General features: G+C 36.2%; 1 protein-coding gene across 1 annotated transcript; it reads left to right on the top strand.

The window, feature by feature from the left end:
- The first annotated feature begins 32,295 nt into the window (after positions 1-32,295).
- On the top strand, positions 32,296-53,426 carry LOC129281014 (sodium-coupled monocarboxylate transporter 1-like). Its single transcript, XM_064112145.1, has 16 exons — positions 32,296-32,676; positions 34,457-34,508; positions 35,359-35,426; positions 36,312-36,466; positions 36,781-36,921; positions 37,370-37,499; positions 38,178-38,266; positions 38,889-39,001; positions 39,801-39,868; positions 41,061-41,147; positions 41,836-42,026; positions 44,087-44,187; positions 46,683-46,831; positions 48,174-48,275; positions 48,937-52,440; positions 52,857-53,426. The coding sequence occupies exons 1-15, from the start codon at positions 32,296-32,298 to the stop codon at positions 48,964-48,966; spliced, it is 1,857 nt and encodes a 618-aa protein (XP_063968215.1). The 3' UTR covers positions 48,967-52,440; positions 52,857-53,426.
- The last annotated feature ends 18,663 nt before the right edge of the window (positions 53,427-72,089 follow it).

The following is a 72,089-nucleotide window of genomic DNA, read 5'->3' as shown; positions in this document are numbered from 1 at the left end:
ATCTTCATACGTGCATCAATTTGATTTCCGCCATCTCTTACATGTCTTACAGCAGATTATGGGATACGACAACATGGTTTCTCAAAAGATTGCAATTGTGATTACAGCGTTTAGTTTTATACTTCAACACTATTACACCTTGGGAAGTAAGTATATGTAACAGAATTTCAGTATGCAGGAAATATTAGTAAATAAATATGTTTCAGAATGAATGCAAAAGTAACACTATGATAGCGATGGTGGCTGTGATGTTATCAATGCAACAAAATACCCAAAACGAAATAATACTCATTTCCGCCAACTTTATACTTTATTCCAAATCACATTACGGCTTTTAGATATTGATTTTTGAACTGGAGCTAGATGAATAGATGAATTTAATTGTACGAAATGTCAATTATCACTAATCATGAGGCAGTTTTATTGATATTTTTTTTCAAAAGCAACAGTAAAATAAGTGCATTTGTCTCTGTACGCGTTTCGGTGCAGCGTCCAGTGCTTATCAGTAGCGAATCCAGCTAGGGGCATATCCGGCCCTTGCAACCCCCTATTTTGGATTTTGAGAGGCACCAAATTTTTTTAAGGGGAATATTTCATGCGTACGGACCCTTTGTTATGCTTGTCAAATTTTCCCTTTATTAATGATTTTATATTTTTTTTGGTGAAAACCTTCTTTTTCTGCTCGTCATTTTTCCTATACACGCCCCCTTGGAAATCAGCCCCTTGTGCTCATGAATATATTCATTAGCTTGCCCTTCTTCCGTATCGGAGCGTTCGCCCGGTCGGATGAATGTTCTTATCTGCTTTTTATATGTTTAAAAAATATGATGATTTTGCTGTTCATAGGGACGAAAGTAGTAGGAATAATAATAATACTGATAATGGTAGGGCATATATTCAACGTTTATGACGATGGTAATCATGGTAATAGCGATATTGCGTATTGCGATGATGATGGTCACAATAATATCAAAATGGTTATCTAGGATCTAAGAAATAGACCATATTGTAAGGACGGTTATCATCGATATGAATTAAAGAATCTCAAAGAAATATAACACTTGAAAGGTTATATGTCTCGTGAAGAAAAATAATCAGAAATGTTTGTGTTTTGTATTGACTCTAACAGCCGGCTTTTCATGTGATTTTGGGACTCTCGATGCCAATACACACCAAGGCCTTAGCGATTGTGACGTCATACACCCTTATGGTAAAAGATGGCACGTTATTAGTGGAGCTGAATACTCTAGCCTTTATTGGCTCGACACTACATGGAAAAGGAATGGTGAGAATGAAAGATAAAAAAATAAAATAATAAAGAAAATGAAAATATATAATATGTGAGTCAATCGCGCATAGTTTGGAAAACAATTTTCGCTTGAATCCAATATAATTCGTCTCAGAAAAATGAAACCGAGAATTAATGATGATTTATCATAACTAAATCATAAAACACAATAGAAAAATGAAGCATCAATGTAAAACTGAGAGTACACCATTTCATATGGTATGACTTGGTTCCAGATTTGTCTGTTTTATTTGTGATTAAGTTATGATAAATGAACGATAATTCTTAATTTCGTTTTCTTGTGTGACGCACTGTATATATAAACCTTATAATGACACCCTTTGTTATTTCATGTAGTGTGCTATGAGCAATGACATAATCAAGTGGAGTGACTTGGCTAAATAACATGAACAAAATGACTTTAGAGTAAGTTTAATAAAAATAAGAAATTATCAACATGCTTGATTATACCCACCCTGCACGATTGTGAACAAGACACCACCCCTCCCACCCTTTTCACTTACTCAGCTAACAATTAATTTAATTAAATCGTTCCTCCATATATATATACAACTGATTTATAACCCCCTTGTTAACCATAGGTGGGTTTTACCTCACTTGGACCAGAGACCCAAATGGCAAGTCAATATTCAGATTGCCTAATTATCAGATGACCAAACCATTTGCAACGCTTTCATTCTACTATAAATTCTTCGGCGTGGGACAAAGTAGAATGATAGTTCGACTCTGCGATGACGTCATATTCGACGTAACTAACGAGGAAGAACGATGGTTAAAATCACCGGATCTTGAGATATGTTGCTACGAGGAGGGCTGGAATCGACCAGATGTAGGTGGAAAACTTACACAAGTTTTATGTTTTGTTTACCCTATTCTTAATCTAACCCTAAACCTAACATGAAATCCTATTGCAACCCTTACCTCAATTCTGAGACGAAATAAATCCCGGAGCATCTGTCGCCAGAGCAAATGTCGTGCCATCCCCCGCGTGACCCAGGTGACGTCATATCAGCGAAAGTTCAGACAAGTTTAAAAATAAATTAATAAATAAATAATCACTATGCTTTTCACTATTCTGAGCCAATCTGGATTCATTTGTAATCGTTCAAATTTAGAGTGTATACTGAAACTGAAACTAGGCCTACTTCACATAATTTTGACGATTCAATTCCGTCTTTACAGCGTACGAGGATAGTGTAAACTCTCATTTATGATCTAAATGACTAATTATGGGAAGCGGGACACTACAAACCTGTGCTTGCATGCTCAATACGTTTCCTGATTTCCTTTAACACTTCTGTGGTGACGAAAAATATATATCTTATTCCTCCTTATTAGGCTCATTGTTTGGAAGTTAATAAATAGAATCATTTTGCCTCCGACGAAGATTCTGCTAGGATCGAAAGCTTAGGCCCCTTTTTGACTTTCTAAATAGAATGTTAATAGGAGGAAACAGAGTTTTACGGTCCTATGTTCAATGATTGCTGAAATGTTTAATTATTATATCAAGAACGAACAAGAACTAGTTCATATCAAAGGGATACTCCGGGCTTTAAAAAAAATATGTAAATAAATAGAGCAAGACGCAGAAAATTCCATCAAAATCTGATTACAAATAACGAAGTTATTGAATTTGAAAGTTTAGAAATATATTGTGAAAACAGTAATATGCATGTCGGTATGAATAATTATTAGGTGGGCTGTTGATGTCGCATCCCTACTTTCCTTTTTTTAATGTTATTACTTGAAATCATAATTGTTTGCTTTTTAATACATAATATTATGTCTCCCTTCTTATGAAATAAGTTGCAGCAATATATATCTAATGCACTGAATCAGTTGTCAATCCAATCACCAGCGGATCCGAAGGGGGGGGGGGGGGGGAGGGGTAAAGCCGGTCCCCCTTTCGAGAGGCACAATTGAACTTTGTAATGTAAAAATGCCGTTAAAACAGAAGTGTGCCCCCTTTTGAAAGTGAAGGCCCTTTTTTTCTTTTTGCTTGTCAAATTGTTCGTTGGGAAAATGTCCCCCTCCCTTTTTTAAAATCCTGGATCTGCCCCTGAGTCCAATATTCTTGATTTCTGGGGAAAAAAGGAATAAACCTATATTTTTATAATAAAATACAATTATCGAAATCATCGATTTGCTCATTAAATATTCATGAAGGCATGCCTAGAACTGTTTCACCGGAATAATGCAAATCTTTAAAATACCATTACTTTGTTAATCCTTGTTCGACTTTGATCAAATTTCTAGCGCTTGTTTGTTTGATTTTTCTTTATCTGTTGAAATCATGTTGTTTTCAACCTGGAGTATCTCTTTTAAAACCTCTTTTCTTTATCCCTTAGATATCATTCGAAGTAGAATGGACACCACAATCTGGAAGAGTAGCTATCGATTCCATCAATGTAACCAGTATGACACGAACAGAAAGAAACTACAGTAATGGTGTGTAATAATAATTATCTTTTATTCAATTATTGTTTATCTTTAAGTCAATCATGTATTCAACAGGGGTTGAGTATTTTTATTCAGGGTATGAATGATAGTTTCAAATCTATTGACTAATACTAATGCAATGTTGAATGGTTTCTCAACCATGTCAACTCCCGTTGTGTTGTGTGTTTATTTCAATTCACTAGTTAACAAAGATTCATTTATCATTTCCAATATAAGAATATGGGTTTCAAAAATTGAATGAGTGTTCAAAATTTATAAATGTTTGTCTCTGGTGAGATCCAAATTTTTTAATCGTATTTGTAACACAATTATTTGTATTTTCGTTTTGTTAAAAAAATATATATTTAGATTTTGTGAGCTTTCTTCCTCGTTTCCTTTATAACATTAAGATGGAGCTAGTTGCAAGGTCCACACAACGAGGTCACCAAAAACCACTCCCCTTCTGGCCACTGCAAATACTACAACATATCCCAAAGATGCAAGCGGTAGGGCATCGACTACAATAAAATCCTCAGCACTGTCGTCCCATTCTTCTCTGTATACATTTGAGAAAACTACCACAGCTTATATCAGGGTCTCGGATCATTCAATAGTATCTACCGAGTCCCGTATTTTCGAGGGAAAAGACGATATCAGCTTTTTTGATTTCCTAGAGAACTTTCCAATCAATCTTGCTTTCTATGTTCCAATTGGCTTTTTGGTGCTGGTAATTACCCTGTGCGCCATATATATCTGCGGTTGCAGACGCCGAAGGAAGCCCGATCAACAGAAAGGTAATTTAGAGACACTAGCAAACGTTCAAGAGCAGGGTCAGGAATCATCAGCTCACTACCAGCCATTCCACGCCATAAAGAAACCGTCAGAAACACCTAAGAAGAAGTCAAATGTAGGCCCACATTCCAGCAGCGATGACAGTCAATGTTATAGTGAACGGAGGCTCAAGAGACGTTTAGGGTTATCGGAAGAATATAGAAACAATAAGCCCAGGGTTTTAGCAGGAGGAACAGGGGAAAACGCGGCTCTCTACAATACAAAGCCAAATTTGCCACTTACGATATCCTCCACTGGACCAACGGAAAGGACTAGAGCTCCAATTCAAACACCAACAGTCGTGTTCGCTTGCCTCAAGCCCAAAGTATACCGTAACTACTTCGCAAAGGAGAGTTTCCATCAGCCTCCAGAGGTCCCCAGCATCCCACAGCAGGGCCTCCTATCAGAATCGGCCAAACGAAAGTCTCGCCCAGGAGAGTGCAGCACTCAGCAATACGATCAAAGGCAAATCCAGGACTACTATGATATGTCGGAGGAGGGTGTACAACCCATCGTGCCTACCATGATCCTCCGAGAGATGACGGGCTTCGTAGGTTTGTCCTCCGGTGGAGGAGATTTATCGTCACCAGATAATGATGAATACCAGAATATTACCATGATGACGAAAAGCAAAGACAAGTTGATTACAGACATGGAATCTGGAGACAGTCGAATTTATGAAAATGCCGGCAAAGTGCATGAGGAATGTGGAATCTATATCGAGTTTTGAACATTAGTGGGCGAATTCAACAGTAGGTGAATTAAAAGGTTTAACCGGTTGGCGGTCGGAGCAATTTCCTTTTCTATTGTTACCAGAGGCTTAAACTCAGACTCTACATACTCCAAGTAACAAATATGGATGTATTGAGGTACTTTTTGTTAGTTTGGGTGAATATGATATTATGCCATTGAATGGACTCGAATCCACGATGCTTCTTGCAACGACAGACATACACCTTACCGTCTGAGACAACGCGCTTCCTTTCACAGAGAACAACAAACAAAATCTCACACGACTTTAAGATCATGTCGCTGCGAACCAAATATTCAATTGCATTTAAAAGGTTTGTTTCCTTCTGATGATATATGAAAGTGATTAATTAGGGAGTGGGATATGGGGAAGTGAGAGCGAAGGCATGGTAATATGGACAATAGAAAGGGGAGGGGGGGGGGGGTAGATAGACAGAGAGAGAGAGAGAGAAAGAGAGAGTATGCAAATGAGTGACGCCACCTACCCACTATTTATTATTCATGCTGTACTTTGACGCTTAGTTACAGGGTGTGACACTTGCTAATACATATAGTCTAAGATTTTTTTTTCTCTATAGACAATGAAAATACTTGATAATCTGTAATAGAGTATTGTCATGTTGGTTACATGAGAAATTAACCAGGTGAAACGTGAATGAATCTAAAACAAACGAACAAACAAAAAGAAACCACACGCACACACTTAAAACATGCAGCTTGAAGCTAGTAGAGTCCGGATTGAGATTATGTACAGCATCAATGCGCAGTTCATAGAAGTATAACATTACTATAGTAATTCAGAAACTCTTGTTCTTAATGTCTTACTTAATTGATCATAAAGATTTGAAATGATCTGTTCGAAAAATGGTTATTACCTTTCAGTTTCATTTGATTCACCCTTAATTAAATTCCTTGTAGGCTCAAAAGAGTTATTTCGCCATACAAAGCTGAACTGACAAGACAGAATAGTCTCAAACTTTATAATTTGAGTGCAGCGTTGACATCCAAATAAAGGCATTAACCCTGGGTATCAAAAACAAGAGTAGTTCAATAAGAATGGCCTCTGGATGGATACGCAATATTTTAAACCACGATGCAGATTTGGACGGCATATTATTCCTCTGTTTGGGAGTCAGTACCGGGGTTGGTATAACGTTTGTGTCACTTCTTCCGTTGGGACCGGACACACCACCCTATCAACGAGATGTGCTTTATATGACCGGCAAGTTAAGCCTTTCTGTGATTACATTTATCATTATTGTTCAGTTGGTCCGATTCACCATGAACAAGACCAAGAATCATCAAAACCAGACAGTCTTCTGGCCCATGCGATGTAACCATTGTGCAGCCATACTGTCCACAAGGAAATCTTCTGAGACGATTTCTCCTGACGTCCGAAGGCTAAGCTTGCCAGGGTGTATCCTTTACGAAAACCCTGCTGGCCGAAGTACTCGGCGATCCACTGGAAGACAGATCCAAGTACCCTCTACAACTCTACAAACTTCCGGTCAATCTGATAGTTTACAGGTCTTGGAAAGTCCATCGAATCCAGTAGACTCTTCTGCAGAGAATATTCAGATAACTTCAAGACATCATTTACCTGAAACAAGTGCCAGTTCCTTTGAAGACGACCACACACCTGTCAACACGGCTCTGACAGATTACACACGCAGTAAAAGGAATACATCTTTCTTAAAAATATATGGTGTGTTGCTGATTTTCACGTCACTGTGTGTTGCTTTAGACTTGGTTTCCAGTATGGCATGTTTCTTTAAAGGAAGTGACATCAGTAGGAGTTCAATGATTGCATCGAGTATTCAAAGCATGATATTTATCACTTTGATTCCAGCCACAATGCAGTTCGCTTTGAACTACTATGATGCTGTGTTTTCCACAACTACCGAAAACATTTTCACCATGGTGTTATTTTTGTCGGGAGCATCGTGGATTTCTATTTTCAAGATAGCGACCCCAGTAAGTGAACTTCTAGAGGCTCCATACAGTCTACCGGATGGACCGTGCGGATTGAATGGAACTCTAGCGAAAATACAGCAGAAGGCAGTCCTCATGTTGACGCCATTTAACACCGAATGTGCCATCATTGCTTTCTGTATTTTGTGGCATATGTGGGCAGCGTTCGTGCCTAGACATCTACTTTGTCTCAGCATAGCACAGACACCTGAACGGGATATCTTTCAAGGTGATAGCTGCATTGAGCTTATCAAGAAGGTTTTCGTTAGCTGCAAAGCTTGCATGATTCATCGTGGGATCAATCAAAACCCATCCGTGTATTCATCAATCCAAGATCTAAGTAAGTGCCTGCGAAAGGCCTGGATGCTCTCAACTGTGTTTTCCATTGTATATTTCTTACTCATTTCTTACATTGATCTGTTCGATACTTTCAAAGGGCACCGACAATACAAAGTAGAAACAATGTGGACCATAGATATCATATTCATTCTTCCTTTCTTTATACTCCATATGCATCAGACATACGTTTCGCGAAATTCACAGGAGACGTTGACATCCATTTCCCACAGAAAAGTCGAGCTGCACGACATCTTGCTCCTACTGTGCTCTTGCGGAATTTTCTGTCACTTAATAATGCGGCTTGCAGCTGGTTGTGGGGTCCTCCTCAGTGATTCTCCAGATTACAAAGCGATATCTGTCTTTGAAATCATCTATACTCTGGCGATTACCTTCCTGATCTGGAAGACGACAGCCTTCCTACTGCAAGTGCAAGAAATTCGCATGACAAACGTTTGCGAGATAAAGTGGGTTCTGGTGTGTCTCATATACGTATCAGTATTCAACGGAACTCGTTGGCTCTTCGAGAGCATCACCGATAACAAATGGCAGATACTGTGTGCATTCTACGGCGAGACTGCAGGAAATGTTATTGGTGCTCTACTTGAACCTTTTGTCACATTGTATGGACTTCATGCGGCAATGGTAGCTTACGAAGCGTACACGTCGATTCTGCAGGATGCCAGTCGTCAATACGCACCCGCAGAACAGTCATTTTAATACCCGATAAAAATAATTTTTATATTCTTTTAAACATATTGCCATGGATCCTTGTTATCCGATAAATCATCTCTAAATCATGACCGGTCAATAAAACAAGTCATGGTTACCAGTCAATAGCAAATTTGCCTGTAAGCTAAAATAAATAACTGGTCACATGATACATTTCAGCCAATCATTTGATTAGTATCCATTTTACCGTGTTATAAATTGCAATTACCATCATCCGTAATCTCCGGTATCCTGAATATACCTTGCTCGGAACGCATTGAGCATGTTGAGTGTCTTGTATTTAATAGGCCTATGCGCCTTGATACAAAGACCCTTGCATATAATGTTTATCATATTTATTTGGGATTGAAAAGATGATGGTGATTTGATCTCTATGTTGTTGGTAGGAGTAGTGTACATATTAGAAGGAAATCATACATTACTGTAGTATATACATATATATATATATATATACATGTATTGTGAGATATTCAAATGTCTGCATCCTGGATTAGGATGCGCAGAACTGTATGCTTTGGTCTTGTGAGGGCGCTTGTCAGTTTAGCTGTAGCGTAGTTGTCTTCATGAGCATGAGTACGAATCGTATCGAATGCACACATTTTAATCTGATTGTGTTTTAAATGAGAACATTATGTTCTTCCACCGATATGCATATTGGAACCAAATAGAAAACACGTTTTTTTTCGGTATAAAAATTAATCAAGAATGTCACATTTTTCCTTGCTTAAAAAAAAATAAATTTGATACAGAAAAATATATATTGGCGTATATTTCAGATAAAGAATATAGATTTATGGCGTTTAGTAGTTCTGCTTTCATTTGGATCACGGATTGAAGAGTAGATTTACTTCTTATTATCCACAGATGTGTTAGTAATGAAAAAAGCAGTTTCTCGTAAACATCATATCGACAGTATAAGAAAAATGTCGTACAATGAAGCACCGTAAACGATCGAGTAGAGATTAAGGCATGATTTTTTTAAGTTATGATGTTTGTTTAAAAGGTAGTAAAAGTCACGTTAATCAAATCACATTAAACTTTGAAATTTTTTTTTTAAAGGTATAAGTATCTAAGTTAACACGGACGTGTATATTTTCTTGTAGTATGTCAAAATGTAAATAATGCATCCAATGATATTAATAGTAAAGATAACATGTTGAGGATGAACGGACATGACGGAAGTGGTGTGAGGGTGTAGTATTCCTCTACAACTGTTCCAGTGTCAGACGTAGAGGGCTACATCAGGGTGTTCATTTCATGCATTTCGCAATAATTTAATATCTTGTTTAGCGATATCAAAAGGGATAATACAAATAAATAAAATGAATGAAGACATCTGACTGGCATGACTCGATAAATGTGCTCATCTGCCCATCCATGTTTTTGTTTTAATCATACCAGTGTCACCATGACCTTAGTTATATATATATATATATATGTATATATATATATAAACATATATATATATACAGTATATATAAATGCTGCACTCTTAAAATTGATATTTAAGAGTTGAATTACATTTCGAAAATACATCTAATTATCGATTTGATATTTCTCAAGTACTTTACTTTTGATTGTGTGATAGATAGTAGTGTGCGGTGAGTTTCATATCATATAAAATGATAATATAACTTGTTAATATTACAGTTGTTATGATAAAAAGGGGTGGGGATAGGGTTTATAATCATCCCGACCGGTGAAAATGTGTGCGAGTACGCACACGCGAAAGCGTTTACGCGTGTAAGCGTTAGCTCGCGTGAAGCCTCTCCGATGTGGGTCCTGATGGGGCGACGTTATGTCTGTCATGTCTGTGGCTTCATGGGGCTAAAGGGGGGCTTAATACACTTTTTTAGGTGTATGAGTATTTTATGTAATGTCATTATAATTGTTACATTTTTTAAAAATAATTTTCAACAATTTATACGAATAGGAAATCAACCCTGAGATGCAAGCACCAGCGCCCTGGTAATACTTTAATACTTGAGCTTGTCGCCGGGCTTGCGCACGGGAGGGGCTTATAGACCATCCGCCTCGTGGGAATCCCCGGGTAAGAGAGAATCGTTTGCCTCATCACTCGGGATATCAATCCCCCCCCCTTCCCACCCATCATGTTGCTTTTACAGTCTGCTGTGCAAACCCTTCACTCGAGTTTACATAGGGTCTGAATGTGCAGCCTACTCATACCTTGTGTACTGAAGGCCCTTTCGCTCAGAATTTAATTGAAACAGCAAGTTTTGTATGTGCTAGTCTTTGGGTGGAGACACATGTTGCTCAAAGTTTCAATCAGGGTCTGTGCCTGCAGACTACATGTTGCTTGCAGTGAAGAGAAATTTCTAGGGCGATTGCGTGCTAGAAAAATCAGCCATTTTTCAAAACATTTGTCAGTCTGCTGTCCAAACAAACGATGAACTTCAACTTGTTGTGTGGTAATAATAAAGTACTAATGGGTAGTCATGTAATAATAATAATAATAATAGCCAATTTTTATATAGCGCTTTTCCCAGAATGGCTCAAAGCGCGTTACAGCTTATTATTACCTCGGTCATTGGATTCATTTCAATCCCGCACAAAAAGTGCACAATTTCCACTCCCTGGGGAGCATTCCTTGCATTCATCGCAGCCTCATTTGGCGCTGGCAAATTCAAACATACAATATATTTCGCATCCTACCGGGTAACCATTTAGCACCTGGGTCGAGAGTGGCAAAGTGTGGATTAACGCTTTGCCAAAGGACGCTAGACCGCGGTGGGATTCGAACACACGACCCTCTGTTTACAAGGCGAGAGTCAGAACCACTACACCACGGCTCTTCCACTCTTCTACTGACAATGACAACCAACAGAACAATGTCGTCCATGGGCGAATGAGAGGGGGAAGTATTGCGTGTCGTACGGGACGTTTCTGAGTCCCGTATAAAGACACACAGCAGTCCGAACCTTTCGCTGCACGACGCGGTCGGACCTTTACGACGGTAGTTGATTTTGGAAGAGACTTTTGGGCCCGTCGTAAAAGACTGTCCTGCAAGTTGTGTGACATGAGAAATTGTTTACCTTTCGCATCCACAACCATGACAACGGAAACATTAAATATGTTGCTCGTGTGCAAAATTCTGGTTGCTACTATGGTAACAGCGACATATCCGATTTACGACGAGTTTCCAGAACCACATTTGGTTCCTCTTACGGCTCGAGATAGCCGCTGGGGGGCGAAATTATTTTTCCCACCGCAGTTTTGGAACAAAATATGAATATTCATGACTTGCATCTTCGAAATAAGAGTACGCATGCGTGTGGACTTCATCTTTATAAAATTAATTGTCAGTGCCTCGAACAGTGGCCGTTAGCGTTCACGTTGCCGCATGCCACGAATGAATCAGCACCCTCAAATACCGGTACCCTTACATAGTTACATATAGGCCTTATTGGCTTAGATCTATATCTAGATCCAATTATTAAACACTTATCAAACTGCCTTTAATGACAAGACAAAATACTAGGCTATGGATATGCCTATGTAACTAATGTAAGGGTACCGGCAATTTGAGGGTGGTGATTCATTCGTGGCAACGCTAACGTACGACCACCACCACTGAGTACTCGTATTCCGAAGACGCAAGTCATGAATATTCATATTTTGTTCCAGAACTGCGGTGGGAAAAATAATTTCGCCGCCGGGGGAGGGGGTGTTCACTTCCATTGACGAGTGGATACCAGGCGCGACCACGCGTAAAAAGGTTTTTTTTTCAAAAGTGGGCACGTTACGCATATGTAACGTTATAAGGGTGTCAAAACGCTATTTGAAATACTGTAAAAGGGTATATATTTCGTTAGGGAAGCAACGTGTTTACAGTCGAATTTTCAATACTTGTTATGGGTAGGGTTTCACTCGCCAAATACTTGTTAAGGGATGCATTTTCATAATATGGAAAAGACTTGATTATGGTGCTTTTCGAAACCCCATGGTCGCGCCTGGTATCCACTCGTCAGTGGAAGTGTGTGTGAGATGGCTTGCCGTTTGTGTAGGAGGAGCCATCAAAAGAAAAAGAAAAAAAATCCGGATCGTTTTTGCTGGCTGATAACGCATGCAAAATGGTTTAGCTGGAGAGGTGAATATGATTTAATTGCCAGCGATCCACCGATAATCCACGTTAGATGCAATATCGATTCGACGGACTGTATTATACCTAAGACTTGATTCAGTAAAATTTTCCTCACTTATTATGTACTTGATTTTTTTTGAAAAAATTACTTTCATTATGTCATAATACGCCATGTACGCCTAGCGTTTCTCATATCTCCAGCCCAGCAGCTAGAGTACAGTCCCGGATCAGGCAGGCATGCTGTGATGACCAGTCGTATGTACATGACAGCACGGTATTTTCTAATCTCACAATCATGGTGTCGCATTAAAAATTTTGCACACAAAACGCAGATCTAGGGCCCGTAACCATGGTAACACAAAGCTTAGCAATGATTGAAGAACAGTTTTCTACGATTGATTCCATTGACTATAATGTACCATCAGTTGTGAAAATCGACGATTAATCGCTAACCTTTGTGTTACGGGACCCTATATGTTACCGTCCCTGAGGTTTGCGGAAGGTGGCCATTTTCACCTTTAATTCTCCCAGAAATAAACATTTTTTGTCGGTCATCAGTTTTTTTTACATAGCTTCCACTATAACTTTATCATTGACAAAAAAATATTGCTCAAGCATTCAGCTAAGAGACTAGAAATTGTTGAAATGTCCCGTACGACAAGTGTGGAATTGATCTCGGTACAAATATTGATCGGACCTGGTAATGTTCTTTTTATGATTCAAACTTTCCCTATTTGCACTGAAAATAAAGGTTACTCATAATAAGTCAAGGCTTTGGGAGGTCTTGAAAAAACAGATAGACAGTTATTTACTAGGGAAGAAACATTTTATAGAAATAAATCACTCGATCCTAACCAATGGCCATCGATACGATTTAAGTGTCTCTTGAGAGAGCGAAGATATTTCGCAAGTTTATTTTTGTTTATCAACCAGTTTGGTTTCGAGAAAACAGATATAGCATTTTAGACTCCAAGCAGCAGTGCGCCCTTTACGCTAAATAAATGGCACCTTACTTACAAATTAAACGATGAATTACTATGAAAATATATGGTGATATATTGAAAAACACAAAAATTCTCCTTTCGTTCGTGGTAAACAAAAGCGAATGTGTCATGTGTGTAGAGGGGACAAAATACGTTCTATCCAAATTTACGATAAAATTCGAAAGTAAGCAGTAGATTGAAAGTATCCAATGAAATAAAAGTATATATTTCTTGTTTTAGGTGTGAATGTGTGCGTGTGGGAGGGTGTGTGTGTGTGTGAGAGAGTGATAGAATGTATGAGTGTGATAGAGAATGAGAAATATAAAGTGAAAGAGAGATATGGCGAGGGAGAGGGGGATAAGGAGATATTATAGAAAAGGATATAGGAGAAAATAATACAAGATTACATAAATAATTTTAACTTTTAACGTTTTATGAAAGTGAGGTCAACTTGAAACGAGACGATCGTTGCGATGCGTCAGGCTACACAAGTCATGATAGCAAAACGTTGATATAAAAAAGAACACCCCAGCCCTCCGAAAACACCAATACTGGTGTTGTTCTGTTTTATAACACAGATCAGATGACTGCTTTAATCCTTCTGTGTATTTTATTAAGTCAGATTAAAAGTGACAGTTTAGGGCAAAGATTGCAGCGAAATATGTGCTGATTTTTTTTAAAGCAAAATGTGTCTAATTCACCAAAGAGTTTGCCAATTAGAGTGAAGTGTGCAATTGGTGCTGTAAATGTATTTGTGTACATCTATGGATGAATAACATTCTGCAGATCAAAGGAAGTTAAACTTGACCGCAGAAAAGCGTCATCAAGAAATCGGGAAATAAGCTGACCTTTTTTGTTTCCGGATAAACATTTAAAATGATTGAATTCCAAAGTCAGAATGGGGTATGTGAAAGTGTGTTTGAGTAATTTAACTGAATTGCCTAGGACCTGTTACTACCGTGTGTCCTTAAGGCCTACAATCTGTCGCTACAGCATCCGATAAACTTAGGGTGACTTCATTCATCATGGTATAACCATGAAGCTATGAAGCTGTGTTTACTAGCTCCATAGTATATATAACCACTTTGTCTAGATCCGCTTTCTAAACTTTTCAGTCTCGTCTATGCCGGACCCGTTTTATTTTCATAAACCACTCCGGGTATAACGGTCTCTCTATTAATTTTAGCTGTTATATCTTATTTTAATTAGTTTGTGAATTGTCTGATTTTAAAGTTCTCCAAAGTACAGAAAAGCTCGTAAAAAATGGCTCAAGACGAGTTCTACAACGTTGGACTGTTTCAGGCATGGGACTATGTAATCTTAGCGGGGATGCTCAGCGTGTCAGCAGGTATAGGGGTCTTTTACGCATTTACAGGAGGCCGTCAAAAGACCACCCGTGAATTTCTGCTTGCGAATCGCGACATGAACCCCGTTCCAGTTGCGATGTCGCTGGTGGCTAGTTTTATCTCTGCAATCACCGTACTTGGAACGCCAGCCGAAATGTATTTGAATGGACCGATGTACTGGCTATATGGAATAGCTTTTATATTTACTGGATTTTTGACGTCCCTTTTCTTACCTACGTTTTATCGGTTAGGAGTGACTAGTGCCAATGAGGTAAGAATTAAAAACTATTACCGTCTTTAGGTCTTGGAACGAATGATCTCAAAGTTTACATATTAGATGACACAGGGGCCGCGGAACGGTTTTCAAAGTGGGGGGGGGGGGGGCTGAGCCAAAAGTGGGGGGGCTGACCATGCTAAAAATCACAATCATATGGTCATTTTTACGTTTTTGTACACGGTTTTGGAAAAAAGTGGGGGGGGGGGGGGCTGAAGCCCCCAGCCCCCCCCCCGGTTCCGCGGCCCCTGATGAATATTTAGAAAGCTGTTCGAAAGCAACGACGACTGCATTGCTGACGACCTTTTGTCGTCGGGACATTTATCAACATGACGGATAGTTTATGTATTTCACCTTCCACAAAAAAATGATCATCAGTCGTGCGTAGAGTCATGTGAAACTTAAAAAAAATTATGCCTTATTTGAAAAAAAAAAGACCAAGTCGACGCATAGTTAGCAAAAATGCGTATAACATTTCTGTTGATTTGAACTATGGCATTCATGATAAACTAGTACTGTTGATTAAATGCCTAGTTCACGGGCATAAGTGTCGTGACCGGGGATCGAACCCCGGACTTTCATGTGTTTAGCTAGCACCTTATAGGCCACGATCGGCTACGGCACTTCGCCCGTAGCACAAAGCTGAGCAATGATCGTAGAACAAATTTTCGCGATTGATTCCATTGACTACAATGTACAATCAATCGTAAAAATCAAGCGTACGATCAATTGTTATGCTTTGTGTTACGGAGCCCTGGTCTTCGAAATGCTATATCGTGTGGCGAAACTGTTGTCAAATAGGCTATGGTTCTCCTTTCGTTTTCATTCGATCGCCGTTTCATTTGTTAGGTGATCATCCTTTCTGATTCATTTGTGTTTGTTACTAAAATGGATTCTACCGAATCATTATCAAAGTGAAACATGCTGCATCAAAACCTTGCAGTGATGTACCATTAGTTGAGTTGATTACATTAATGATCACAACTATATTATAAAATGTCGTCAATAAACTGAACATGGGGTTTGTCTTTTTCTGGGGCACACTGCATACTATGTCACTACTTGAAGGACAAGTCCACCCCAACAAAAATTTGATTAAAATGAAAAGAGAAAAATCCCACAAGCATAACACTGAAAATTTCATCAAAATCGGATGTAAGAATAAGAAAGTTATGACATTTTAAAGTTTCGCTTAATTTCACAAAACAGTTATATGCTCATCCTGGCTGGTATGTAAATGAGGAGACTATGATGTCATCCACTCACTATTTCTTTTGTATTTTATTATATGAAATATTCTAATTTTCTCCTCATTGTCAGTGATACAACGATTAATTCCTCCCTGAACATGTGGAATTAGCATTGTTTAATACTATATGGTTCAGTCAAGTTGGTCCTTATTGTCAAATCTATAAAAAATGAAATATTGTATAATTCAAACAATAAAAAAAAAAAAAAAGAAATAGCGAGTGATGGACAGCATCGACTGACTCACCTAATATAGTTATGCATATAACTGTTTTGTGAAAAATAAGCGAAACTTTAAAATGTCATAACTTTCTTATTTTTCATCCGATTTTGATGAAATTTCAGCACTATGCTCGTTTGATGCTCTATTAAGCATTTTTCTGGGGTGGACTTGACCTTTAAACAAGTCAAGAATTAGCATCCAGTAAAAAGTTCGTGAAATGACTCTGGTAACGCTAATTTTGCTTTCCAGTTGGGTAACAGGAAATCCCGGAAGTCAGTAAAAAAAGAAAGAAAATAATTAATTGTGGCAATAGCAGGTTGGTCATAAACGTTACGTAATAAAAAATAACGTGTGTGTGTGTGTATTTGAGTTTTGTCAGACGTGTATCAATCAGATATGATTATTTACGTCTGGGACCGACCTTTAACGTCACCATCCGAAAGACGTGACCAGGGTTCGAACCTCGAACCTCTGCATCAATTTGTAACTTCCCCCACATAGCTTGGATTACAGGCGCACGCCACAACGCCCAGTAACGGGTCAGCAAATTGATAGCCTTTTTACAAGGCCTTGTGACTTGGCTACAATTCCCCGTCATCATGGCCATGTAGTGGCTGAGACGAGACTAGATTCTGGCGAAGACGAGAAGTTATGAATTATTCATGAGCATGCCGATTCACCAATCCACATCATCTATGCTGATGACGTCATGGGAACAAAGTGTGAGGATAATGAAAATTCAGATCATTTGAGTTATGTTAAGACAGTAAGGGGTTTTAATATTGTATTTACATTGATTTCTTTATTGTTTTCACAGTACTTAGAAAAGAGATTCAACAGGCCAACAAGATTACTGGGAACTGTTCTCTATCTTCTACAAATGGTAATCATTTTGATTCGTTTGCATTTTACTGACCTAGTATCTCGTAATATGTCTTTCTACTTATGTACTTACTACTACAGTATGGCTATTAGGTCCATGGTCGAACTATGCATTCGAATTATAGAAGCACTTGCTTTTTTCCAACCCTGTAAGCCAATCATGTTCCAAGGGCCTGGACACGATTTATTAAGAGGGAAGTTCACCCCCCAAAAAAATTATTGTAAAAATAGCAGAAAATATAATCAAAAATATTGCCGAAGGTTTTAAAAAATCCATCAGAGAATAAAACAGTTATTACAATTTCAATTATTTGATTTGTGTCGTCATATGCGAGCAGCTTTTCTACATATCGTATGGTAAAAAAATCAACGAAATTTAATTTTCTTAGAAAGTTGAAAATGGTTTTACTGTACTTTCAGTATATAAATAGACAAACCATTTCACACCCGTTCCTAAAAAGAAAACAAAATTTGGTCACCGCGAATCATTGAACAAAAATGCAACTTGTGCATTCTATAATACATATGGGGCAGCTGCTCGTTTATGACGTCACAAATCCAAAATTTAAAATTCAAACAACTTTCTTAATCTATAATGGATTTTCATCAAATTTTCACCAATATTTTTCATTATCTTTTCTGCCATTTTTACTTTTCCTCAGGGTGAGCTTCCCCTAGGGGCGTTGGTTAAAAAAACGTATTGACAAGCCCCCAAAACAGTTCTTAGTTCCAAAATGAAGGTGACTTTGGTCAACATTTTCTTCCAGTACCCCTGCTTCCTAGGATCATGACTTGTGAAGTTCTCACAACCCTTCATTTAAGGAGTGGAGAGGTTTCCGTTACTTTACTTTAGACATATATGACAAATGGTGCTCTCTATAAAGTCACATGTATTTTCAATTTTGCAGGAGGTCCTTTCTCATGGTACAGTTTACTTTAAAAAAGCTACATAGATTTTATCATTTAAGGAAATATCTAGAAAATTACAAAATTATACATTTTGTTCCTCGTGTACTATTCTGATTAATTATTTATATTTTGTTTTATACTTCCTCACTTTTTAACAACGTATGGGTTTATACCTTCAAAACTCATTATAGAATTTCGCTTTTCTTTCACAAAACAGTTAGCTCAACTCAGTAACATGAAAAAGAGAGTGTCGATGATGTCACTCACTCACTATTCTTTTGTATTTTATTGTTTGAATACAATATTTCAATTTTTACCGATTTTACAATAGGGACGAACTTGATTTTTTTTTGCAGGAGTTTCTGCATTTTATTCATAAATCAATAATAAATTAACATGTTCACATAATTGAATGAATACAATTTAAATGTGACAATTAAAGAGATACATTGTAAATAATACAGAAAAGACTGATAATTAAATCATACCTAAGCATGTGATATAGTTCGGTAAAATACAGGGGCCAGCTATTATAAGCACAAAGGTGCTTGAAGCAATAGCAGCCAGGAGAGGGGGCTACATGAAAACCATCATAAATCATATTTGATAAATTGATCGTCACGAAATATAAGATTTAAAAATATATATATATTGGTAGAAAAAAATGGTAAAAAGAATTGCAAGTGTGTGCATGTGGGTGAGTGCAGGTGAATCAAATTAGGTATATTTAGATATAAGAAATTTTTTCAACGAAGCTTTAAACGAATAGAGAGATGTACATTGTTTAAGATCATGTGGCAATGCATTCCAAATATCTGGGCCATGGTGGCGTATCGTCTTATGAGCGAGTAATATTCTTGGGTTGGTTAAGTGAAGATCTGTTGAATGTCGTGTTGGATATTTGTGAATGTCTTTGTTGTAAACAAAAAAATTGCGAAATGGAATCGGGATAATGTTGGATGAAAATTTAAACATAAATATGGCGGTTTGATAAATGTTAATATCTTCAATTTTCAATGTCTTTAAGTTGTGAAATATTGGATCAGTATGTGCAATGAAATGTGAATGAGTACATATGCGGAGTGCTTTCTTTTGGAGACGGAAAATCGTTTCTATTTTTACCTTACTACTATACCCCCATACTAAGTTGCAGTAAGATAAGTGGGATAAAACGAACGAATTATAAAGCATAAATAATGATTTTTTGGAGAGATAATATTTTAATCTAAACAAAATTCCTATTCCTCTGGATGCCATCATGGAAATATTGTGAATGTGACTGTTCCAGGTTAAATTTGAGTCAATCCATACACCTAAAAATTTGGTTTCTTGTTTTTCAATGATAGGTATGTCATCTATGTATATATTAAGGAACATATGTTTAGTTTGAATGTGTTTAAAATACATAAAATTTGTTTTGCTTAGATTTAGGGAGAGTTTATTAGCTTTAAACCATTTTGATAATTTCTTTAATTCTAAACTAAGTGTCGGGACGAGTATATTTAAGTCTTTGTGGGAATAGAATACATTTGTATCGTCTGCAAATAAAACGTATGTTAATTCTCGAGATGCATTTACAATATCATTCATATAAATCAAAAATAGCAAGGGACCTAAAATCGATCCTTGTGGTACTCCACATTTCATGGTACAAATATTGGATGTTTTTTATTTGAAAGAAACATAATGGCGTCGATTACTTAAGTAATCTTTGAACCAATTGAAAACCACCCCCCTGATTCCATATCTCTTTAATTTACAAAGTAAAATGCGGTGATCCATTGTATCGAATGCTTTCGATAGATCCATAAAAATCCCAACAGTGTGTTCTTTTTTAGAGAGAGAATCAGATATTTTGTCGAATAATTGTAAAATAGCATAATCGGTTGAATGATTCTCTCTAAAACCATATTGATTTGGAATTAATATATTATTATTGTTCAAAAAGGAATACAATCGCTTGTAAACTACTTTTTCAAGAATTTTAGAGATACTCGGTAATAAAGATATTGGTCGGTAATTGGAAGTAAGACATGGGTCATCTTTCTTATATATTGGTATTATTTTTGCAATCTTAAGTGGATCGGGAACAATGCCATGATACAGAGAAAGGTTAAAAATATGCATGAGCGGTGAAGCTATAAAGTGAATTATTTGTTTTAATAAATAGACACTTATTCCATCATGCCCTGAAGATTTAGTCGGTTTTAAAGACCTAACAATTTCTAAGATCTCATGAGTATTAGTCGGATTAAAAAATACAGAATTTTCCGGAAAGTCGTTTAAGTATTCAGAAAAGTCATTATCATTAGATACTATTTTTGAAGCTAAATTTGGACCGATATTATTGAAGAAGTTATTAAAGGCATTAGCAACATCACTTGGGTTTCGCAAGTGTTGACCATTTTCTACGAAATTAATGTTATCATAGCTTTCTTTTTTCTTACCTAATATCTCATTTACAGATTTCCATAATGAATTTTTATTATCTTTGTTATTTTCAATTTTATCAGAAAAGTAAGATTTGCGAGCTAGGCGGATAACTGAAGTTAATTTGTTGCGGATTTTTTTGTATTTATTTATGTTTTGAATTGTAGGCGATTTAATGGATATTTTATAGAGTCTATTCCGAGTAAATATGGATTTAATTATACCTTGTGTAACCCACGGTTGTTTGTTCTTCTTTTTGCTCGATTTAACTCTTAGTAATGGCACGTTTTTATCATAATAATAAAGAAGTTTATTTAAGAATATTACATAAGAGTCATTTGTATTTTGTTCTAGGTAAATATCATGCCAATTTTCTTCAGCCAAATCTACCTTCAGGGATTCTATATTACGTTGGGTTTCTTTTCGTCTGGTTATGTTTTCTTTGTCCCTAGGTTGGTGAGGGCGTTTATCATTTGGATACATTGCAAAAATAGGCAGATGGTCTGAAATATCATAGTATATTATTCCATTATTATTTCTATCAAGTGCATTAGAAAAAATATTATCAAGTATTGTATTTGATATGTTAGAAATTCTAGTTGGTTTATTAACGAGATGTTGTAATCCAACTGATGATAATAAATTAGTAAAATGTTGACCTATTGTAGTATAGGGAAAGGACAAATCAATGTTAAAGTCGCCCGTGATATAGATTTTTTTGTTTTCTCGAGAAACTGATTCGAGACTAGATTCCAATTCATTTAAAAATGTATCAGCATTATAGGTTGGGGGTCTATAGATTACACCGATTATTTTATTCTTATTTTTAGCGTTAGAAATTTCAATGAATAAGGATTCTATATTTTGAAGTTCAATATCATGTCTTACTTTGTAATTAAGATCTTTATGTACATAGAGAGCGACACCTCCTCCCTTACCAACTTTTCGATCTGTATGGAGGAAGTTGTAATTATCAATGTTGTAAATTGGAGGAGACATTGGATGCAACCATGTCTCTGTGAGACCAATAATAGAAAATGGAAATGTGTTTAATGTGGATAAAAATTCGCAAAAAGTATCAAAGTTTTTTTGTAAGCTTCTTTTGTGGGCCATCCTGGGAAAATGGGTATTATAGGTGAAATTTTGGATTTTGTTTTTTTTATGTTTTCTGGTACCTGGACACATGTACAATGTGTACACAAAATATTAGAGTCTAATTCATATTTAAATTAGAGATATGGCCAATTGAATCAGGGGTACCCCCCCCCCCCCACTGCCTGGCTGTATGGGTCGTCATGGTAGTCGGGCTTATTATTCATCTTTTCATGATAGGGAAATGTTGGTGCTTTTGTAACGCCAAACATACCTGTCATAGGCAAGGTGATCTTTTGCAGTTCAGACATAATTTCAAATATACACAGCTAGGCGAATACGATAAAACAAATTATTCTACATATTCAACCACACCCACACTAGAACCCACACCCACACACTCACATTACATGCAAAAAAAAACCCTTATAGAGACTATTTGTCATACTATATATAGTTCGTCATAGCGCGTAGTTTTAACATGGGAGGAGGTTACCAGATCCAATGACCAGGGGCAGATGGGGTGGCATTATTCATCTGATTTTTTGTTGTGGGGGGGGGGGCAGCTTATCATTTTTTTTTGGGGGGGGGGTGCCCACCCCCACAGGCGCCGCAGAACATTTTTTGAAAATGGGAGGGGCTGTCCATGCAAAAAGAATCACAATCAAATGGTAATTTTTTTACATGTTTATACATGCGTTCTGGGGGAAAAAAGTGGGGCCAAAGCCCCTGCCCACCTCCATCCTGTGGATTAGTCTTCGGACTTTGAAACAGAGGGTCGTGGGTTCGAATCCCAGCCATGGCGCAATTTCCTTCAGCAAGAAATTTATCCACATTGTGCTGCACTCGACCCAGGTGAGGTCGAGTGCCGGGTCGGGTACCCGGTAGGAAGATATTCCTCGAATGCTCGAGCGCCCGATCAAGGTAGCCGTGCTAAAGCCGGGGTAATAATAGCAGCTAGGCCCGCTGGGAGAACAGTTTTCGGAACTGAAGTGGCTACCCTGGGTAAATATGCCGCTATTATTATTATTATTATTATTATCCTAGATTTGTCCCTGCCCATAACCCCCCCCCCAAAAAAAAAAAAGACACCACCTTGCTGTTTGTCCATACTTCACTTTCTCGCAAAGTAAAATCTAAAAAAAAATCATGCTTAAGCTTTGGAAAATAAACACAAACAAAATTCAATTTTGCAAAACCAAGTTTTTTCGGTGGCAATAAACAATAGTGAAAAGCTGATGCGAGCTACATTTCATAAAGATTTAATATGACAGCAACTCTTGATGAAATATCAACTTTCATTGAACTAGCGTATCAGGAAGCAGAAGGTTCACTGTTTTCATGGTAGTTTTCATTCGAGCAAGGGATCATATCAACATTTCATGAAATGGGCCACATTTGGTTTCTTTTTAGGGATGGGGTAGTCATGAAAATATATTTCACAAATTGCTGCCAAATTATCTGGATCACTGAAGGATTTTTTTTTGGTCACTTCGTTTGAAAAGAAGAATAAAACTGTGCATAAAAACTTGGCTCCACATATTAAAACGACAGTTATTATAACTAACAAATAATCACAAATACATAATCTTCTTTTGTCTGCTACACTCTGTACACGTGTGTAATGATATGCGTTGTAAACATCTTTAAAAAAATAACATCAGAGTTTAATTCTTGATATGGAAGAGACTACATACATTTACTCTCTTCTATGCAGCAGTATTAGCAAAACTCAGCAATGTGCATCGCTCTCCACTGTCCAGATTTGCACTAAAAAGGATATAAAACACGATAATCTCTCCTTAGTGTGTGTCTTTAACATTACCACAAACTTCTTAATACAGCAGCAAACTTACCACATTTAAATTTTCTACAATGACATCCTTCTAATGGGTCAGCAAACGTTACAAATTAAGTTTAAGTTTTTTTTTCGAAAAACTTCATAGAGTTTGTTCATTCAAAGTAAAACATGTATTCATTGTTCAATTTCCTCTCCTACCGGGGGGGGGGGGGGGGGGGGGCCGAGGTGCCTTGTCCTCATCTAAGATCTTTCCATATATCATATTCCCTCTATTTGGAAAATCCAGTTGATAGCTTATCTGGGAGTATCTGAGGAGAGAGTATGTCAGCAGGGTTCACCAAAGGGGATAATTTTCTTCCTCTGCATTGTTTGCTTTCTTCATGTTCCAGTCTTAAAAATGCCACGTTCCGATGACTCGAATCTGCATGTTTGATGAATACATATATAAAAACAATCACATTACACTCTCATTTCTTCATGATTCATGGACATTTATCAACAACATGATATTTAACATACATTAACTTTTCACTCTTTGACTTTGTGTAAATGTTACTTATAAAGGTGGAAGTACTCCCTGATGTCATATTTTTCTACCAAAAATAATAAGATTAAACTATTGTTGGGTAAAAAAATCCCTCCAAAATTCATGAGATGTTCATATTTAAATGTTTAATTTTGATATATCACTTGCAAAAAGCTTTCTCTGCATGAGCCTTTATCCAAATTCTATATTTTTTTTCATTTTTTATGGTTTTTATCATTTTATGTTTTTTATTTTTTCCATAATTCTAGATTTCATGTACTAATAGTGGTAAAATTAATTTTAAAAAAATATCTTATAAAACGGCAATTAACCAAATTCGTGGAGAAATCGCTTACAACTGACATGATGAAGTCAAAACTGGCACACTATTTCCATATAGAATATGGATAAAGCATGGAAAGCTACCTGAAGCTGTGGTAATGGTGAATCCCACATCAGAGTCTTAAAGGGCTACTGTCAGCTGTATGTTGGTTCTGTCTTGTCCTCACTGCATTAATGCAGTTGCTCTGTAGATCCCGTGCCTTTAACATGTTTAACACAAAGAAAGAAAACAAGTCCAATTAGTTAACAAATTTTCAGAGTTAAAGTTTATTAAAAAACACTATTAAGAAAAAAACTTAAAACAAAAACAATTAAAACTATAATAATTTTTTTTATTTTAAAACATATGTCTTTTCATTTTTTATATATATTGAATGATTTTGTGTAGAAAGTTGGCGAACCTCATGTAATGTAGCTCGACCAGATTGTAGAAAAAAATAAGAAATACCCCCCACCCGCCCCAAAAATATATTGTTATTGTTTAATTAATTTCTTATAAATTGTGACAATCTGTTTTCTAGTTATAATTTCGATATCATTTGCACAGCTTTGGTGAACCTCATACCAAATGGACCCCACTCCCTCCGAAAAAAAAACCAAATTTAAAATCCGAAGTCCGACAAATAAGAATTTGTTAGGAGAGGGGATTTGAAAAATGTCCATAATTAACCGATTTAAAAGGGTACTCCGAGCTGAAAATAATTTCATCAAATGTAAGCAAATGCTGCAAATTTCATCAAAATCTGATAACAACTTGATCTAAAGTAAAAGGGGTTTTCATGCATTATAAAAACAGTTATATGCACGTCTTAATAAATATTCGTTAGATGGGATGATGATGACACCTCACTTTAACTTGTCTTATATCAAAAACATGAAATCATACTTATTTTATTTGGTCATACGTGTGTGAATGATATGTCACCCTTTTGCATTAATTATTATCTAGTCTTGGAGGGGGAGGGGGGGGGGAATAGAACAAACAAAATTTCATGTAACAAGGTGAGACATCTTTGCATCAGTTTGTCAAGTAAATTCATAAAAACATGCATAGAACTGTTTCACCGAAATCCATATCTTTAAATTATCACTCCTTGTCCAATTTTGATTTTTTTTTTAATATACATTTTTTACAAACTTGTTGCATGTGATAGATTTATCTTAAATTGTTACAAGTATGTAACGAAGGCTTTTCTAAGTAGGTGCATATCTAGATCTAGTTGATAGCATAGGCAGACATAAGTTAGATCTTAAAAAGGCCGTCAAAGTCCCGGACAAATACCGCGAATCGCTGCAGCAGTCGCATGTAATTTGACGTTTAAAGTCGTTCCTAAAAAAGCTCTCTCTCGATCGATCCACATAAACACGCAACACAAAATTCACATTCACGTGTTTAGTTGCCATGTTCCTCGCATCGCAATTATCAATTAATTTAACAAAACAACTCAATCTGCAACATAATTTAACTTACCTTCATGGATTTCAGCCAAAGGAATTAAATCCAATCAACATATATCCGAATCCGCCACCAAATATATCGAGCCGATATCCACAGTCCTGAAAAATAAAAATGCGCCTGACATTTTTTTCCCCCGCGGGTTGTTTGTTTTGTTTTTCCTCGCGACGCGCGCCAGACAAAAGTTTGATGACACGCGTATTTAAATGACGTCCTAGCGCATTTATTGTCTCTCACCAATAGTCTGGTTTTCGCGCGACGCCACACATATTTAAATGCATTAAGGACGTTCCACAGTTATGTTTGTGCGCATTATGATCTGCGCATAGTTTACACTCTGCGCGCTGACGTCACAAGCTGCGGGTATGAGCTGATTTTTCCCATCTTCTGCACTTTAACTGCAGACCCGATGCGTTATTTCATGAAGCTAAAAAATTGAATTATTCCATGGACCATTCAAAAAAATATTCTCTACAATTTCAAAATACTTTACTTTGCAGTGCTGCCAAGAATCACGAATATTACCCCGAGTTTGAATAAATGGTAGAGTGGTTTTGATTTTTTCTTCACATAGATACTAAGCATTCGGCGCATTTTTGGTGTTTTAAAAAGCATTATTTGCCCTAATAAAAATGCTGATAGTTTAAAACTAAGCACATGAACCCCTATTTTTTAATGTTTGTACCTCTTATGTATACCTTCCTCTACAACTCTGCAAATTTCGGTGAAAATGACATGGATTTTGAATAAAGTGCATCATTTACTGTACGTTTGTAGTTTGCTACTGAAATTTTTTTTAGATTGGGATCTTGTTAATCTTTTACGCCATTTTTAAGAACTGACAGTGCTGTTAAACTTAAAATTGCAAACAAATAGCACTATAAATAGATTCTCCATTCTAACGATACAATTATTAACTCTCTTGTGAAATTTTATGACTTTTTCATGTATTTTGACTGAGTAATAGAGGTTTAAACTCATTGTAGTAATCTTGGGCGGTCTAAAAATGGCAAATTCTTTTGAATGCGCAATTTTTGAGAACATCAATTTGGGTGAACTTTGAAGCTCTACAGCAAAGAATCAAGCACATGGACCTATGTTAATTTTTGCATATTTCGAATATTAAGGTTCTAAAGTATCTATGTGCAAAGTTTGGTGAAAATGACATGGATTTCAATTTAACTGTGGAACGTCCTTAAACTAAAGTAGTCGGGAATATCACTTTGAGCTACTTTATGAAAAGCCTTATTAAATTCACTGGCTGTATAATATTTACACTGGGGAGAAAAGGTTTCACCGTTTAATATATCTGCTCTATTGAAAGAGAATAAATAGGATTTTGGTTGCAATCGTTGAAGAAGTAACCGAGGTGCATGGTGCATGTGAGTGCAAGTAAATGTGTATGCCAGAAGCATTGAAGAAAGTGTTATACATGTTCACTTATATACGTGTGACGATCTGACAGACTCGGGCTAGTGCTTACATCATTGTCATTAAAATAAATTATATGATGGATCTTTGAAAATATTGATATATCTTTGTCCAATGTTTGGTAAAATAAGTTTTAAAGATAATATGAAATTGAAATGACTTTTTAAACCTTTTAATACAATTAACAGCTGGTAATAAAGATTTTTTTTTTCCCAGACAGTATGGCGATTTCATTACATCATAGTGCCTTAAATGATTAACGTGCTTTACATTATTCTATTATTCACTAACCGCGGGCATATCTTCTGCAAAGGTATATCTATATGTATATACAGTGAATAGGGGATAGTCTATCTATAGAGTCATAAACTCCAACAAATACAATAATCAAGAGCAAAATGTGATTGTTCATGAATAAACAGGCGTCTTCAATTTGAATAGAAACTTTCTTGCCTCTCAGAGTTAGAAAGAAAAAAAATAGGAAATTGCCATCGAACTGTGAATGGGATTGGAATGCATATAGAAAAGCATTTACTTCTATGTCAGCAAGCCATGAATGATTGAGAATGTAATAGGGCAATACAGGCATTGCTGTGAATAAAAAAAAGTACGAGATCAAATTTATACATAACAATATACATAACAACGTCTCAATTGTTATACAAATAGTGATTTAAAAAAGTCGTTGAAGGAGCAAAAAGATCCTCATTTACATGGAATTCCGATACACCTATACGTATACTTTATAACCGATTCAATTCTATTCAATTCTAATTGATCAATGAATGCAATATAACTACAAAAAGGTATTTATGTCAGACCATAATTGAAACACTCTAAATGTTTGCTTTGGAATGATGAAAGATATACGAAAGAATGCAGTTATAGTGCATGGTAAACACAGTAGACAATATGTGATGTGTCGGAAACATGATTATATGGGATCCTCATTTATCTGTTTATGCTGGAATTTTTCTGTTTCAAACAATCAAACAAGGCATAAAGACCAAATAAGATGCCACAATTAAATCCGAAAAGGGACAAGGTGTTGTTAAAATACAATAGTGCACTTGGAATAATGTAGATGTTTGCTTGCAATGCAACCTGTTCTATTAACACTCATTTACATGTAATTTAAATTACTTGCAAGTTTGACAAGAGTGTACAGACAAACCAAATAAATGATAATGACATTGTATACAAAATCAGTTCAGTGCAAGACTTTGAACTGTTTGAATCGAATAAGCGATGACCATTTGCATAGGCATTCCACTATATATATTCATTGTGTTGAACTGTTTGGGAAGGTGATTTTACTTGCAATTAGAAAAAAAAATCAGTTCTCTGCAGGACATTGAACTGTTTGAATTGTATAAGCGATGATCATTTGCATAGGCATTCCACTGTATTCATTGCACTGAACTGTTTGAGGAGGTGATTTTAGTTGCAATGAAAATAAAAATCGTGTTAATTCGACAGAATTGAAGTTGGATGGTCATAAACAATAATACAAAGTGAGATCTCTTTCATTGGAGAAAATATACAAGAAGTTGTAATATTTTAGATATGTTTTAGTATATTTTTGGAAGCAACTTTTAAGAGAATTATAAAGGACTTTTTTTCTTTTTCCATACAAATAGAATGAGAGTTATTTTGCGTCCATTAGCATGTTTATAGCATGGAGAAAAAAAAAAGACATATGCAAGTTTATCCTGGCAAAAAAAAAAAGAAGAAATAACTGGCAAGATTGAAGAAGAAAGAGTAAAATTATTGTTTTTTCGCATAGATTCAATCATGCAGTGTATGGCATGTAAGCGTATAATGTTAGCAACATTCTTTTCCTCATTAGAAACAGAGGTGGATATGTTTGGCAAAGAAAACTTCAGAACAATATTTGGGAGTGATATCTCAAAACAAGTACACACTAGTCATATCAGCATAACGTATATTATGACAGTGAAGAAACAAGCATTTATGGAAAAGCAATACCATAATTTTTTTTTTTAGTTCATTCGATAACAGAGAAATTTATTCAGTTTTTTTCTGAAAAGAATATAAGAGAATCTCAGGTTCTCAACATGTCAATCGTGTATATCACCGATTATAGGAGTGATATTTCATATAAGCCTGTAACCTGCAAATTACAAGTAAAAAAATAATCGAAACGTTTACATAGTTATCATGAATATTTAAAGTCACGATGTGTGTACATAAATACAGCTTATCTTTCCCCTTAACAGTACGCTAGTGCATTCAGTATTCTAATGGAAGTACCATCTGTTTTATATTTCTTATGAAAACAAAATTAAAAAAGGTAAAAATGATCACAAGACATGTACACCTTGAATTGCCGAGTATACAGAGCGATTCTAAACAAGGTGTAAAAAGCAGCGCTTTAGAATGATCATATTGTTTAAGAAAAGCTGTATTAATGTAAACAAGCATGTCCAGCAAGTAGATGTTATCTTGGCCAAATTGAATTGAGATCACTCAATAGCTAATACGTACATTTCAATTACACGCTCATAAAGGTTTCTTGTGAAACAGGTTTGACGATTTTCCATGATTGAACCATAACATGTTAAACCAATGGTAATTCCACATTTTCACATGACAATAAGGATTAATATTACCATATTTTCTAATTCATGTAATGAAATACAAGAGAAATAGTGAGTGGGTGGTGTCACCGGCCCCTTCATTTACATACCGACCAGGAAATGCACATATTAACTTTTATTTAATCAAGCGAAACTTACACTTTCATAACTAACCGAATCCCTGTTTAGTCTGATAGCAGTTGATTTAGATGAAAGAATATGTTCTACTAGGAAGGTTTTAAGTGTCATGTTTTTGTTGCCATATATCTGTTTCCGACCTTAGTGAAAAACACAAATTTTAGCACAGGGTTAAACGATTGATAATTCACCCAAGCTATTATTAAAAGGAAGTGGTAACGTAGATTTGACACATGTTTGAATACTTTTGAACTTCGAAGTTTAGCTTGGCACTGCAAACGGAAGAGCGGAGACCCCAACACACATGGCCCTATTTATGTTGCACGGGGACAAATCGAGAAAATGTCATAATTTCAACATTGCTTCACCAAAATAAAAATACGCATCAGTCTAATTCAAATGGTTATTACCAATATGCAAATGGTTTTTTTTTGTTTAAAAATAATCTTTATCATTCATTCACTTCAAATGGAATTCTTACATACCTGATCTAGAAAATATCATAAATAACAATACAAAAATGGCAACTGTGAATCCACAAGATCAAATAACATAAAAGACAACAGGAAAATAATCATGCAGATAAATTGTTCAGGACAGAGACATAATCCAAAATCATACAAAATATAAAATTTTCAGCGACTACTCTATGCAGCTAAAGCAATTAGAAAATATGACATAACTTTAACAGCTACAGTCAGTCCGCAAGCCCCTGTGTTAATGAGCAAATGAGCAAGATTTATCCAAGTCCTCTCGTGGCTGAATTCATGTCCCTGCAAAATCTCGTGAATTGTGAGACTTTCTTTCTCAAAGAATTTAACCACTTTCTTCTTGAGTAATATTGATTATTTTTGTATTATAGGCAAGAGTAAATGTTACTCTTTTATATTGGTCATTTCTTTTGAATGAAATATTTTGATAAATAAGTGAATTTTTTACCTGAAAAGATGCATCAAACATAATTTTCTTCCTCTGTTTTCACTTGCAAATTGTGCAACATTTTGTGTTTTAGGCACCAACATTATTTATATCATCAGAAAGCTCAAACTCTATACCTTCTTACAATGTCACTCTTGATATGTGGCATCTTTTAGATGGGTCAGCAGCCAGCTTTTTCCATCAAGATGCAAGACGAGATTTCTGAAATTTCTGAGTAACATAAAATCGAGGGTTCTGATTGGCTGAATACTGTTTTCAAAACAAACAGGCGCGGGTAATTTGAAGAGATTACCACATGGTGAGTGTGACCTTGCAGAGGCCCAGTGTGGGGAACATTGGAATTTGCGTGGGTGTGTGTTCTCTATGACCAATCAGAGCGCAGTATTCTTGTTTTTGAGCTGCAAAATGTACTTGGCCTATGAAAAGCTGGCTGCTGACCCATCTGAAATACATCTTCTTATAAAAATTATATCATATTAAAGCTTAGATCTTCAGCTTTATCATGATCTAAAAATCATTTGTGCCCAAACAGAAATTAAGTGTGAAAACAACACCTTTTGTTGCATGAAAAAATTATTTTGTTTCATGTTTTAGATCAAAAGTTTTTCCTATATTACAACATTTTTTTAAAATCCAAACACATGACCTGAAAGAATTATTCTTCTTCTTTACAAAGATACCAAAAACATGAATTTTGGTCAATATTTAGGGCAGCAATGGCCGAATAAAAAGAGGTGTTTTGGTTCGCACCAAGCTCATTAACTATGCAAAAACCCTCTAGTCATGAATATCACTTGGATAAAAGAAGCTACTTTTTCAGGGCTTGCGGACTGACTGCTAAGTAAACTGAATGAATGTATTATTATGCGTTCTCCCTTCCTAGGATCCCCCCCCCCTCGTACATAATCAGACACTGAAGCTGAACAAACTAACACACTAATAACAAGGACAAACAGGAGAATAGACAGAACAGTCATACACATAAAGGAGAGAGAGAGAGAGAGAGAGAGAGAGAGAGAGAGAGTGAGAGCGAGACAGAGGAAAAAAGGAAACAAACAAATGACAGAAAAGGTAACAACAACGAACATTTGGGGATAATGCGATATCTATTGCGATCGCGATCCAAACAGTCGCAATATTAGAGCCCACCCCCCAAAAAAGTTGATTTGTGTAAAAAGAGAAAATTCGAACAAGCATTACACTGAATGTCCCTTCGCTCCGCGAGATGGGAGTACCTTAATGACGTCATTGGTCCAAGCCTAAGAGAAAAACCAAAAGCCTTTTATCAATATGTTAAAAGACTTAGGCAAGACTCCACAGGTATTCAGCAACTCCTTTCTGAAGGATGCCTGAAATCTTGCAGCCAAGAAAAGGCAGACATCCTTAGTCGTCAGTTTGAATCGGTTTTCACTACAGAACCGGACAATGTCCTTCTGCCTAACATCCTTCCTTCTCGATATTCATCAATGGAAGACATTTCAGTCCATGTCAATGGTGTTGAGAAGCTTCTGAGGGGACTAGATGCATCCAAAGCCACTGGTCCGGATAACATCCCAGCCATCCTTTTGAAAGAGACGGCCTCAGAAGTAAGTCCTATTCTCACCTTCATCTTCAACCAATCATTGAAATCTGGAGTTCTTCCAAAGGATTGGGAAAAAGCGCATATAGCTCCGGTCTTCAAGAAAGGCGACAAGACGTTAGCTGAAAATTACCGTCCTATCTCTTTAACCAGTATAATCTCCAAGACACTGGAGCACATAGTTGTGTCGTCAGTGATGAAGCACCTTGACTCTCACTCCATCTCCATAAATGAGGGAACTGATGACATCACCCAATCACTATTTCTTTTGTATTTTATTTATTATAGAATATGAAATATAACTCCTCATTGTCATATAAAACAAAGTTTTATTTCTCCCTGCACATGTGGAATTACCAATTTTTTAAATACATTTTGTGGTTCAGTCTATTTGGTTCTTCTTTGCAAATCTGTAAAAAAATGAAATGTTGTATAATTTAAACAATAAAAAACAAAATGAATAGTGAGTGAGGGACATCATCGACCCATTCATTTGCATATCACTGAGTTGTGCATATAACCATAAACTGCTTTTGTGAAACATAAGTTAAACTCTGAAATGTCATAACTTTCTTGTTTTAAATCCGTTATTAATGAAATTTGACCTTTAGGGGCGTGTGAAAGTCGCCAGAGACTATGGCAAAACTTCCGTCGTGTTGTATTCATAGAGTTTCCTTTCCAGCTGATTTAGCTTTTATTTGTTACAACTTAGGGGACTTCCCCTGGCATGCCAGGTCTAGCTCAAAATAAGGACGTTGTACATTGTAGGCAACATATTTCTTTTAAAACAAAATAAAACTTTTGAAATAAGATAGCTTGTGCGAAAACAGAAAAATCTAAGAAACAAATCAACGAAAGCTTGAGAAAAATTTGATAAATAACAAAGAAAGTTATGAGCATTTGAAGTTTAGATCATTATTGTAATGTAGATCTACCGATTGGCAATGCGACAAAGATGTGCGATGACACATGTGAACAACTTTGCCATCACTTTTGTATAATCATATTTCACTGACATTGCCTCTTTTATCACATTTATCAGTAGATCATGTATTCTTTCTATAGGAGGGCATGTAATACAGATTAAAAAAAAAATACAATTTGGGTTAAGAGTTTGTATCAGCATAAGGTAGAGGAAAAAGAGACATTCTGGGGGCAATTTACAGTTCATCAAAGGGAAAGTTGTTCCCATGTGATATCACACATCTTTGTCGCATTGCCATCGAGAGGATCTCCATGGTATAAGTGATCGCAATATCCAAATGCTTATAACTTTTTGGTTATTTTGCCCGATTTTTCAAACTTTCTTTGATCTTATTCTTTTTTCTACACAATCCCACTCACTTGTTCCAAAGGTTTCATTCCCCTTTAAGGGAAATGTGCCATGTACTTCCATGTATAAACATTATCTAAATTCCAGCCAGATTGACTCCTCCCTTCGACTCTCATATTAATTCATTCAACATTCAGTTCGTGAAAAAAAAATTAACTTGGCATGTTTTTTGTTTTATTATTACTTACGACTGGTAATTATACATTGATTGCTCACATTGCTGTCATCGGCTTAATGATATAAGAATTATTTCAGGGAGCCTCTGTAATAATTTGAGGCATTACAAAAGACAAGTTAATGGATAGAGAATCCACGTCAAAAAAAACTTTTGGCAAATAAATCATGAATAAATGATAAATGAATAATTATAATATTTGTACGGCGCTTAATACGGGTGTTTCAAAGCGCTCAAACAATTCAATATCGGATTAAATACTGGTATTTCCACCTACAGGCAATATACCTTGGTATCGTCATCTATGCTCCTGCCCTTGCCTTAAACCAAGGTAAGTATGTCCAAATGTTACCCTTATATCAACTTCTTTGAAGGGGATGCTCGTTGGAAAAGCTAGTTTCCGCCATCTTTGGTACCTGATCATCAGCTAAATCTCTTTTAAAAAAATGAAAAGGGACGGGGAACCGATGGACGATTGAATTTCTTTAAATCTGTTGAGAGCATTGGCGGCGGAAGCCAACAAATTTAGGGGGGACCACCAAACAATTTTTTGACAAGCAAAAAAAAAAGGAAAAAAAGGTTATCAACCACAAATTATAGGGGGGACGCAGGAAAAAAAATTGACTAGCAAAAAAAAAAAGGTTACCAACAAAAAATTTAGGGGGGGGGGATCGTCCCCCCACCTAAAATTTAGGGGGGCACGTCCCCCCCCCCGCTTTCGCCGCCTATGGTTGAGAGTCAACTTTAGGCCTCAATGATGCTTTAGAAGAAAAGAGGCAAAAAGAGGGAAACTAATGTAATTTTTTTTGTGATCAGGATACCAAAACTTAACATAAAAGCATCCTTTCCCATTTTGTCATGATTATTGTCTGGATTTCCAAATGATCAAAAATTTAACAATTTTCATTTATGATGATGATGATGAGCATAATTTGCATAGTGCCATTTTTCTTTAACTCCCCACTATGTCAGAAAATTACCTGCACATGTGCTGGGAAAGATCGTTCTGTAGTTCAGACATATAAGGTTTCGATATTTTTACGATCACGAAGTTAGAGTTGTAAAGAAATAATTTGTATACCTTCTTGAAGCCCCCTATTCATTGTTTTTATTTTGATGAATTTCCCAAAAAAAAATTGTGTGCCGACGTTAAGACTAATCATTGGAATATTTCTTTCCAGTGAGCGGTTTGCATCTGTGGGGATCCGTTTTGGCGATAGGCATTGTCTGTACATTCTACACCACTATCGTAAGTATTATCATTGATAACCACATATATAGTAATATTCCCGGACTTTTATGGGTCTTTCGATACAATCAAGAATGACATCCCTGTATATAGATACTTAAGCTTTCAATCTACGGTGAAAATCTAAGGGAAAGTCTTAGAATGGTGCAATCATTACTATTCAAGAAGAAAACAATATAATTATGTAAATAAATATGCCAGCGTTACGATCTAAAAGTTGTGGCATTCCACAGAGCAGCCTCCTTGATTACTCCAGCTATTATTTAATCATATTGTTATTCATATCTATGGATATTTAATTCTTCTATTACGTCATATTGTATAGAATATTCGTTTGTAAACTTTACAGTGCCAGATTCGATAAATCGAATTGCAATCTTAAGATTAGGATTATTACCTTGTAGATACATAGGCCTACCACATAAGATACATTAAACAAATTCAGAACGAAAATCACTGTAACATTAATCACCATCATCTATTTTGCAGACACAGACCCTGATTGAAACTTTGATCGTCAAATGAATCTTCACACAACATGCACAAGACTATAGCGCATAAACAAACTTGCTGTTTTTTCGTAAAAAGTCACGTAGCGTCGCGATATAATAATACCCGTATATCGCGAAATTGGTCTCCAAAATTGCGCGAGACTTAAAAAAAAAATAAAAAAAAAATTTTTGCGGCGCTATCTTCGGAAATATCGCACAAAGCATTAAGGGGGAGGGGGGGGGGGGCATCATGGCCCCCAGTCCTTTTAGGGTTAACTGGAGTGAAGGGCCTGAAAAGCAGACTTTATCATTAATAATCGTTGATCATCATTGCAGTATTATCAATCCCTCAGAATAACAATTTACCCTTTTCAATGATCTAAATTTGTAAAAGGGTGGAATGAAAGCTGTACTATGGACCGATACATTTCAAGTGACTGTCATGATGGCCGGATTCCTCGCTGTCATCATCGCTGGTTCCATGAACTTGAATGGATTCAGCGAGGCTTGGCGGATCGCCGGAGAGGGCGGGCGACTTGATATTTGGGAGTGAGTCCGTATAGCTCTATTGCTTGTTGTCTTTTTCATGTGTACTGATGTTACATATTTCGTATATTGATTTTACCGCATATTTTGTGGATTAAATATATCTTGTTAGCTTTGATGCTTTACTAACTAAAGAGAAACATGAATATGCCCAGGAGACCTAAAATAATTAAGCACCTCTTGATGACATATATTCGTTACTCTTTAACATAAAAAAAGACCTAAATGTAAAAGAAAGGCATAATTAGGTCAATGCTCACGTAAAAAGTTAAGAAAACAAGTAAGTCAATGACTTCAATCACTTCCTTTCTCCCTAGCTTCAATCCAGACCCAACTGTACGCCATACTTTCTGGACAGTTGTTGTTGGAGGAACATTCTTCTGGGGCACTCTATATGCTGTCAACCAGTCACAAGTTCAGAGATACCTGACGTGTGGATCGGAAAAGACTGCTTTACTGTAGGTATATCTTAATTGATTTTAGCCGGTCGGGTTAATGTTGACAACCAATAAATAATTTCATAATTTGCATAATCATTAAGCCTATCTTGCACTTGTTTGAATTGTCTATCATGTCTATTGCGTCTATTTAATCACTTGAATATCAGATAAGATACAAATTATATATAAACATTTGACTAAATCGAAAGGATGATATCAAGCACTGAATTAGTACAGTACAGAAGAGTCATTGGTTTGTGGTCAATCATGTTCATTGTATTATGACTTTCTAAAATGGTCCATATCAATTCGGATTCCCATTTTCCTTCGATTCCTTCGTTATCATGCGAATGCTGTATTATCTTACATGATGTGAGATCAACGCATTAGGAAAAGTTTTCGGAATGTTGACTTGCTTCCAAGAGAAATTCACGTATAGTCATGGCTTTATTGTAATTTGTAACAGGTCTCTGTTCATTGCTATTGTTGGCATGATCATCGTGGTGACAGCAGCGTGTATTTCTGGAATCGTTATGTACGCTAACTTCGCTGATTGTGACCCTCTGACGATGGGATATGTATCCAAATCAGATCAGGTAAGTAGAGGTCAAAAGATTTTCTTCGCTTGCCGCGGCAATTGCTTCTGTCCTCATTTCTCGAAGATGTAGGGTTATGGTTTTAATTGTACTTTTTTAATGTTCAGCATAACTTAAGTACGTTATGCCAAGTTTCATGTTGACCTCATGTACTTTCCATATGAACACTTTTACAGGAACCCTTTTTTTTTAATAGGGAATCATTAGTGAATGATTTTTCCCCTAGGATTGTTGGTTTGTGATTTTTTTACCTCTGCCATCATGTTACTCTAATTCAGATGAGACGTTGATATAAGGAAACTAACCCCCCCCCCAAGTTAACGTATAGGACCTGACCCACGAACTTCCTAATCCAGTGCCAAACACTTCACCTCCCCTGATGAGGGCGAGTGAGGATTGGTGGATTATCACTGGGTTAACACATGAAATTTGTGAGTCAGGCCCTCTACGTTAACTTTCCGGAAAATAATTTCCCCTTTATACAATAAACTTCCAATCAGGAGTAGCTGTTATAGTATACATTCATGACAATGGATGGGCTTTAAAAAGATCGGGGGGGGGGGGGGGCGGTGGACCTCTGTAGCTCTTTGTCAAAGCAGAACGACTAGTCACCACTGGGACACTCATAACGGCCACTGCTATAATGTTACTTTCTTATTCTTCTTCTTTTGTTTTTAGCTCATGCCTTATTTTGTGATGTACCTTTTTGGCAAGATGCCTGGATTACCTGGTCTGTTTACCTCAGCCGTATTCAGTGCTGCCCTCAGGTACGCCAATTGGATATAAGATTTTCTTTAAAAAGGAGATTAAAACACTCGGGGAAAACAGATTTCTAGCAAGAAGGATTGTACAGAGAATCGATCAGAACGTCTTTCATCAAAACGGAACGACAAATTTATGAAAGTTTGAAATGTCTAGTTTCATTGCCTATGGTAATCCCCCAGTTCGTAATATTACTTGAAGGTGACATATTTTAGCAGTACAATACAAAAGTTTCGATATAGTGTGTCCTATTGTCTAGGTTACTACATTTTACTTCAGAAATGCCTATTCCATGATGATAAAACGATGTATACCAGACAATACCAGTTTCTTGATTTATATAATATCAATAATTATGTAAGACATGTGCATAACCCGATCGAAGACTTATCCAGAAATACCTGAACTTCAACATGTTGAAGGTGCACTAAAATGATAGTAAGCCATGATGTAAACTTCACAATGTATTAAGACGTGATGTCGAATCCGTGGATAAGCTGCTCATGAAAATTTTACAGCTGTAAAATTCGATAGATTTTTTGCATTATTGTTATTTTATTAAATGATTTCACTTACCATTAACTTTATTATTTTGGACCCATTCCATCTTTCATTGACAAACTGTAGTACAGTGTCTTCTGGAGTGAACTCACTGGCTGCTGTGGTAGGAGAGGACATTGTGAAATCAATCTGGCCCAAAATGAATGAAAGAACTTACACATGGATAACCAAAGGACTTGGTAAATGCATGCAAAAAGAAAAATACAGAACAATGTTAATAATCTTTTTAAGCAGAAGAAATGTCTCCACTTCTCCTCACTCCCCTATTCCATCTCTCCTATTTCTTTCTATCTATTCATTCTCGGTTAAATGTCGTTCGATGTTATTTAATGAAATGCCAAATACATTTATGTCAAAATAATATTCTGAATAACAAAACATGATTACATGATTTTGACCAACTTTTGATAAACCATATCTTTCTAGTTAAATACTTACAAACAGTGGGAATGCCTACCGTAATGAAAAACGGAACAATTAAATAATAATTGTATTCAAGATTTTGTTGATACGATATTGATCAGATCCAATGCAATCATGACAGTGCAATGCGACAGTGTGCCTTTTCTCTGAACAAATTTCAGCCCAAGTGCCGCATCTTAATGATGGTCATTATTGCATTTGTCATGATTGTATTCACTTTGACCATTATCGTACTCATTAAAATTCAAACACAATTCTTGAACCATGTTAGCTGATTAAGGAATTACGTTCACCATTTGACTTGCTAATGTCGCTCATGAAAAAATGAGCACGATGTGTTTCACGGATACATTTTAACCACATAAATGTAAAGGACGCGAACATTAGTTCTAGTTAGCTATAAAAATCATAACCTTTCATTACAGAGTGGCCAAGTCCGTCACACTACGAATCAAAATGACTGATTTTCTGAGTCTGCCCGACGACGCAGTGACTGCAGTATCATTGCCAACTCTGACTGACTGACAATTTTTTTCTCTCTCTCTATTCAAACAGCTCTTTTCTTTGGATTACTAAGCATTGCGATGGCCTTTGTTTCTTCACAACTTGGCAGTGTTCTCGGTGTATGTAATAGTATATTATATCTAAATATCGTCATAAGTTTCAGCGATATATCCGTAACTAAATGCAGAATGCAGATAATCTATTTAATCGTTACCGGTTGGTCGAGGATTTTGTTTGGTTGGTTGCCGGATGGACTTGGCAACACATATTGGACTAGTTTTTTTTCTCAATATATAATAATAATATAGGGTATTTATATTGCGCACATATCCACCTTGTTAGGTGCTCAAGGCGCTCCTATATTACCCGGCTAAGCTAGGCGTTCATAGCGCACACAGCTTTTTAAGGAATTACTTCCTACCGGTACCCATTTACCTCACCTGGGTAGAGTGCAGCACACTGTGGATCAGTTTCTTGATGAAGGAAATTACGCCATGGCTGGGATTCGAACCCACGACCCTCTGTTTCAAAGTCCGAAGACTAATCCACTGGGCCACAACGCTCCATATAGGTTGCATGGCCAATATTTGAACTAACTGGTCAATTATTGAATGGAGTTTATCCTTAATTTCACTTTGCCATTGAAAACACATTCTTGTTGAGACTATGATCCACTCTACCACGTTCGTCCATACAGTATCATTTAGTAGCTATTCATTGTTTTCATGTTCGACTATATTGCTTATTCTCTGCTTATGTAACATTGAAGTTCTCACAATATATGCAACTCCATCTCCATAGGCTTGACTATCTGATAATAACATAAAGTTGTTTAATTAAATACATTAACACTTCATATTGACTGGATATTATAATTGCACATGGAAACAAACACTCTTTATTATTAAGTTCTATGTTTTAATAAGTAATGCATCTAAACATATATTGCCATTTTATCTGATTTTATTTTTGTATATATATTTGTAAACCCCGACTAGTGAGGAGAGCTTCATAACAGAAACTAGTTTTTCTTTTAGTCATCCTCAGGCACTAGTCGGTGGTAATTTATTCCTCTTGTATATATTCTTATTGTCTTTTGCCTGGAAATAAAATAAATAAAAAATAAATTTTCGATACCAAAGAATATACATATTCACATATATTATATTAACTTTTGAAAATAATTGTTATTTGAAGAAACATGAATTATCATGATAATACCGATTACTCTCGTTCTTTTTTATTCTTTTTTTTTTTAATAATGCTTTTAGTAATATTTTCTCTTATAATATTTCCCCCCACTGAATACAGGCAGCTTTCAGTGTATTTGGAATGATAGGGGGCCCTCTTCTTGGCCTATACACATCAGGAATGCTCTTTCCTTGGATAAACTCTGCAGTAAGTAGAGTAAAAATTTCAAGTACAAACAGGAACAGGCCATTTCCTCCAAAAACCAACGTCATGAGAAATACCCTTTCCAAAGTGCTAATAACATCTCCAGCACGAGGCCGATACTTTGTTTTAAACATGGACCCTACTAGAGCCCATGCTTTAAATGAGTGAATCCTTAGGTTGAAGTATTGCCGTTGACATGAAAACAAAGTTTCTTCAAATTTATGGTTATAACCTTACCCTTATTTTACAACGAGGCATCGCGTGGCGAGTGCATATTCTAATAGTCTTCTTGCCTTCATCAGATTAACTGTTTAATATCTAGCGATTAGTCTAAGGGTTCATTGAAAATATGAGCTATAGAATATCTAGAGAGACAATATACAATGCCGTAGAGATGTATGGGTGCAGTAAAATTAATTTCAAGCAATTATTGTTGTCTGTTCAATTTTGGTATGTTTTTCATAATTATATACATATAATATTGGTCATTCTGTTGTATTTCCCTTTTATTACCGAATATTGCTGTTTTCATTTAATGACATGTATGCATTTAGGAGTGTGTGTGTGTGTGTGAAATGTTTTTTTTAGGAACTTGGTATTAAAAAATGAATAAAATGTAACATGTCTGGGTGGACACTTGAAAACAATGGGTATCCACAATCGTATTCCACTTTTCTTCTTTCTCACGAAGGGGGCGTTCGTCGGCACCTTGTTTGGATTGACATGGTCTCTCTGGATTGGTATTGGAGCACAGATCTACCCGCCCTCATCGGTGAAACCACCGTTAAGCATAGATGGATGTAACGTTACTATGGAAACCATGACAACAGCTATGTTCGATAACTTGATGAATTCTTCGACAATGGAACCACCAGTGGAAAGGTACGGAACTGTTACTGTATGTTCTAATAACCTATTTCAAACCTTTCGTCTAGCTGCAAGTTGAACTCATGCCATCTCCGTTATTATTCGATTTGAATTTTTGTTGTTGAACGAACGGAAATCTAAATGCAATTTATGTAGCTATAGAATATGTAATATGGAGTACACCCTAAAACATATTAAACCATCAACTTGGTTGTGCATTTCGTTTTCACCAACACCACCACCACGCTATCATCATGATCATCGTCATCATCATCATCACCATCATCATCACCATCATCACAATCACTACCATTATAATTAAAGTCATCAGCATCATCACCATCATCACAATCAGTACCATTATAATTAAAGTCATCATCATCATCATCATCATCATCATCATCATCATCATCATCATCATCATCACAATCAGTACCATTATAATTAAAGTCATCATCATCACCATCATCATCATCATCATCATCATCACCATCATCACAATCAGTACCATTATAATTAAAGTCATCATCATCACCATCATCATCATCATCATCACAATCAGTACCATTATAATTAAAGTCATCATCATCACCATCATCATCATCATCATCATCATCATCACCATCATCACACTCAGTACCATTATAATTAAAGTCATCATCATCATCATCATCATCATCATCATCATCATCATCATCATGATCAGTACCATTATAATTAAAGTCATCATCATCATCATCATCATCATCACAATCAGTACCATTATAATTAAAGTCATCATCATCACCATCATCATCATCATCATCACCATCATCACAATCAGTACCATTATAATTAAAGTCATCATCATCATCATCATCATCATCATCATCATCACAATCAGTACCATTATAATTAAAGTCATCATCATCACCATCATCATCATCATCATCATCATCATCACCATCATCACACTCAGTACCATTATAATTAAAGTCATCATCATCATCATCATCATCATCATCATCATCATCATCATCATCACAATCAGTACCATTATAATTAAAGTCATCATCATCACCATCATCATCATCATCATCATCACAATCAGTACCATTATAATTAAAGTCATCATCATCACCATCATCATCATCGTCATCATCATCATCATCATCACAATCAGTACCATTATAATTAAAGTCATCATCATCATCATCACAATCAGTACCATTATAATTAAAGTCATCATCATCACCATCATCATCATCATCATCATCATCATCACCATCATCACAATCAGTACCATTATAATTAAAGTCATCATCATCACCATCATCATCATCATCATCACCATCATCACAATCAGTACCATTATAGTTAAAGTCATCATCATCATCATCATCATCATCACAATCAGTACCATTATAATTAAAGTCATCATCATCACCATCATCATCATCATCATCACCATCATCACAATCAGTACCATTATAATTAAAGTCATCATCATCATCATCATCATCATCATCATCATCATCATCATCCCAATCAGTACCATTATAATTAAAGTCATCATCATCACCATCATCATCATCATCATCATCATCATCATCACCATCATCACAATCAGTACCATTATAATTAAAGTCATCATCATCATGATCATCATCATCATCATCATCATCATCATCATCATCATCATCATCATCATCATAGAAGAATAGTGGTATTTTGTTAATACCGCTGAAATGTGCCATCCTTCATATTTTATATGATCTATTCGATTTGTTAAATTTGAGCATGTATATATTGTATTCTCTTTATATGGAAATAAATACAAACAAACAAACAAACAAATATTCATCCTCATTTTCATCATTATTATCACCATCATTTTCACCCGCATCATCATCATCATCATCATCATGATCATCATTCCTCATCATCATCATCGTCATCGTCACCATCATCATCGTCATCCGTTATGAACATCCTTATTACTATCATTTTTTGTCGTTATTAATTGTTCAATCTTTCATGTTTTCAATCCCCTTTACATCTCTTTCCATCGTATACCGCTCTTCAATATTTTTCAGACCAGCCATAGCCAGTCTATATTCATTGTCATACGCCTGGTACAGCTGTGCAGCTATGCTCATGACCATCTTCTGGGCCTTCGTTTTCAGCTTTATTACGGGTAACTCAATCATACGTCTATTTTATTTTGAAAATATGGGTTTGTAATTTTTTTTTAATCAGCCCAAGTCGATATTTCATCCCAATATTAATCTTAAATATTTATCAGGTTTTTACGGTATTCGCACTTTTTACTAGCCGAGCCTCTCAATAATAATTATTGACCCGTTAATTAAGTTACTAAAGGCATCATAGTATAGCTGTCATCCATTACTTTATTAGTTATGCACTAGAAAAAGTAGAATATCTTAGATTCGTGTATTTTCATCTATTTCCGATTACTTTTGTATCACCTGCATAGCAGAGTGAGACTATAGGCGCCGCTTTTCCGACGGCGGCGGCGGCGTCAACACCAAATCATAACCGAAGGTTAAGTTTTTGAAATGACAGCATAACTTAGAAAGTATATAAACCTAGTTCATGAAACTTGGCCATAAGGTTAATCAAGTATTACTGAACATCCTGCCTGAGATTTAGGTCACATGACCAAGGTCAAAGGTCATTCAGGGTCAATGAAATTAGACCATGTTGGGGGAATCAACATCAAAATCTTAACCTAAGGTTAAGTTTTTGAAATGTCATCATAACTTAGAAAATATATGGACCTAGTTCATGAAACTTGAACATTAGGTTAATCAAGTATTACTAAACATCCTGCTTGAGTTTCAGGTCACATGATCAAGGTCAAAGGTCAATGGACTTTGGCCATGTTGGGGGTATTTGTTGATTTACCATCATAACTCTGTAAGTATATTGGTATAGTTCATAAAAACTTAGAAATAAGAGTCATCAAGTATCACTGAACATCTCATGCGAGTTTCAGGTCACATGACCAAAGTCAAAGGTAATTTAAGGTCATTGAACTTTGGCCATCTTAGATGTAATTATTAGATTGCTGTAATAACTTTCAAGTTTATATATATAGTGTATAAAATGTGGATAGATTGGTAATCAAGTATCACTGACAAGTTTTAGGTCACATGAACAGGGTCAAAGGTCATTTAAGGTCAATGATTTTTGGCCATGTTGGGGGTATTTGTTGAATTACCATCTTATCTCTGTAAGTGTATTGATCTAGTTCATAAAACGTGGACATTAGAGTAACCAAGTATCACTGAACATCTTGTCGAGTTTCAGGCCACATGATCAAGGTCAAAGGTCAATGGACTTTGGCCATGTTGGGTGTATTTGAAGAGTTTAGTTGCAAAAGAGCTTAGGTCCACTTTGGACCATTCTGAGAAAAAACATGTTTTTATTTTCACTAACTGCAATATTCTTATGAGAAACTAAATTGTCATGATGTACTACCTTATCATGTGAACATAAAATTGGGTATAAAAGAAATCTAACTGTCTTCAATTTTTTTTCTATAAATTCTTTTAAAAATTATCATTGTGAACCTAAGCCCTTTTGCAAGTAAACTGAAATGAATCCAATCTATTTTGATTAAAAAAGTGATTTTTCTTTGCCACTTTTTTCACGTTTTCATGTAAATTTCAAATTTTCTTTGTTTTCATCAAAACGACAAAAAAATTAGAGGTTTAGAGACAGATAACAATAAAATTTATGAACAATGGACCTCACCCCTTTTGACAAATGAGCTCTTCAGAAGAGTTTGTTTGCAAAAGGGCTTAGGTCCACTCCAAGAAAATCTTTTTTTTTAATTCTGCTATATTGCATATTCTTATGCGAAACTAAATTTTCAAGATTCCCTACCATGACAACATAAAATTGGTAATAAAATAAATCTACCATTCTTCATTTTTTTAAATATTCTTTTCCAAAAAAAAAAATCGGTGTGGACCTAATCCCTTTTGCAACTAAACTAACATGGACCTAACCCCTTTTGAAAAAAAAAGGTAATATTTCTTTGCCATTTTTGATCACTTTTAAATAGGAATTTCAACTTTTCTTTGGTATCATCTTAGAGAGCTACTAAAAATATATACATAGAGACCCAAAAATCAAATTTGATGAAAAATGGACCTAACCCCTTTTGCAAGTGAGCTCTTCATTTGTTGAATTACCATCATAACTCTGTAAGTATATTGGTGTAGTTCATAAAACTTGGAAATAAGAGTCATCAAGTATCACTGAACATCTCATGCGAGTTTCAGGTCACATGACCAAAGTCAAACGTCATTGAACTTTGGCCATCTTAGAGGTAATTAGATTGCGGTCATAACTTTCAAGTTTATAGATAAAGTGTATAAAATGTGGATATAATGGTAATCAAGTATCACTGACAAGTTTTAGGTCACATGATCAAGGTCAAATGTCAATGAACGTAGTATTTTTTGTGAACAATTATTTTATAGCAGTTTTTAAAGTCAGCACTGCTGCTATATTGAATCGCGTGATGCAGGTGAGACCGCCAGAGGCATTCCACTTGTTTGTCACTATAGGCTCATATTGATTCTATTCAAACATCACTGTATAGAAAATGAAATTACTCAGTTTTGTAACATTATTTTTTCTCCACTCCATCTTATACAGGAGCAAATGACCCTCGAAACGTAAACCCTATGGTTATTAGCCCCATTGCAGATCGAATGTACTGCTGCTTGCCAGAATCTGTAAAGCGTCCTCTACGGTGCCATGTTGGAGAACTATACGAGGAGGAACCAAATTATCAAATGGATAAGGTAGAGCACATGGTCTTTAGTAACAATTTTGAATAATTATTCTTATAGACCTACATTTAAAATTATGGTTTAAAAAGGGCATTTTCATGAAGGCACCATTATTAATTTTTCAGAGCCACCTTTGTGAATTCGGGCCTATCTGTCTGCCTCCCTCCCAGTCACCCACACTCTCTCTACCGGTCAGCCTATTTCTTCACTCTCGCCTCCATCCTCTAATATGTCACTGTATTTTTGTGTGTGTGTGTGTGTCTTTGATAATGCATGTCGTCCCGTACTTCTGTCACCTTATTTCCACTTTTTGCTATCATTTCCTTTTTTTTCTTTAAAATAGTTTTCCTATTATATTTATGACATTTTACTTTCCCATTTTATAATATTGTATATTTGTACATTTGTACAATCGAATGATTTTCCACAGTTATTTAATTTTTATTACTTTGCCTTTTCTCAATTGCTTAATATAAACTATTTCTTCAACTCGCTATAGTGGATCCACGCTCTACAAGCAATGCTTTTTAGTGGATCCCCTCATTTCCATGTTTTTTTTACTATTTATACAAGCTTTTGTTATATAATTATGCTAAGGTAAAATTGATTTTGTACTCGTATTTTGATTTGTATCTGTATTTGATTTATATTTGTTATGGAAATGAAATAAACTTCTTGAACCTTGAATTAATAGGCCCATGTCTATAGCTAGGAAATATTTTGTCCAACTTTTTTTCTTTCAAATGTTAGTTACGAGTGTATATCATGTCTTGATGTAAACATTAGTCTTCGGACTACATCATTGTATTGTTTGTCCATCTTTTAATATCTAATACACTGAAATTGAATTGAACTCAACAAGATCCAGGCCCAATGTATTATACAGGTAAGTGATTTATCATCTTCTGCGCATTTAGATTGGCATTGATGAAATCACTTTTATACAAAGTTGTTTACAATATAAACCTTACAGTAGTTACTTGAACAATTTAAACAACTGTTTAAAATCTCAAACAAAGTCAAACTGTAATATTTAATTATCAATAGATTAAGCATACTGTAAGGTTTATTTAGTGTACAGTGTTATATAAAATTTCAAACAACGTTTTACTGGACTATACTAACAGATAGATAATGAACTACAAATGAATGAGCTTTTGTTAAATCATTACCTTGATCACTCATATTTTTATATCTTAATTAAATATCTCAAGTTCAGCATGTATTTATCTCTACTTTATCCTCCTCATACAGTTAAACCACTCATTTATATTATATACCTGTTCGTGCGTTGTTTTTCTGATATAATAAATGAAATAAAGAAAATGCTTTATATTTCAACATGTCCATGAAGTTTGCTGGTGAGGAAATGAAAGTGGCTTATTCCAATCCAGGCTACATTGGTCAGAATTCACCTACTTGTATTGGCTGCGCTCCAAGTCTTTTCCATGATGAGGTAATCCCGATGCTGATGTTGCTTCTGCTGATGATAATGGTGATGACGATAATTATGGTGATGATGATGATGGTGATGATGATGGTGATGATGATGATGATGGTGATGATGATGATGGTGAAGATGATGATGACGGTGAAGATGATGATAATGGTGGTGATGATGATGATGAGGATGATAGTGAAAAATGATAGATGAAAATGATTATATTGATGTTGTTGCAATAATCATTTTTATATTTCACAATATATCAAGGAAATGAACATTAGCATCGTCATTCTGATAAAGGCAGTTGACATCATCATTTATTTTATTGTTATGAAAGACCAAAGTCCACCCCACTAGCACGTTGCCACATGCAGACAATGTGCACATTAAGTGATTTTTTTTTTCTTTGTGCTCTACCAGCAAACTGTGATTTTGAATCAATAATGCCATTATGAGAATCGTCGTAAATTGAGATTTCTCACGCACTCTCATAAAACTTTGAATTCCACAACCGGTTTGATTAGACTCTAAACATCCTGGTGTCTATAATGGTAGAATCACAACCATCAGGATGTGTCCCTCATAGTTCATTGATCATAGTTGTAGAACTGAACAATGAAAATGAAACTCTGATAAGCATTTTCCCCCCTTTTTTTCTTTATCCTTTTCGCAGCACCAGACCGACACAAGCTCGAAAATATGATTTCAGCAGAAAAATACATTGTGCCATCGCATGCTGTGACAAATCCAGGGATAAATATCATTTCAGACGCATACTGTCTACCTGCTGCTAAATCATGTAAATAGGACATATCACTAAAAAAAGAACTTCTGTGTTCATACCAGTGCGTTTAATTCTCACTCCGTCTAATTGTTATTTAAACGAATGCCCCACAATTTCCACCACGTCTACTTATTGTGTGCTTTAAATTTGGATCATAAATAGTTCGTCTAATCATACATTGTGTAAGAACAAGTGGAAGAGTGGATTACACACAATGGATATAGCCTAATGGAAAATTTAAATGGACAAAATGGTTAATGGGCTGATATGCTAAGTTGGCGAATCGGTTGTAGACGAACTGGTATTAGACCAAATGGAAAGAAGACGAAGTGGGTGTGGGTCAAATTGCAATTTACTCCGATGGCAAGCGTTTAGCGCTAGATACTACATTGTAGAGTATAACCTTTGTCTAAATATGGTAAACTTATGATAAATGAAAATCATAAATTTATTTTATTGGTATCGATGGGAGACGAAAAGACATCAAAGGAAAGTGGTCCTTTATTCGACATCCATGTAAAAAAAATCTAGGAAAATAGCAGCTTATTACCGTGTTTACACGCTGCATCGATCGGCTCGCGGTGAGGACCCGAGAGAGTCGGTGCAGACTTGGCTCGCGGATTATCCTGCGTCGCGTTTACACGCTGCCCCAGCTCGTGGTGCAGAATCGACTCGTGGGGCAAAAACACAGATCAGTGGATTAGATTTAAATCATGAAACGCGCGCTCAGTGCCGGTGCAGACTCGGCTTCGTATTTACGCGAAGAAAAATTGCCTTGTCTGCATCGGCTCGCGGTTCTGAAGGTTTCCACTTTGGCGAGTTAACATCGCGAGTAATGGCGAGTTATGGAGAGTTGCCAAAATGCGGCACTCGCGATAACTCGCATAAAGCTCACCATGAAACTCGGGATAACTCGCGACAACTCGGCATGGCTCGGCGGAGCTCTTTCAAGCTCGGGACAACTCTCCTTGAAGTCGTGAGCAGTTTCAAAATTTTTGAACATGTTCAAAAATGTTGCTTACTCGCTGTAACTCGTGTTGAACTCACCTAAACTCGTCATATACTCTCAGTACTCGCAATAACTCGGAAGAAGCTCGAGATAAACTCGTCATAACTCGTAATAACTCGCCACATCTGAGTATACGCGAGTGCGTTCCGAGTTGTCAAGAGCGAGATACGAGCATTGCGATCGTTTTACGAGTCAAGTGGAGGTGCCCACGAGATAAGAGCGATTTTAGATCGAGCACCCCGAGTTACAGCGAGTTTCGTATGAGTTTATTCAGAGTGCGTTGCGAGTGCTCATTGACATGCCAGCTGAATGATAAATGTCCATGGATCTATATTTTTGCCATATATAAACCCCTCAAAAAAATTGAAAATCTGAGTTTGGCCATTAATTTCTCCCAACTCCCAATTTTACACAATGCATATTTGACATCATTTAAAAGATCATTTAATTATCTTTACAATGATACAATGCTTGTTATGATCATGCCATCACGAAAAGAACAGGATTCAAAGTGTTGGATGAAGTCTGAATTGAATAGCTGCAAAACGAGCCAAAAATTTTGAAATCTGATTTTGGCCATTAATTTCTTCCAACTCCAAATTTTACACAATGCATATTTGATATCATTCAAAAGATCAATTAGTTTCCTTTAAAATGATACCATGCTTGTTATGATCATGCCATGACGAAAAGAGCAGGATTCAAAAGTGTTGGATGAGGTCTGAATTGGAAAGCTGCAAAACGAGCAGAAATAGTCATGAAGGTTCCATACAGAACATGATTCTTTTGTCTGTGTCGATAGAGATAAAAATCCATTCAAATCAAGCCCCCGCTTCTTCATTTTTGTCTCACCTGCATAGCAGAGTGAGACTTTAGGCGCCGCTTTTCCGACAGCCGCACAGTGGGCCAGAATGGGTTGAAAGTGCGCCAAAAATATATTTCGAGTTATATTTTACTTTAACATGTTGATTAAGGGTAAGTTTGGGCGTAGAATTGACTGAACATAATTTAAAGCCGATGTGACGTCACCTTGATACAAAATTTTGATTGGCTACTTAAAACCTATCTGTGAAAAGACAAATTACGCTAAACAATGTGTGGTATATACATTTTGTGTTATGCATGTGCTACTGTCAGATTGACCAGAGTGAATGTTGGTTTATGTTTCTCACATGCCTAAAAAGTGTGTATAAGATGCCAACAATAATTTTATGGCATCAAAATGATCATTAATTAGATTTATAAAATCTGAAATATATTAACCGTGCTTTATCAAGCTGTGTTGACTTGTGTAAAACGCAGAGTATAAAAAACACCACGAACGTATCACTATGAGGAGGGTTTTTTTACTGAAATTATTATACAAGTAAGTTTTATATCTGGAAGAGTTGTGGGTATAGCCCTTATTTGCGTTAGCGACCTTTATTTTGTTTACATTATGCCCGGAATTCATGTCATTTTCATGGAATGAAGGGGAATCGTCCTCGCTGTGCAAAAGCGAACGGCAATAATGTACACCCATACGGTGCGCTACGACGACTGCGCGGCATAAACATGACCGTTTTTAACAGGTTTTTGGGGTGTTGTGTCAAGTAAAATCGGCTCTAACATGAAAACGGGCAAAAACGGGCAGCTAAATTTGGTATCGACTTAAAGCTTAGACATCGGGAAAAATGATGCTTATAGAATTTAGACGGAAATCCACGAAAATCTAAACGTTTCTAATGTAAATGCAAAAAACATGGATTTTCAGCCTATTTCGAGGAATAATCATCCTATAAACCCCCTGAAAGATGTCTTTTATCTACTTTGAACCCTTTCACACGAAAACAGAATATATCAGGATTATGTGGGAGCCATTTCAGATTCCTACATGAAAAACCTCATGTAAAATGGCCTGTTTTTCAACTAGGTTGTCACATACGTGACATTTCGCAAAATGTCACATTTTACGATTTGAGGTAGGAAATTAACAACCTTTATGCAAATTCCGGAATGAAATATTTTGCCGAAGTATTCTTCAAAGTGTTGTCTTTCAGCTGGGCATAACAAAAATTAAAAATCTGAAATTGCCCAAAATTACTTTTGGCGCACTTTTGTTTCGCCCCGGCCCACTGTGCGCCGCCGCCGGCATCCATCTTTGAGTGCCCAAAATGTGCATTTCCTTCACCTTGATCGTATGAAACTCTTATCACTCGTAACAAAATCTTGATAACTCGTTCAGAGCTCGCTTTAAGTCGTATAAAGGTCACTGCAACTCATACTAAGCTCGGTCTGACTCGTTTTGCGCTCGGTTCACTCGTACAGCAAGCGTAGTGAACTCGATGTTGAGTCTTTTGTCACTCAAGCAAATTCAAGATAAAATGTGAATTTTACGCGAGCTTGTGCGAGTTAAGGCCACCGCACACCTTACGACCCGACTGGTCGGCGACTGGCTTGCGACTGGGTGAGGGGAAATGAATCGCAAGGTAGTCAGAAGCCTCGACACCGCACACCTTGCGATCCGATTTGTGACTCACGCATGCGCTTTTTGCTTTTTGGCATAACAACAAAGAGAATGCGTTTACTACTGCGTATGCGCGTTGTTTATCATATACGCGTCGTGCAACTCTGCTGTCTGATTGGCTGGAATTTGGATTGAGCTTGCGATCCAGTCATAAGGATTCGACATGTCAAATCCTTCCGATTTTCCTTGCGACTTGTCTCTGACCGGTCTGCGACTCTGAAGCTGACATGCGCTGTGACGTCACATCTCCCCTCACTCAGTCGCAAGCCAGTCGGCGACTGGTCGGGTCGTAAGGTGTGCGGTGGCCTTAAAGGCGAGTTAGAGGTCGCGCAGCTCGCGTATTATATGACTCGCAACTCAAACTCGCCAAAGTGGAAACCTTACTATTTTGGCGGAGCAAAATTGCCATGTCTGCACCGCGAGCCGATGCAAGTTAATGGCGTTTACACGCATAAAAACTGCGAGTCTGCACCACGTTATTATGAGTGAAAATACCCGGAATTATTTAGTTACAAGAGAAAAAAATATGCCCACCTGGACGTAATTGATATCCAATTGATATCCGAAAAAAGAATGCCTTTCAATTTATACTGGTTGATCTCTTAATATAAATTCTGTATTTTTAATTTTTTTTAATTTGAAGAGGTTAATATGTACGTGAAGAGGTTGAATAGAAATATATCTTTGCTGTGAAAATATACATCAAGTCTGTTTATTATATTTGTATATGCAAGCACAGAATGTCAACAAAGCAAGTCTCAATTTATCGTAATGGACAAAAACAAAATGCTTGTTGATTATGTTGATTTTCTTAACAATTGTGAATAAAAGCGTGTTCTCTTGATCTAGGACACTATAAAACAATTAGCTATTTCACTTGCCACTTTATTTTGTCAAGTTGTTTGTGTGACTTTCTTTTATTGGCCATTGAAACTGACTCCATCATGCAAAGTGTTACTATCTATAGTTGTGAACAGAAGCAATTGCATTGTAGAGGGGCATTGCATGCTATTTGTGGCTCATTGGGATTCTGTAATTGAATCTGACTTTTTAAAAGTCAACTACGAAACTGATAATCCAATGTTGTGGTGCACTTATGTCAAATATCAATTATGATATCAATTGCATATGATAATAAAAAAAAAACACACCCTAGAAGGCCTATGCCATTTTTGTCTCACCTGCATAGCAGAGTGAGAATATAAGTGCCAGTCTTATTAAAATAAAAGATAATTTACTAGACGGAGTATTGAGTGGGAGTGTGTGGTTTATTAAAGGGGAATCCAGCCTTGGCCATAAAATGTTGTGTTGGTAAGGAGAAAAATAAATTAAAAAGAATGGCGAAAGTTTGAAAGAAATCGGACAAGCAATAAGAAAGTTATAGCTGCTTTAAAATTGAGATCACTAATAGTATGTAGATTTCAAAATTGGCAACTGGGTAGGTAAATTATGACAAGGGGCAAGGATTACTTTCCCATAGGCCATGTACTTTATTATCAGGGATTTGTGGTTTTCTCCTAAGCACCCATTCCCCTGGGGCAGTAATCTAAATATAATTTAGGTAGTATATTGTTTAATGTCCTCATGAAAAAAATATATAATTTGAAATAAAACTTTTGAGAAAAATGAAATTTTAGCCATAATATGTACTGGAGTACATGGAAGAGTAGTCCTTGCCTTACATCACCATGACATCCCATATGCGGCCAATTTGAAGTCTCCATGGGTATAGTGATAATCAATATTTACAACTTAAAAAAAACCATAACTTTCTTGTTGTTTCTCCAATATTGTTCAAACTTTCACCTATCAACTTGTCTGATTTTTCTTTTTCTTATAAATGTGGCAATAACAACTCTACTAAATCTTACATAACAAAACTCAATGGATGACCTTCTAATCCATTACATATCTGAGATTGTTGAACAGACCTCATTTGCTTTGCTTTCCCTTTACAGTATAAAAATATTAAATTGCCTTTCAACACTTGAATCATCTGCAAACTGAAAACCAATAAAATGATATTCGACACACAAATCATTTCTACTTGCATATAAGAAGATCCCATTAAACTTCAGTAATCATCCCAAAATACACATTACAAATCTTCATTATTAAGTAGTTTAAACAAAACACACATAAATCATTTGACATTGTATATTATTCTCCATAATATCCATTGAAAAGAGGTGAATGAGGCAAGCCTGCTAAAATAATAAAACACAGCAATATGATACTTTAAAAAGGGTAAATGAAGCTATGTTAAACTACAATCAAATTCTTATCCATGTAAAACAAAACACTCTCACTTTCAAATAATAAACTTGCCTGCATACATAATAAATCTTGCCTATCATTTGACATACAAACATATAATGCCCTGTTAAAGTAAAATACAATCAATATGCAGCCAGTAAGGGGGGGGGGGGTGGTACAATTTACTTGTAATGCATACCAGATTGATAATAAAACACCAATATCATATACATAACAGGTAGAATGATACACGATTGTTTAGTAAGAAATATTAAATCCAAATGAAATCAGGTTATGATATGCATCAATAAACAAATGTCTATAGTAAGCAATCAAAACATTAATGTGAGTCAAAATAGTAAGAACTAAAACGCATGAGGATTATATTTGCACCAATGATTACCTGTCAACAATATACTATCTAAACACTACTCCATAATTAAACTGTATGGTGTAAGCAATATAAACAATACATTTAAAGCGAAATGAACGTAGTTGCAGTAAAACACTGTAAAACCAAGGTAAAGTATTGATATATCATCGTGGATCTAGATCTGGTACAGTTACATTAACTGAACTTTGTGAAATCATAATATCTAGCTAAAAAACGATCACACTGAAGATCGCCAACACAGATAGGCACACGTGGGACAGTGTATTATTATTGCTGGAATAAAGACCCGACGGAAGTGACCGAATCCGCGCTTAGTTTGCTTATTTCTCAGCAATTACACAATTTCTTCCAGAATCCTTTGGCACATATTTTTTATTCATACAAACAGACACTTTGGTGATCATTATATTAAATTCTGTAAAAAGTCATTTTGAGATCGTTCCCAAAAATGGAATTTACCTTTAAATCAAACATGAGTTCTGCTAGACTGCTACCTCCCATTTCACACCAGCTGTCACTTTCAATTCCAATAACATTCCAGAAGTAATCTCATCTTAACTATACATCTTCAATCTTTCTCTTCATCCCATCTGCACTCCATAGGAACACAACATCAAAACCTGCAATCATTATTCATGATACATTCTTGCACCTTACCCTCTTTCCTAAAACAATCATTCCAGTCTATGCAACACTTCAAACAGTAATGCAGCACATTACTCAGCACTGTGATTTAACAATAAGCAAGCAATTTATCAAATGCACTAAATCACACATAAAAACAATGTAAAACTCACATCCTAAACTAAGCAGACATCCAAAACCTGCTTTAACCGTTAACTCAAAATAAAGTGTCAAAATACACTCACAAATAAAAGTAAATGAGAAAGCACATGTCATATATAATAAAAAATAAGCAAGGTTGACAAAGAAAAATACATAACATCAGGGTAAACAGCAGTTTAATGCAATACAACCTGAAAAATGTACATACAAAAAGTCAACACATAAAACATGTAAGATCCGGTCCTAATAAGCACATATCATACATGTATGATGCAGGGTAGATGGGGGCCCGAAAGGGATGTCTAGCAATGGGGCAGGGGAATACATGTTCAGGGCTTTTCGTTCAAGAGGGGAAAACTCCAGAGGGTGGTCATGGGCTGTGGTGAACGGGCAAGGCTGGATCCGGTAGTCATCATCTGCTGTTGGGATATCGGAGGTGATACCTGACTGAAAGATATGGGATACCGTATGGGGACTGAAACCTATATGGGTTGGGAAAGATTGGGAATTATGGGCGGGCTACCATCTTCGTGAGACATGGGTAGAGGCACCTTACTAGAACATTCAGGGATGTCAGGAGGGATGGGTTTGGGACTACTCAGATGAGGAATTGCAAATGGAGTAGGGGCTGGTAACATAGGTATGCCGTCATCAGTGTGGGGCCCTGGAGGGTCAGGGAAACTGCAGGCTGTCAGTTGAGGATGGTCGGTAGGGCTGGCTGTCATCTGAAGGTCAGCGTCAAAGGAACCATGGGCTCTTGAGGCAGGTGAACCGTGATCATGGGCACCACGGGCTACTGTCTCTGAGGAACCGTGATCATGGGCACCACAGGCTACTGTCACTGAAGAACTGTGATCGCGGGCACCACGGGCGACTGTCTCTGATGAACCATAATATGTACGCACGGACGTTCAGAAGAACAGCCATTGGCTGAAGTTCGTTTACCGTGTTGAAATAAAATAAATGAAATGAAATGGAAATATAGCTATTAATAGCTCGATGGATGAACCGTGTTCATTGGCACCACGGGTTACTGTCAATGGAGAACCGTGATCGTTGGCACCATGGGCAACTGATGAAAGGCCATGAACATTGGCACCATAGTGTGATGGAGAAGGGTGTTCATGGGCACTTTGGGCTACCGAGGAACCATGATCTTGGACACCATGGGTTATTGACGGAGGGTCGTGGCCATCGGCACAACAGGCTACCTTAATTGGAATGGAATCAAAGGTGACATGATTCGACATCTCTTAGCCATAGACTGTATCGCCGGTTACTGTCACGGCTTCTGCAGAATCTGGTTGGTAGCGACGAGCGTGGACATCTGTCATCTCGATGGTGTGAACAATGGCCGGAGTAAAATAACTTACGCTATCAGTGAGCGGTTGGTCATGTGACTGAAAGTACCGTGTACTTATATCAGGATCATCGTACGAGGATTGTGATGTGTCATGTACATGTATGTAAGGTGTAATGTGTGAATGACCAGGTGGGTGTGATGTTGAAATGTTAATAGAGTCCGACTCAACCACGAAATCATCACCGAGCGAAACGAACGACCATCGGTTGTTGAGTGGATCCAAATCGGTTAAGTTTGACTGATCAGCTACCGGATCATGCGAGCGCGGCGAAACGATCGAATCAGGCAAGCATGACTTATCATCCAACGAATCGGGCGAGCGCAGCGAAACGTTAGAATCGGACATGAGCAGCGAAACGATAGAATCGGGCTTGTGCGACGAGCAGGCCGAAACGGGCGAATGCAAATCATCGAGCTCAGGCCACTGCACTTCTTCGTCGGTCAAAACAGAACCTGACAGATGAGACTGAGCCATCGAGACAGGCAAACGAAACTTGTCGGATGGATCAGGTTCAATATCGGATGTAGGCCTATGCTCAACAACATCATGCACTAGGGAAGTAATGTGAATAACTTCACTGAGATTCCTGTTCGGTCGGTTTTGAGTACACCCACTTGACTCGACACAAGTGGAGGAACATTTAGACTCGGGGGACTGGACATCCTTAGACACAACACGCAGATTCGGCTGACTGTCACCGTAGTAGACACCAAGATCTTGCTCATTATCCCCAGGGACTATGGCAATGGGGTCTGGCCTAGACACCACATGCATGAGATCAACATCACCACCAATCTCATCCAGAGAAGACTGATCTACAGGACTATTATCACACACCAAAGACTTGTCAATCATGGTATCACTCAAATTACTAGTTGTAAGGTACTTGAAAATGGATTCGTTTACTGAAGCTAATCCACCATTTCTGGGGAAAGTAAAACATAATGCCCATTCCATTGTGTGCTAGAGGCATATCGTTTGTGTAGGAGTAAGCAAAAGAAAAAACCCGCAAATTCGGCTGGTGTTCAGACGTTTAGGCCTATTGCCTATGCCGTGTACATATCAACATGATCAACGCATGCGAAATGGTTTCGGCTGGAGAGGTGATCTGATCCATTGAATCAATTGCCAGTGATCCACCAATAATCCACATTAAATGCAATATCGATTCGATGGACTGTAATGATCTATATCTAAGCCTTAATTCAGTAGCTTTTTCCTCACTCAACATGTACTCGATTTGTTTGAAAAACCACGTTCTTGTCCATGTCATAATCTATTGTAGTCCCTGCATTTCGAATATCCAGCCAGCTGTCATGGTAGAGGCTCGCCGCCGGCTCAGGGGGCATATACGATGATGACCATTAGTCGTAATGTACATGCATGTATGGTGCGGGTGTCACGTGAAAGAAGTTTGCACACGAAAAGCAGATCTATAGGGCCAGTAACACAAAGCTTAGCAATGATTGTAGAGCAGTTTTCTACGTTTGATTCTATTGACTATAATGTACAATCGATCTTAAAAATCAAGTGTATGATTAATCGTTAACTTTTGTGTTAGGTTTGCGAAAGGTGACTATTAATTGCTCGTAATGCTCTTTTCTGTAGACAAAGACTCTATATAAATGTGTTTGAGCACTGCTACCCCAAGTCATTGTGCAGTAAGATAAATGTGGTAAAATGGTTGCATTATAAATGTACAATAAAATTTGACGTGGTATAAAATGTCTTATTCTAAATGAAACAACAATAGCACAATATCTATTTTGTGAAATTACATTTACATGAGAAGACCATGACAGGTTTTCATCAAAAGTGATTCCAAGAAAATTAATTGTAGAAACTTGTAATATGCTTTTATCATTCAAGTAGATATCACTAAGATTGTCAAAAAGTTTCTAATTTTTTGTTTTGAATATCATATTATTTGTCTTAGAGGAGTTAATAACTAATTCATTTATAAGAGACCACTCTTCGATCCTAGGTTTTTCTACATTCAGGATAGAATTTAAATCGGTAATACTTTTACCTGACAGAAAGAAACTTATATCATCCGCAAAAATAAAATGGCACAGTTGGTGACTAAAATATTGGACATCATTGATATATAATAAAAGTAACAAGGGGTCGAGGTTTGAACCTTGCGGCACGCCTGTGTTTATTTGTAGTAATGGATAATTTATACCACTTATGGATACAAACTGTTGTCTGTTAATACTCAAATAACTCTTAAACCATTCTAAAAAAGTACCTCCTATACCATAATGATGAAGTTTATGTGATATCATTTTGTGATTTATTGAGTAAAAAAAGTCCAGAAATATACCCAACCCAATGTTTTTGTTTTAAAATGCTGTATTGATATTTTCAATAAATTCCAGCTGAGCCGTGCATGTAGAATTTCCCGATCGAAATCCAAATTGTTTATTGTATAATATATTACGTTTGTTTATAAAGGACATTAGTTTGTTGTAAACTAATTTTTCAAATACCTTTAGGAAAATAGATAAAAGTGAATCTGGACGATTGTACACAAATGTTTTTCTCCCTTTTTAAATAAAGGCAAGACTTTGGCTATTTTCAAAGATTCTGGAAAGCATCCAGTTTCAATAGAAACATTGAATTTATGTGACAGTACTGGAGCTATTACATGAATTGACTTTTTTTTAAACTTTGCTATCAATTTCATCATGCCATGGGCTCTTGCCATCTTTTAATCCCAATACAGCATTTATAACATCAAGTTCATGTATGGCTGTACAAAGAAATGAATGTGGGTAAACAATGGATATAAAGTCTGATGGATTCTTGTTACAAAGAGGCATGGTATCAAGAATACTATCTCCAATAGAAACAAAATATTGATTAGAATGCAACAAAATATCGCAAGGTTCTGTTAAACAAGTATTGTCAACCACCAGAGATGGAAATTCAGGTTTCTTTTCCTTTTTCAAAACGTTATCAATTACCTTCCAAGTTCCCTTTAAATCGTTTTTAACGGAACCAAACTTTCTTTCATAATTCATAATAATCTCTTTTAGCTTTGCTAATAGCAGAATTTACAATATTCCGTTGTTTTTAAACAATTTCTCTGTACGATGTTGGATTTTTAATAAACTTGTGGTAAAGGGAATTCTTTTTACAAGAAAGCATTTTCAAGGATTTTCTTTTATACCAGGGGTTCCTTTTTATTTTGTTTTATCTATATCCAAGCTTAGGAAAATGTGTATTATACAATCTACTGAATACATTCATAAATGCATCATACATATTGTTTACATACAAATTGTTAGAGGAATCATTAAGTACGGTATTCCAATTAATGTCCTGCAATGAAGAACAAAATGATAAACATTTTCTTCATTAATAAATCTAACCCTTGGTGATGAGTGATTTTCCCTGGTGAATCAATATCAGACAGTGTATAACTAAATATGGGCATGTGATCACTTATCGGGTATGTTATAATACCAGACAAGAAATATTATTCAAATCATTAACGAAAATATTGTCCAACGAAGTAGAAGTTCCGAGCGTGACTGGTGGGTTTATATATCAATAACAGGTGTTAATGTATATGAACTCATGAATTGTAATTCAGATGGCTTATTATAATCACTCGGGTCGCGGGCGGGTTCGCAATCACTCGGGTCGCGTTCGAATTCACTCGGGTTTTGGATTTTTTGCGATTTTTCTTTTATTATTTCGATGCATTTTTTTCTAACGGTGTCTTCAATGGGACAAACACGCTGGGAAAATAAAATGAAATTGAAATTCGAGTTTCGTTTTAAACCGGCAAGTGCCTTAAATAAAATGTACTCGACTACTGTTTTAACATAACAAACAAGCAAATTAGCCATGTGGCTCAACTAACTTATAATAGATCCGGACTTGTACTATATATACGAGGACTCCGAGTCAGAACTTGCCATATCTGCCACATCAATATTACATCGCATCATTTCCATAAGCGGACATGCCTGCATGCAATGGCCCTAAGGCGGGACCCGGCCGCGGTCGGACACGACGTGCATCGGTAGCATGGAGCAAGCTAACGTGAGTCGAGCCGAGGTAGATCCAACGTAAGTTATACAGTGCCAGTCAGTCCGCAGCCCGTCCGAAAGTATTTTATTCAGCGGTATGCATAGCCATCCGTGATTTAATGCATTTACGTAATGAGCTGCTGTGAAGACGATTTTTCTGATCGGCGTTTTAAAATGTTGCTCTAAGAATTGTCAATTTCTTATAAAATTGGTCTTATTTTATAGATAAAAGGGCCTTATCGTGTTTTAAGTAACTGGGGACCTTAACAATTCCCCACCTAAAATTCTTTCTCTCTCTCTGTCTCTCCTACCTTCCGACAAAACAGTCCCTCGGACACAGTTTAGACGCAGGACAAATAATGCTCTGACAACCATAAGACCCCTGTTACATCTGAGAGATTCCCTACCTCGGGCCGGCCCGGGGCCTACCTCGGGTCGGAAAGAAATCAGATGTAAACATCCCAAACCTACCTCGGGCCACCTTTTAGCGAACCTACCCGAGACCACATCAAGAGGTAGTCTCGGGTAGGTATCGGGCCGGCCCCGGTCCACCGATTCGTAGATGTAAACACACACAAGCTTTCAAACCTATCTCGGTCCGTTCGCCAGCTGTCAAATTACCTCCCCTGCCCCGTCGTTCTTCGAATGTTTTGCGGCTTTTGACATGTGAATTGTGATTGATAAAGTCTTTGATTTTAGTGGAAAAAAGGAAGCCCTTTAAACGTATTCTTTTCAAATCGATCATATCTTCAACGACTGCTGGGATCATCAGCATGCTTCCAGAATAACGAAATGTAAACAACTTCAATTAGCGCGCGCAAATTATTCAGAGCCTAGATCGAGAGTGCCCTTTGGTGTCAGCAATCGGATACCGCTCGAAACCGTACCGATAGGGGAGGGAATGAACGCTGTGATGTAAACAGACCACATTTCGGACTCGGTCCGTTCGCGAAGCTAATCCACCAATAATCCAGTCAAGGTTGCAAGTGGACTCGGTCGGGTCTCGGGTAGGAAACTTTCAGATGTAACAGGGGCCTAATAACTTCTCAGCATCAGTTAACATGTGAATGGGCTTCTAAAACTAATACTAAAACTGATCTAAAATTGAAGTTAAATCGATTTTTAAATTGATTTTAAAATCTATTTTAAAATCGTAATTATACCTGTCCAAAATTATTCCATCAACCCCTCTTTTCCCTCCTCTTCAAAACCACTCAGCCACTTTTAAACAGTTAAAATTCTAAAATCGATTTTAAAAGCTCAAACATTTTTTAAGACAGCCACGAGCTAGCCACGAAATCACCTTGTCAATCCCTATTATTTTCTCCTCCTTTAGGACTCTCCCTGTATTAAAAAACATTAAAATCCCATAGACGGAGCCCTAAAGGAGGACTAAATAATAAGGATTGACAAGGCGATATCGTGGCTAGCCAACTGTCTCAGAAAATGTTTGAGCTTTTAAAACCAATTTGAAATACGATTTTACTTTCGATTGTAAACTTGATTTCAAAATCGATTTTATAATCAATTTTAAAAATCAACCGAATTATTCCATCAACCCCTCTTTTCTCTCCTCTTCAAAACCACTCTGCGACTTTCAGACAGTTGGCTAGTCACGATATCGCCTTGTCAATCCTTATTATTTAGTCCTCCTTTAGGGCTCCGTCTATGGGATTTTAATGTTTTTTAATACGGGGAGAGCCCTAAAGGAGGAGTAAATAATAGGGATTGATAAGGCGATATCGTGGCTAGCCAACTGTCTTAAATATGTTTGAGCTTTTAAAATCGATTTAAAATACGATTTTAAGATCGATTTTAAAATTATAAGTGTCTAAAAGTGGCAGAGTGGTTTTGGAGAGGAGGGAAAAGAGGAGTTGATGGAATAATTAGAACAGGTACAATTACGATTTTAAAATTGATTTAAATCGATTTTTAAATCAATATTAAAATCAATCTAAGATCAATTTTAGATCAGTTTTAGTATTAGTTTTAAGCCCATTCACAGTTTTACTGATGCTGACGAGAAGTTAGTTTGGTTGTCAGAGCATTATTTGTCCTGCGTCTAAATAACAGTGTGTCGGATCGAGGGACTATTTTAATTTCGGAAAGGTAGGAGAGACAGAGAGAGAGAAAAACTCCCCGTTCAGATCAACGCATATACGTTTCGCCGCGAGCACAAAGAAGATCAGTCAAGCACATCACCTAATGCAATGTCTCGAGAATTTAGGTAGGGAATTTTTTAGGTCTCCAGTAACTTAAAACACGATATGGCCCTTTTATAAAATAAGACCAATTTTATGAGAAATGGACAATAATTAATAGCATAATTTTAAAACGCCGATCGGAAAGATCGTCCTCACAGCTCATTACGTATTAGACAGCTGGCAGCCGTCTAGGTTTTTTTTTCGCTCTCTTCCTTGCTTCGACATGTTCGCTCGGAAAGCAGCCGACTGGGCCTCGACAAGAGGCTAGGCCGGGTCCCGCCTTGGGGCCATTGCATGCAGGCATGTCCGCATATGGGAATGACGATGTAATATCGATGTGGCAGATATGGCAGGTTCCGACTCGGAGTCCACGTATAAGACACAGTAGAAGTCCGGATGTATTATAAGATAGTTGAGCCACATGGCTGATTTGCTTGTTTGTTATGTTAAAACAGTAGTCGAGTACATTTTATTTAAGGCACTTGCCGGCTTAAAACAAAACTCGAATTTCAATTTAATTTTATTTTCCCAGCGTGTTTGTCCCATTGAAGACACCTTAAAAAAATTGCATCGAAATCCAAAAAATCGCCAAAAATCCAAAACCCGAGTGATTTCGAACGCGCCCGCGACCCGAGTGATTATAATAACCCATTCAGATGACTGTAACGAATCGTGTAGAAAATTATCAATGTCAAAGTCTCCAATTACGTAACAGGATTTGTTTTCGTTGATAATTTTAAAAAGCATTGGCTCGATATATTCTTTAAAAGAAAGTACTGACTGAGATGGTGGTCTATAAATAATGCCCACAATAACATTATGTCTATTAAACTTCAGTTCAGTAAATAATGTTTCAACTTCGTTAACAAATACATGTAAGTCGGTACGTATTTTAAATTTCATTGTATCTTTTACATGTTTTATGAAAAAACCAACACCACCAACGATACGATCCTTTCTTCCTTTATTCACAAAATTATAACCATTTAAACTGAACACTGGTAATAAATTTTCATTATCTTTCAACCACGTTTCACTTCTCCCTATACCAGAGAAATTAGTATTTATATCTGTTACACATGATAATGATAATAACAATTGTTTTGATTATAATTTATATAACTTGTCATATGATTCATCACTAACATATCAAAATGTTCGACCTCAAATATTGGGGGGATGATTACACAGGCCATCCCCTACCTGAAATATTAGGGGGGATATATCCCCCATCCCCCCCCCGAATCGACACCCATGGTTGCTATGTTACTGCATTGTCTGAGCAAGTTTATTATCGTCATTTCATTCAAGCTCATTTACGCGGATACATAGGAAGCTTCTTAGAGCACACACTTTGAAAGGCAGTTTTTACGAGGATAAATTGAAATATACTAAGGATATCCAAACGCGAACCTAAACTATACCGAATCCAGCCGAAAATCAACATCATTTGAATATAAAGAGAATATATACCCCCTAAAACAAATAAATGATCAAACAAATAAATATTGCATTATAGCAATGAAACAATTATCATCATGGTATTAAATTTGAAGCCTGATGAAAATAATCACATTTAAATATTTCTTATTCTGTGCCAATACGGAGTTCTCTCTCTACGATGCACGACGGAATCAATAACCAATAAAATGTATTGTCAAATGCCCTCAATGACAAAGACCAACCAAAGAAGTCTTTGTCGAAAAATTGGTAAATTTAAAGAGCGATTTCGTCCAAGACTCTAGACAAAGAACATATCGTTTGCAAATTTTTCGTCAGCTCTGAAACTTAGGACGAAACTGCTGTTCCGGCTCATCAGCTTTCGACAAAGACCTCACAGGTGTTTTTGTCATAATCATGACGGGTATTTTCAATACATGATACTGTGTTCTCGAATCCGTCGTTCATCCCAGAGCGAATACTCACTCACTATCATCCACAACATATTACCAACTTGGCCTTTTTATATTCTTCTACTCTATCTCTCTGATATGATCTATCCCTCCATCCGATCAGCAGAATCACTTCAGACATTTCGAAAGATCCTGCAAATGTCTTTATCTTATTATTGTCGAATATTGTTAGATAATAATTGCATGTTAACATGCACAAACACATCCACACAAATACACACGCCATATCTGCGTTACGTATAATTCCTGACATCTCAAGTTTTATATTATTTTTTCAGGGCTATAGCATAGTTCGATACGGTTGTGGTAGATTGTTTTCATTCATATCCCGTGTATATATTGCTCTCTTTTATCGTCTGTCTATTGTATCCTGGAACTTAACCGAATAACTTACTGAAAGAACGCAGTCATGTATGGCGAGATTGTGGTGAATGCGTCGTTCAGGGAGGTCTGATGGCATTGAGCTATTAATATTTCAATTGTGAACTGTTATGGTATATCCCACCTTGATACACATTGCCCCTCTACAGTCAAAATAACGAAATCGATTCCAAATTAATTAAACCGACAAATGGGCTCGAAAGTAACGTGAAGGGATTTGTTCGGTCTACAGTCGTTTTCACCTGCCTTGTGACTGAGGCTTCAGAAACAATCCCATTACCTAGTCCTACTAATGAGTGTGTACCTTAACATCGAAAACATGCTTATAACTTATACGTGATTGGATACAACATTTTGATCCTCAAGAAAATGATACACCAACAAATAATCCCCTTTTTCACCATTCTTTCATTACTTCATGCACATTTTGCGAGCATAAATCGAAAACACAAATATATACTTTCAGGTAGGTCCCCGGACAGAGGCGTAATGACCCCCCCAAAAAAAAAATTAAAAAAATAAATAAGAAAACAAATGAAATAGATAAAATGATTAAAACAAGATATTAATAGGCCTTGTCACGAGAAAGCAAGCTGCGCGAGCGAAAATTATGATATTTTAAATGAAAACGTTGTAGTAAGATTTTGAAATACCATTCAGTTAATAATATTGAATAATAATACCTTTCATTCCTTTTTTACGATAGCAATATTCTCAGGCCTTTTGCTATCTATACATAACTATTACTGAGTGGTAAGCAAGGACACATTTTTTAAAACAAGAACGAATAATTTGAATTCAACCAAATTAAAAATACAAAGAAAGCAAATGAATGAAAGAGCCTCTCTGTAAAGGGGATTGCGATACATATCTAATTACTAACATGACTGATCCGCGAGAAAATTCCAAATTACGAGATTCAAATCAAATGAGATCTGAATGAATTAATAGCGCATCAGATACCGAATTGGATTTGAAACCCCCTACCCTCGAAATGGTACAGGAAAGACCACTGATTTCCAACCACCCCCCCCCCCCCCCGTCTGTGATGAAGTGGACGAGTGAACGGTAGAATGAATACATTAGACGTGTGGACCAATATTTCACGCAATATCATTTCATTTACCAGAATTTGTTTACGACCTAACGCTGAAACCGAGACCATATCCAGGTATGTTTTATTTCGCATACTTTTTTTTTAAATAGTCTAATGGAAAATTATCATATTAGAATAAAATTCTGTTATTATTTTCTATTGTGTCTACATGAGCTATAAACTATCAGATAAAAGTAATTACATAATTCTTAAAGAAGAAGAAAGAATCGTATACATGGTATAAGTTGGAATGCATATGCATAGAGAGATCTGCACTGTGCTGTGTACTACACTGCAGAGTTTTACAAAAGGCAAGATTCCATCATGACAATGATAATTTACTCTGGGATTATTTTCAGGATTGCATAAGTAAGGATACTATTAACATTGTAAGGGAGCTATCGCAGGTGCATAGAAGAAAATGATTGATTGTTTTGTGAAATGAATAGTAAACAGATATGTAAATTCTTAAACGGACCTCCAAACATCGTTTCCCTCATATTTTGTCGTTGGAATGAAATGAAAAACAAAATCACTGATCTACGAATAAAATACCTTTTTATAATCGTTAATTTTGATTTCAAAAATACGTCAGGAGATTCTGCATCATCATTTGCATAAATCATGTCTTGCATTATGCAACCAATTAGTGTACCCCTTTCATTATGAAACAAATAAAAATACCAACTTTAGATGAAACGTAATTATTTAGGTAGAGGATCAGTCTCGTGTAATACTATTTTTTACTGTGTTCTTTTAAGACAGAACTTTTTGTAGTTTAAAATGACGGTGTTTTAGTCCCGATTTGATAAGATATTCACATATTATTAAAATGACAACATCCAAAATCGAACATAACCTGTAGATTGCAACACTAATTTTCGAGTCACAGTTTGCCCCTTAACGACCATGTTGACTATGGCTTTATTATTGCAAAATTAATTCAGTAATTCTGTAAATTAATTGCAGTACAGAACATATCCGTTAGGCAGTTTTGAAAAAAAAGTAATCAATTTTGCAGCACTATTACCAATATGACAATGATCATAAAGTGAACATTCTCATGTTTTAACTTTTACGACAATAATCTTGCAACCAACTTCAAATAAACTATTTTTTCTCGGCTTCCATTATATTCAAATTTCCAAAATTTCATTACATTTAGCATACAATTGAACTAATTAAAGTTGCAACTATGATTTCTTTCAATGTAATTCAATTCATTTTTTTTTCATCATTAAAAACCAGTATACATTGTAAATATAACACAATATTGACATTATCAAGATAAAACAATATGGAGGGGTACCCTTGATAAGCAGACTGCTCGTAAGCTGGGCCCCATTGTTTATGCTACATGACATTAATTTCATTTTTCTTTTCTGTTGGAGGGGTGATGGTTATTCCCTTTCAGGGGTCTCCCACAGGCAAGGCAATTCGTTTTAAGGCGACGTCAATTTTCTCAATTTAGGGTATCTTTATAGTAAAACGGCCCTGCCCGTTCTCTTGATACTTAGGCGTCTTCTTCATTTTTGTCCACCCCCTTTCATTACCTACTCTTTTAGGAGTATTTTCACTACTTGAAAATCATAATATGTGGCATATTCCCCTGATTCCGCCGTTTATTATATCAGAGCATGCCTAGTATATCAGTATTATGATCATTGCACATTCAAGTATTACATCTAGGCATTTTGTTTTTGGATTTATTTTTTAAAAAGAAATTGAGGTCAATTTATTTGACAAATGCACAGATGTTCCAATAACTGCTGATGTAGAATCTGGAGCGAGGTATCTTCCATCATGTCCATTGGTAATGGAGATGTGTTGTTGTTTCAAACCGAAACGGTGAACTCAGATGTACCGGCCTTTTGTTAAAAAGCATGTGGAGCAGTGAACGGTGTCAAACTTATTCAAAGGGGTGAAATATGACAATACCATAATGCATATCTTTACAATTAAAGTACTGGTTGTATAATGTATGGACGCTTCTTAACTGCAAACCCAGCTCATACAGTACACAATATACTCCTCTAAACTGTAAGCAATAAGTATACTGCAGTACCTGGAATCGAGTCTGTATATACTACTTGTTGCGTTGTCTGATAGATACATTTTTATAAGCCTTCCCGTTCTTAAAAACCCCTTCTGTTTTGAAAGTATACAAATATTGTGATTAATTATTGGTACTGGCGTGCATTCAGGTCTATTTTTGGACGAATATGCACGTGATATGATACAAGCTATTAAAAATTCGCTTCACCTCAATTCATTTTTCCCATTCTTCCTCCAAAAGTTCTACAATTATATATCCCTCCCATTTCCCAATAACTCAAACTTAATAATATGTTGCAACTAACATCTATTAAAGTATACGTGCTCAGAGATCTATCTTCAAACTAGCCATTTCCATATAATCCAACCTCTATTGTTGCCATCTTCAGTTTAAGAAGAAGTTCACAGCCTGCTTATGTAACGTTTGTTTTAATAAAAGCAAATATAATTTTAAAAATCATGTTGATGAAGGTTTGGCACCAAAGATATGAAAGCATAACAAAATAACGGATGTTTTGATTCGAGTCACATGCAATGTGTGATGGTTTATTGACGATTCGAGGGTGTTGATTCCAAATCTGAATGATATGCCGCTCGTGTAACCTTGAACATTTTCCGCAAATCAAATATGGCCGCCAAAATATGCAAATTACCCATAAAAATCATACAATTGCACACACATTGACTATAAAACGTATGTAATTCTGACGCAGTAGTAGTTGGAGGTCTGAAAACATGATTTTTTACAAATTCTTTATTTTCCTGATATTCAAAATGATTGTTATAGACCCCTGCATACTTAATTACGTACAATGTGGTTGGATAAAGCAAATTTTCACAAAAAAGTGAGTACTAAAATACAAGTAATTGTGATCTATGAGTGAAATAACGTCTGAAAACATGATTTCCACCAAAGGCCGTAACAGTAATATGATACAATGTGAAAGAGGACAAAAAAATCACAACAGTGAGCACTAAAATGCATGCATTTATGATGAGTAAGTGAAATACTATCTAAGACATAATTGTTAACGAACAATATCTTTCTGGTGTCATATTAACTTTGGGTTATTTACTGTATTTAAAATTTCGAAGTGGCCGCCATAGACCTTAACTGTATTGTGTACAATGCGAACATGGGGACACTGATTTTCTTAGGAGTGAGCACCATCAGCAAAAAATAGTCTAAAAAAATGATTTCTAACAAGATATATAATTTATTATGTCAGGTAGGTGATAAATACTGTATTTTGAATTTCTTAATGACCGCTATATAGGCCCTAACAGTTTATGCACAATGCTAATGGGGACAAATATTTTTAGCAGAATTTTGCTTTGCCTGACTAAACGGTGATGCATGAGTGAAATACTGTCTGAAAACATAATTTCTATCGAAGTATATAATTCATTTAGGTGATAACTTCTGCAATTTAAAATTCAAAATAGCTGCCATATCCCACTTAGTGAAAGTTATTTGTCCCCATTCAAATTGTATATAACACGATAAGATGCTATGGCGGCCATTTTTCACCGTAATGACACAGTATATAATATGTACAAATCATGATTTCATAAAACATTTCCCTCATACAACAAATAACATGCAATTCATAGTCAAGAAAATCCAGACTTTGTCAAAATTATCTGTTCCAATTTACCATGTACAAAATACTTTTTAGAGGCTATGGCGGCTACTTTGAATTTCAAAGTACAGCATTTATCACCTACTTGGCTAATATATGATATATCTACTTAGAAATAATGTTTTCATTTAATATTTTACTCATACATCACAATTACATGCATTTTGAGGTTCTAACTCTTGTGAAAATTAGTTTCCGTATTCAATTGTTACATAAATCAGAAAGGCTCGTGGCTGCCATTTTGAATTTTGAAATAGAGTATCTATCACCTAAACGGCAGAAGAAATGCTACATTTCATAAAAATCATGTTTTCAGATAATGATTCACTCATACAGCAGAATTATATGCATTTCATAGTCAAGCAAATCAAATTTCTATAAATATTATCTATCCCCATTTACGTTGCACATAATACTGTTAGGGCCTAGGGCGGCCATTTTGAATTTCAAAATACAGCATTTATTTCATGCATGTGGCAAAAAATGATATCTGTTGCTAGAAAATACGTTTTCATACAAATCTTACTCCCGTAGATCACGATTACATGCATTTTTATGGTTCTTACTCTTGTGAAAATTAGTTTCACCACTACACAGGGCCTATGGCGGCCATTTTGAATTTCAAAATACAGCTCTTATAGGTCAGGTCCACCACAGGAAAATATTGATTTGAATTAAATAGATAAAAATCAAAGTAGGATAACGATGAAATTTTCATCAAAATTGGATGTAAAATAAGACAGTAATGGCATTTTAAAGTTTTCCTTATTTTTCACAAAACAGTGATATGCACATCTCAGTGACATGCAAATGAGACAGTTGATGGTGTCCCTCACTCATTATTTATTTTGTTTTTTTATTGTTTGAATTATACAATATTTCATTTTTTACAAATTTGACTTTATGGACCAATTTGACTGAACCATATAGTATTAAACAATGCTAATTCCATATGTTCAGGGAGGAATTATTGTTGTTTCACTTGACAATGAGGAGAAAATTAGAATATTTCATATTCCATAAAATACAAAAGAAATAGTGAGTGGAGGATGTCATCAGTCTCCTCATTTGCATACCGACCAGGATGTGCATATAACTGTTTCGTGAATTTAAGCAAAACCTTAAAATGCCATGACTTTCTTATTTCACATCCGATTTTGATGAAATTTTCAGTGTTTATGTTTGTTGGATTTTTCTCTTTTTATTCAAATAAACATTTTGTTGGGGTGGACTTGTCCTTTAAGTACCTACGTGGCAAAAAAAATTATATATTTTATTACAAATCATGGTGATAGACATTGTACCACTAATATCTCTCTTTTCATAGGCATTTCATAGTAAACCAAACTCAAAAGTTGTCAAAATCATTTGTCTCCTTTTCTATATTCCTCA

The sequence above is a fragment of the Lytechinus pictus genome, chromosome 17 (assembly GCF_037042905.1).
Source record: "Lytechinus pictus isolate F3 Inbred chromosome 17, Lp3.0, whole genome shotgun sequence".
NCBI classification, from domain to species: domain Eukaryota; kingdom Metazoa; phylum Echinodermata; class Echinoidea; order Temnopleuroida; family Toxopneustidae; genus Lytechinus; species Lytechinus pictus.
Note: the sequence above shows the minus strand (reverse complement) of the source record. Positions and strands in the feature narration are given on the sequence as shown.

Coding starts and splice junctions, on each gene's coding strand:
- LOC129281014 (XM_064112145.1), top strand. CDS start 32,296: ATGTCCCTTCGCTCCGCGAGATGGGAGTACCTTAATGACGTCATTGGT. Junction 36,467..36,780: donor GGGCGACTTGATATTTGGGA/GTGAGTCCGTAT, acceptor CTTTCTCCCTAG/CTTCAATCCAGACCCAACTG. Junction 48,276..48,936: donor CAAGTCTTTTCCATGATGAG/GTAATCCCGATG, acceptor TCCTTTTCGCAG/CACCAGACCGACACAAGCTC.